The sequence below is a fragment of the Silene latifolia genome, chromosome 5 (genome assembly GCF_048544455.1).
Source record: "Silene latifolia isolate original U9 population chromosome 5, ASM4854445v1, whole genome shotgun sequence".
NCBI lineage: Eukaryota > Viridiplantae > Streptophyta > Magnoliopsida > Caryophyllales > Caryophyllaceae > Silene > Silene latifolia.
Window position 1 is genome coordinate 11,808,590 of NC_133530.1, and position 72,089 is coordinate 11,880,678.

General features: G+C 38.2%; 3 protein-coding genes across 5 annotated transcripts; all 3 read left to right on the forward strand.

Moving 5' to 3' along the window:
• The first annotated feature begins 1,292 nt into the window (after window positions 1-1,292).
• On the forward strand, window positions 1,293-1,850 carry LOC141654826 (uncharacterized). The gene has a single exon (XM_074461941.1). The coding sequence runs from the start codon at window positions 1,293-1,295 to the stop codon at window positions 1,848-1,850; it is 558 nt and encodes a 185-aa protein (XP_074318042.1).
• Window positions 1,851-29,209: 27,359 nt separating this feature from the next.
• On the forward strand, window positions 29,210-32,941 carry LOC141656718 (wax ester synthase/diacylglycerol acyltransferase 11-like). 2 transcript variants are annotated; one of them, XM_074463723.1, is made up of 7 exons: window positions 29,210-29,717; window positions 30,797-31,396; window positions 31,486-31,552; window positions 31,650-31,753; window positions 31,950-32,165; window positions 32,258-32,395; window positions 32,551-32,941. In XM_074463723.1, exons 1-7 carry the CDS (start codon window positions 29,481-29,483, stop codon window positions 32,722-32,724), a joined length of 1,536 nt encoding a protein of 511 aa, XP_074319824.1. In that variant the 5' UTR covers window positions 29,210-29,480; the 3' UTR covers window positions 32,725-32,941. The 2 variants fall into 2 exon arrangements, with proteins under 2 accessions (XP_074319824.1, XP_074319825.1); XM_074463724.1 differs by having other exon boundaries at window positions 29,564-29,717; window positions 30,811-31,396.
• Window positions 32,942-35,848: 2,907 nt separating this feature from the next.
• LOC141655898 (uncharacterized) lies at window positions 35,849-45,664 on the forward strand. Of its 2 annotated transcripts, XM_074462905.1 has the most exons (7): window positions 43,754-44,004; window positions 44,138-44,719; window positions 44,814-44,918; window positions 45,020-45,095; window positions 45,177-45,278; window positions 45,388-45,483; window positions 45,594-45,664. In XM_074462905.1, the coding sequence occupies exons 2-6, from the start codon at window positions 44,649-44,651 to the stop codon at window positions 45,475-45,477; spliced, it is 444 nt and encodes a 147-aa protein (XP_074319006.1). In that variant the 5' UTR covers window positions 43,754-44,004; window positions 44,138-44,648; the 3' UTR covers window positions 45,478-45,483; window positions 45,594-45,664. The 2 variants fall into 2 exon arrangements, 1 of the variants encoding a protein (XP_074319006.1); XR_012548226.1 differs by lacking the exons at window positions 43,754-44,004; window positions 44,138-44,719; window positions 44,814-44,918; window positions 45,020-45,095; window positions 45,177-45,278 and adding an exon at window positions 35,849-36,124.
• The last annotated feature ends 26,425 nt before the right edge of the window (window positions 45,665-72,089 follow it).

Here is a 72,089-nt window from a genome sequence, read left to right on the forward strand (position 1 = left end):
ATAGACAATCAAAGCAACATGTAGTTTCAAACGTGAAAACAATCTTTTAGTTTACGTTGTACACGACAGAGGACTACCAATAGGCCCGTGCATCGCACGGGCATTAAATCTAGTATATACTTAAAAGAGGAACTTTTGAAACGATTTCATTGGCTATTGTTTTGTTTTAATTTCATTGGCTATTGTTTTTCTTTAATCAATAAATACAACAGATATTTAAAAAACAGTTTAAATTTATGTATAAAAAAAATATACATTAAATAATACGACAACTTTCATCTATACATTAAATAAAGTAGTTAGATATGATATAAAATATACGACAGCTTCAATCTATATAATCACAATGCTCCAATAGTACGACTTCGACACTTTTTCAAATTCTTATCAAACTGCAATTCCACACCTTCTCTATATCTGAACGTTTGTGCACTTCAACTCCTATTATGCTTCTCTCAAACCTGCAACAACAACGGTGTATAAATAGACATCAATCATCCATCGCAGTCGAGAAATGCTCTCTGAAGATATTGAAAGACGAAAAAGAAGGCTATTTAACCACCCGGGACTTGTGCTAACAGAGGAGGCCAAGATAGCTTATACATTAATTGAAGTAGAATAGATCCTACTGAGGTATGGTAAAACCTTGAAGGATATAAAGGGTATGCCTCTCCCCCAGTTCGAAGATGTCAGGGGCTTGGATAATAAATTAATCAGAGAAGAGCGTATGTATGACACCCGCAAGTTGAAAGAAGAATGGACCCAAAAAGAGCAACAACTAAATACAGAGCAAAGAGCGGTATATGAGAAAGTCATTGAAGCGGTGCACAGTAGGTCTGGCCAAGTAATGTTTCTATATGGACACGGAGGGACCGGGAAGACCTTCTTATACACAACCATTTCAGCAAGGATCAGATCAGAAGGTGAAATTGTTCTCAACGTAGCATCCTCAGGTAATAAAGAACTTTATCTTAGATAAAAGGACTGAATAACCAACCACAATTGTTACACATGTAGTATAATATAAAATCGAAAATAAAAAACAACTAAGTTTAAGACAAGAATACCCAGTATAAAGTTTAATTTTCATGTTAGGAATCGCGGCGTTATTACTCCCAGGAGGACGTACAGCTCACAACATGTTTGAGATACCAATAGAGCTATTAGAGAACTCTACGTGCAACATTTCACAAAAGAGCCAACTAGCAGAACTGTTACGACAAACGTCCCTAATTATATGGGACGAAGCTCCAATGGACCACAGGTTTGCATTTAAAGCACTTGATTGAACAATGAGAGATGTGCTCGCGTTAGAAGATCCAGAAGCCAAAACAAAATTGTTCGGTGGTAAGGTCATCCTACTTGGGGGTGACTTCAGGCAAGTTCTGCCTATAATTACCAAGGGCAAGAGACAAGATATCATTCAAGCATCGATCAACAGGTCGTATATATGGTATGAGTGTCAACTCTTTACACTATCAAAAAGCATGAGGGTGTCAGAAACGGCAGACAATCCGCAGAAACAAAAGATAAACCACGCTTTCAATAACTGGTTGTTAGCTATGGGAGACGGGCGGATAGAGACTAAAGCAGCAGAGAACGAAACGGAGCCTACATGGATTGAGATACCAAAAGAGTATATTGGAAGCAACGGACCGTTGAGTGTTGAAACAGTTGTTGAAAGAATTTACCCATATTTTCAACAAGAACGTTTCAACGAAACGTATCTAAAGGAAAGAGCGATACTCACCTCTCTAAACGAAATGGCTGACAAGATAACCACGTATATGGTTGGCCTTATACAAAGTGAGGAGAAGATTTACAGAAGTTGTGATGAAGTGTGCACATAATCAACTGAGAGCACGGAACAATATACAGACTATCCTACGGAGTATTTAAATAGCCTAAACTTGCAGGGTCTGCCTCCCCAGGAGTTGAAATTAAAGAAAGGATTTGTAACACCCCCGTACACCAGAACGCCTTACCAAGGACCATTCCAGTATATGACGGTGTCACCATCTCGGTTTCCCGAGGAGGTAGATCAAATTAGACAATACAAGAACAATATTATATCATTAGAGAATCTATTACAATACCATTCTATTCCAGTTCCCTAGAACACAGTTCAATTACAACACTTGTGATTCTACATCTCTAGACCAGTAGCGTGATGACTCGATCCCTCCAATCCCAGCAGCGGTAATCAACAATACCTTTAAGCCAACCGCTCACCATCCCCGAATGGATCACCGCAGACACCATAAAACAACACGGGGGTCGATCTTGGCTAATCAAATATAAGGTAAAACAATAAAGTAAATAGCTGATCATCCACTATCCCAACTCACCACCACCTCGTATACACACCGACTACACACGGAGTGTGTAGTCCTGCCAGATTACCCATCGCAACAGGTAATCCTCGCCGCCAGTGGGTGATCGCAGCCCATCCCCACCTAGTCCAGCTCCTCACGAGCGACTAACAGTCCCTGTCCCTTAATGTGCACATCCCCTCCCGTGGCGGGTTCCACGGAGGGCGAACTAGGGTGTGAAGCCACTCCCGCAAGTGACTCCACCACAATCTCAATCACAACATCACAGCTGTCACACGACAACGTCAACTCTACCACCACCACTATACTCCGATGATCAGCGGATAGCCATGATTCACAATACAATCATAGAATTCAATTCAATTAACAGTAGACTGAGTAGGGAGACCCTACCTCATAACAAAGCATGAAAGACTTCCATCTATAGCCACGCACAACTCCATTAAGCACCCTAACAATGGTAACCATATCCTATTACACAACTATACTCAAATAATCATACAAAAGGACACAAGGCAGCAACTTACCTAACCTTGCACATCGGTGACGACATAGACAACCACCATTCACGATCACCTCGCTCCGCGAATCCCGACGTTCCCATGGTAGGGGTTAGGCTAACTCCTTAGAGGTATGAGGCTATGGAGTGATTGAGTAGGGTGATGGTCTAGGGTTAGAGAAAGAGAAACTGTCGAGGAAAATGAGAAAAATAGAAATGAATCTCGCGAACTCGCATTTATAATAACGCGTCGACAGCAGTCATACTCGGTCGAGTATAATAACACTCGGCCGAGTAGACTCCACTCGGTCGAGTATTGGTGGTACTCGGCCGAGTGGCCTCCGCTAGGTCGAGTAACTAACCTATACATCTCCTATTATTACCAGTCTGATCCTACGCTATCCATCCCTGCGGTCTGCTTGGTCAATAAGTCGGTCAACAACGTTCCTAAAGATCCTGGGTGTTACTGTAACACCCCCATACTCCAAGTGCCTTACCAGGACCACTCAGGTATAAGGATGCTACCATCTCGGTTACCCGAGGCATGATAATCATATGACAATGAAGAAACATACTTTATTAAATAAGTTTAAGTGATTACATTACAAAACCAAGCGTAAGCAAAATACAATGTTCTCAAACTATAAACCAACCGAAAGGAACTGTCCTAACAAACACAGCGGAAGACTAAAGACTATGATATGTGATGACTCCATCCCTGACTAGATCCCACGCGTATCCAAGATATACCGCAAGCAATCGCTCACCACCCCCGAATGGATCACCACGAGTTTTTAAAACATTTAAACGGGGTCAAGTACTAATCACACAATCAACATAGATAACAATAATAAGATAACAGACACGAATTTGAAATCACACACACACACACACACACACACACACACACCAATTCCCATCATCTCAATCCCGATCGTCCATCCCTTTGGACCAGACCTGCCGATGGGGGACCGCAGCCGTTCCCACCTAAGCCCCGCTCATCATACCGAGCGATAACCCTGTCCCATTAATGTGCACATCCCCTTCCGTGGCGGGTTCCACGAAGGGCGAAACTAGGGCGTGAAGTCACTCCCGCAAGTGACCCCACTCGGTAGAGAACGCATCTCGAGAACCATCAACAACCAATCACAATCTCAATCACAATCACAATCATCATATCAAACAACTAACTACAACACATCACCAATATCCCATTATGGGACTAATACCGAGTAGAAATCCTACCGGAAAGCACAACACGCAGACGGTATCTAAATTTGTATCAAAACGGCTCCTCTACGAATTCTCCTCCTATCATACAACACATAGATGCTACTATTCAAATACTACTCATAAAAACCCCCAATTCCTAAATTAGGGTTTCATCAATCTTATCAAAACATTATAGAAATTATATTAAAAGCTTACCCTCGACGCAAGGAATCCAACGACACGAACTACGATACGAACTGACCGTCTGAACTCCGGGAATTGTCAAGAACGCGATTAGGAAGAAGACTAGTTGCTTTCTCTCTTAAACAGGTTTTAGGCTTTGTAAAAAGTGATTTAGAACAATTACGAATATGTTTAAATACCTTAATCGCGTAATTAACAAAACCCGAGAAAACTCCCCCGTAAAACCGGACACTCGATCGAGTACCCAAGGTACTCGATCGAGTACCCCCCTACTCGATCGAGTGCCCCAGCTACTCGATCGAGTGCCCAACAGGTCAGAAACTATTTTGCTTCGCCACTTACCCTTACTCGACAGAGTAAGGCCTACTCGATAGAGTACCCCCAAGACTATAAATACGGAGTATTACAGTCTTCCCTCCTTAAAAAGAACTTCGTCCCCAAAGTTCAACCCATACTCTAAAAACAACCATACTAACTCGACCCAGACACAACAACACAACTAAGAACTCAACAACTCGACCAAACATAAAACATGAACTCTTAACACCCACTCCACCAACTATGTTTATTTCCTTAACATGACTCACGATATCGTATCCACCACATATATATCTCTCACGACACCAACTTCATACATAATCAACTACCATCCTCTAATGCTGCTAGCTCCATAATTTCGTCCACTATCAAATCCAAAATCAAGACACTCCTAGACATCAAACGGAATGTTACATTCTACCACCCTTAAAAGGAACTTCGTCCTCGAAGTTTACTCAGACTCATAACATCATCCTCCAACTGTCAACATTATATAAAAATATTCCCACACTCTGAAGCATCACACTACTACAAGCACGACCATGGCCTTTTATAAGTATTATCCACAAAACAAATCCCTCCTTTACGCTACGCTAACACTCTACTTCCAACTATATTACCGCATGCACCACCATGAAACTCTCTTTTATTGCATCCTACTCCTCTTAAGACAAATGTTACGTCCTCGTAACTCACTAATACTAAATCCTTAGCTATATTTCATTACCCTCTTTACCACTACATGTCAAAGATAACCGTTTATAAACCAAACACTCACTATTCTTATATCCAAGGCTCCCGTACATAAACATTTCTCATTCCTCAACTCATTCGGCATAACACCTAACCTATACCATAAACTCGTAGCAAATCGCCATACCCACTCTTCATTATTACTGCCAAACCAACATACCTCGCTATGTAAAGCACTTATCTTCCAGAAGCATAACTCCCGATCCACACTCGTTACGTATACTCACACTAGATCCTCAAGTTCTTTCCTTTATTACCGCAAAACTCATACACAACTTAACATGACACTAATTCCCAATACCCTACACTCACTGTCTCAACAAAAGATTATGAACCACCTGCATCTTTCGGGTCATTACCACACATGTTCTACGACTCACTTGCCATTACCATGTCTTTTTGAAACCTTAACTAGAACAAGATCATAATTATTGTAACAACCTCTCACAACCGTGTCCCATCAACAGAATATCACTATACCACGACAACAACGAAAACATATTCAACTCTATTTCATATCATACTCTACCTCATTCTTAACTTAACCTGGTAAAGAAAACATCAATAAGCAAGACAACTGTCTACATGTTCAACCAAAACTCACAAAGAACAACAGCAAACAAAACAACAATCTATGTATAACTGGTATGCACTTTCGAAAACTCGAATCATAATCATCCCGCCTACTCCACCACAACCGGTGACGGCATCATAACACCGCCACCAACAGCCACACCACAATGCGAAAATACCCGCATCACAATACTAAATACCGTGCCCGGATCACCACCGGAGGCACCACAACCACATCGATAGACATCACAGCTACATACAATTCCATAAATACTGACTCGGAAATAACCTTTCGGACAAGAAAACTTACTCAAATCCACTTTACTCAATCATAACGCAACATATTATATGAATTAAACAGATAAGCATCTCATGAACATCATCTCTACCATTTCACGGAATACACGTGTGTTATTAATACACATAAAATTATAACTAGCCATGTCAAATTAATCAAATTATTACCTTTTTGGATATCATTCAATTAAACTACCGTGTCCAACATATATATTACAGAACGTTCATAAAACAACTTTATAATTATCACACCATACCACTTCTTGTGAGGTCAGAACCTCACACAAACATTTACACATATCATAGACCCGTAATCACAACCAACTAGTCAATCCTGACCACGTAAGTTACCACTCAACAAAGGTTACCTGTTGTCCGAGCTTAACTCGCATGCCCCTCATCACATTCTTCCATTCGCATCACCAAAGACCTTCTCGCCATACATAACCATACCGCTAACACTCATTATGAGAAACCACCTCCTAAGACTATGTCTTATACTTCCTGACAACCATACTTTTATCAATTCAGTCTTTACAAAATCGGCCTCTTTAGAATTGCCACTTTTCTAATATACCCTCACCCTTAACCACTAGTCAAAGACCATAACACTACCACCTTTGTCCAGGACATCAAACCTCTTCACTCATCTCTAAACATCATGATTTCTTTTCTATCTTTGGTTAACATCCCAAACAACGAACATCGAATCCATGAACAAAATTACCTCAACATTCTTCCCAATATTTTCCTTAATTGAATCATCATCCATTTTTCCACCAAAATCTCATCTCATGCAGATATTCTACTAACTTCTTACTTTCCTTAATTTCTCGAAACTCATTATTAAACATGTTGTCCTGAAGCTCCCATATAACCATTAACTAACATCCTCATGATAATATCACACATTTCGATGATTCCTTACCTTTATATCACATAACTCCGGTGAATATTTTCCTCAGCTTACTTTTATCCTTCTTTTCTCTTTACACTCAATAATACCAATTAATAGTTCAACTCCTTATTCCTTCTAGCTAACTCTTTAGAAATCCAGTTACCCTTTCGTTGCTCCAAAACTCAAATTCCATTACTTTCTACCGACATCATCCCACTCTTTCTTACCATGGATCTTCTCTTATTATGCTATCACTCACACTTGCCACTAATCTATCCATAGAATCAACGTTTAATCTTCAAACAATTGCATCTCCCTTTTTACATCTCTAGAAATCATAATTCATTTAATACCGTTAATTACCCAAGGAAATCACACAGTAGTTTCGTCTCTCGATAACACAAATTTCCAAACTCAGTCACTACCTGCAAATTAGAGGTGATCAAATGGCCCAAGCCCATTGGCCCGACCCGGCCCAGCCCGCTTTTTTGAAGGGCTTGGGCCTTTTATTTTGGCCCAAAAAAGCCCATGGGTCGGCTCAAAAAAGCCCAATGTACTTTTGGGCCGGGTTTGGGCCAAGCATTTGGCCCAAATTTTGGCCCGGCCCGACCCATATTTATTAATTAAGGAATATTTTTCTTATAAAATTTGTTTAAGTAGCGTAAATTTTATATATAATTCCTTATAAACTCATGTATATATTTATTGAGATTTAAAAGCGATGTTCACGTAACATAAATCATATCTACTAGATATGATTAAGCATTATAATGTGTCGATGATTGTCTTTTATTCTATTTTTGGAGATTAATTCATATGTATTTCATCATACTTTGTACGATTTTTTATACTAAGTGCACATTTAAAGTACAAGTTGAAGGTATTATACTACTTATCTCGTTTGGTAAGTCGTAAATTTTAGGGCCCGAAAAGCCCATATAGGCCCAAAAGCCCGATTTAGCCCATAAGGGCCGGGCTTGGGCTCGCTAAATAGGCCCTCTCATTTGGCCCGGTCCCGCCCAACCCGCACATGTGGGCCATTTTTATCATCCCGGCCCGGCCCAAGCCCGCATAGGCCCGGCCCATGATCAGCTCTACTGCAAATCCACGTCGCGACATGTCCCATTAAGTTCGCTATATACCACTATTTCCAAACGACCTTTCATTACATATGTTCTTACTCAACACTATTTCTAACCATCTCCCTCCATAATTTATTATACATCTCAGGTTGCTACTATCCACATCCTTTCTTTCAATCTTTTCATTCTCACGTTCCTTAAACTTACATCATGCCTTGCCCACATTCACTTACATTTTCATTACTCAACATACAATCATGTCACTCATCTCGTTTCATCTCAGAAAACATGCTCTATGTCTCAATTAAGCCATAACAATCTTCCTTTTCTTTTTCCACTGTCTTATTACAACCACGTATAATTCATGTCCTCCCACCGAACTCATACTCACCACAGGTGTCACTCACTACACCACAAGATTGGGTAACTTACGCGTTAAGACCAACATACATGTAAAACAATGCATAAAGAAGCAAAATAATAACTTTGAATTAAACATAATATGCAACGAAGTCAAAAGATAAGCATATGACCCAAAACAAGGGTCACTAGATCGAGTACAGGCCACTCGATCGAGTAAGGGACTTACTCGATCGAGTAGGTCAAGATCAGAAGCACGTAAAACAAATCACCAGGGCTACTCGATCGAGTAACTAACGTACTCGATCGAGTGCCCCCTTACTCGATCGAGTACCGAGGATACTCGATCGAGTACCCCAATTCTCAAAGACTTTGTCAGTTTTTAAAACAGTCATAACTCACTCATTTCTTGGTCGTTTTGGGCGTGTGACCTATCGTTAGAATCGTAAAAGGACAAGCTATCACCTCCAATTGGAATCACATCAAAATCATTTATGAATCTCAAGTTATAACAGTTTAAAGACAACCTCTTTATAATCGAAAAACACAACTACTTGATTTTTACTTCCAAACAACTTAAACAACAACCAAGCAAACAAAACCAGTCCAAAACTCATAAAACCAGTATTCATAATCATATGTTACTATTTTCAAAAGCCAAACAACAACATTCATCATGCACATAACTTATCTAACTTGCCAATTATGACTTACCCACATGTTTTTATTCTATCACTTTTCGTAAACAAAATCACAAATACATGACATCAAGTCCCCTATTCACATGTTACTACCACGATGATTCATCTTTTCCACTAATTCATCCATCATACCACATATTTATCCATCATATTCGTTCAACATATTCACTCAGCACATGTTCAATTCACACTCCCAACCTTCTGTACTTTTACTCAACACGACAACAACAACATGTAGACTTACACATCGCTTTATATATATATAGACAAAACACTTTTCCCTTACATAACTATAACATGCCAAATTACATGTATCAATCATTATACTTTCATGCTTTACAATCCACCAACATATAATTCACGTCATCATCATCAATTCATGCAACATACTACTACATAGATACACACAAAGACACAATATGCACATAACGATCCCGACACTTATCCCATGGTGACCGGTTCAAAATTGTAGGGCGAGTTCGCGACTTTAAGACGTCTCCCAAGTCTTTGCATTAGCTCCTACAACCTTTACCCCGGGTTCATTTTAATTGACTCCCTAGATTCATTAGATTCATTGGTTACGGGTTTGGGATCGTCGGCTCGATACCATTTGTAACACCCCATACTCCAAGTGCCTTACCAGGACCACTCGGGTATAAGGATGCTACCATCTCGGTTACCCGAGGCATGATAATCATATGACAATGAAGAAACATACTTTATTAAATAAGTTTAAGTGATTACATTACAAAACCAACTGTAAGCAAAATACAACTGTTCTCAAACTATAAACCAACTGAAAGGAACTGTCCTAACAAACACAGCGGAAGACTAAAGACTCGGATATGTGATGACTCCATCCCGACTAGATCCCACGCGTATCCAAGATATACCGCTAACAACCGCTCACCACCCCGAATGGATCACCACGAGTTTTTAAAACATTTAAACGGGGTCGTACTAATCACACAATCAACATAGATAACAATAATAAGATAACAGACAATTTTTGTCACACACACACACACACACACACACACACCAATTCCCATCATCTCAATCCTGACTGTCCACTGGACCAGCCCTGCCAGTGGGGGACCGCAGCCGTTCCCACCTAAGCCCCGCTCATCATACCGAGCGATAACCCTGTCCCATTAATGTGCACATCCCCTTCCGTGGCGGGTTCCACGAAGGGCGAAACTAGGGCGTGAAGTCACTCCCGCAAGTGACCCCACTCAGCCGAGAACGCATCTCGAGAACCATCAACAACCAATCACAATCTCAATCACAATCACAATCATCATATCAAACAACTAACTACAGCACATCACCAATATCCCATTATGGGACTAATGCGAGTAGAAATCCTACCCGGAAAGCACAACACGCAGACGGTATCTACAAATTGTATCAAAACGGCTCCTCTACGAATTCTCCTCCTATCATACAACACATAGATGCTACTATTCAAATACTACTCATAAAAACCCCCAATTCCTAAATTAGGGTTTCATCAATCTTATCAAAACATTATAGAAATTATATTAAAAGCTTACCCTCGACGCAAGGAATCCAACGACACGAACTACGATATGAACTGACCGTCTGAACTCCGGGAATTGTCAAGAACGCGATTAGGAAGAAGACTAGTTGCTTTCTCTCTTAAACAGGTTTTAGGCTTTGTAAAAAGTGATTTAGAACAATTACGAATATGTTTAAATACCTTAATCGCGTAATTAACAAAACCCGAGAAAACTCCCCGTAAAACCGGACACTCGATCGAGTACCCAAGGTACTCGATCGAGTACCTTCTACTCGATCGAGTGCCCCACTACTCGATCGAGTGCCCAACAGTCGAAACTATTTTGCTTCGCCACTTACCCTTACTCGACGAGTAAGGCCTACTCGATAGAGTACCCCCAAGACTATAAATACGGAGTATTACAGTCTTCCCTCCTAAAAAGAACTTCGTCCCCGAAGTTCAACCCATACTCAAAAACAACCATACTAACTCGACCCGGACACAACAACACAACTAAGAACTCAACAACTCGACCAAACATAAAACATGAACTCTTAACACCCACTCCACCAACTATGTTTATTTCCTTAACATGACTCACGATATCGTATCCACCACATATATATCTCTCACGACACCAACTTCATACATAATCAACTACCATCCTCTAATGCTGCTAGCTCCATAATTTCGTCCACTATCAAATCCAAAATCAAGACACTCCTAGACATCAAACGGAATGTTACATTCTACCACCCTTAAAAGGAACTTCGTCCTCGAAGTTTACTCAGACTCATAACATCATCCTCCAACTGTCAACATTATATAAAAATATTCCCACACTCTGAAGCATCACACTACTACAAGCACGGCCATGGCCTTTTATAAGTATTATCCACAAAACAAATCCCTCCTTTACGCTACGCTAACACTCTACTTCCAACTATATTACCGCATGCACCACCATGAAACTCTCTTTTATTGCATCCTACTCCTCTTAAGACAAATGTTACGTCCTCGTAACTCACTAATACTAAATCCTTAGCTATATTTCATTACCCTCTTTACCACTACATGTCAAAGATAACCGTTTATAAACCAAACACTCACTATTCTTATATCCAAGGCTCCCGTACATAAACATTTCTCATTCCTCAACTCATTCGGCATAACACCTAACCTATACCATAAACTCGTAGCAAATCGCCATACCCACTCTTCATTATTACTGCCAAACCAACATACCTCGCTATGTAAAGCACTTATCTTCCAGAAGCATAACTCCCGATCCACACTCGTTACGTATACTCACACTAGATCCTCAAGTTCTTTCCTTTATTACCGCAAAACTCATACACAACTTAACATGACACTAATTCCCAATACCCTACACTCACTGTCTCAACAAAAGATTATGAACCACCTGCATCTTTCGGGTCATTACCACACATGTTCTACGACTCACTTGCCATTACCATGTCTACTGAAACCTTAACTAGAACAAGATCATAATTATTGTAACAACCTCTCACAACCGTGTCCCATCAACAGAATATCACTATACCACGACAACAACGAAAACATATTCAACTCTATTTCATATCATACTCTACCTCATTCTTAACTTAACCTGGTAAAGAAAACATCAATAAGCAAGACAACTGTCTACATGTTCAACCAAAACTCACAAAGAACAACAGCAAACAAAACAACAATCTATGTATAATCGGTATGCACTTTCGAAAACTCGAATCATAATCATCCCGCCTACTCCACCACAACCGGTGACGGCATCATAACACCGCCACCAACAGCCACACCACAATGCGAAAATACCCGCATCACAATACTAAATACCGTGCCCGGATCACCACCGGAGGCACCACAACCACATCGATAGACATCACAGCTACATACAATTCCATAAATACTGACTCGGAAATAACCTTTCGGACAAGAAAACTTACTCAAATCCACTTTACTCAATCAGAACGCAACATATTATATGAATTAAACAGATAAGCATCTCATGAACATCATCTCTACCATTTCACGGAATACACGTGTGTTATTAATACACATAAAATTATAACTAGCCATGTCAAATTAATCAAATTATTACCTTTTTGGATATCATTCAATTAAACTACCGTGTCCAACATATATATTCGTAACGTTCATAAAACGACTTTATAATTATCACACCATACCACTTCTTGTGAGGTCAGAACCTCACACAAACATTTACACATATCATAGACCCGTAATCACAACCAACTAGTCAATCCTGACCACGTAAGTTACCACTCAACAAAGGTTACCTGTTGTCCGAGCTTAACTCGCATGCCCCTCATCACATTCTTCCATTCGCATCACCAGCACCTTCTGCCATACATAACCATACCGCTAACACTCATTATGAGAAACCACCTCCTAAGACTATGTCTTATACTTCCTGACAACCATACTTTTATCAATTCAGTCTTTACAAAATCAGCCTCTTTAGAATTGCCACTTTTCTAATATACCCTTACCCTTAACCACTAGTCAAAGACCATAACACTACCCTTTGTCCAGGACATCAAACCTCTTCACTCATCTCTAAACATCATGATTTCTTTTCTATCTTTGGTTAACATCCCAAACAACGAACATCGAATCCATGAACAAAATTACCTCAACATTCTTCCCAATATTTTCCTTAATTGAATCATCATCCATTTTTCCACCAAAATCTCATCTCATGCAGATATTCTACTAACTTCTTACTTTTCTTAATTTCTCGAAACTCATTATTAAACATGTTGTCCTGAAGCTCCCATATAACCATTAACTAACATCCTCATGATAATATCACACATTTCGATGATTCCTTACCTTTATATCACATAACTCCAGGTGAATATTTTCCTCACTTACTTTTATCCTTCTTTTCTCTTTACACTCAATAATACCAATTAATAGTTCAACTCCTTATTCCTTCTAGCTAACTCTTTAGAAATCCGAGTTACCCTTTCGTTGCTCCAAAACTCAAATTCCATTACTTTCTACCGACATCATCCCACTCTTTCTTACCATGGATCTTCTCTTATTATGCTATCACTCACACTTGCCACTAATCTATCCATAGAATCAACGTTTAATCTTCAAACAATTGCATCTCCCTTTTTACATCTCTAGAAATCATAATTCATTTAATACCGTTAATTACCCAAGGAAATCACACAGTAGTTTCGTCTCTCGATAACACAAATTTCCAAACTCAGTCACTACCTGCAAATCCACGTCGCGACATGTCCCATTAAGTTCGCTATATACCACTATTTCCAAACGACCTTTCATTACATATGTTCTTACTCAACACTATTTCTAACCATCTCCCTCCATAATTTATTATACATCTCAGGTTGCTACTATCCACATCCTTTCTTTCAATCTTTTCATTCTCACGTTCCTTAAACTTACATCATGCCTTGCCCACATTCACTTACATTTTCATTACTCAACATACAATCATGTCACTCATCTCGTTTCATCTCAGAAAACATGCTCTATGTCTCAATTAAGCCATAACAATCTTCCTTTTCTTTTTCCACTGTCTTATTACAACCACGTATAATTCATGTCCTCCCACCGAACTCATACTCACCACAGGTGTCACTCACTACACCACAAGATTGGGTAACTTACGCGTTAAGACCAACATACATGTAAAACAATGCATAAAGAAGCAAAATAATAACTTTGAATTAAACATAATATGCAACGAAGTCAAAAGATAAGCATATGACCCAAAACAAGGGTCACTAGATCGAGTACAGGCCACTCGATCGAGTAAGGGACTTACTCGATCGAGTAGGTCAAGATCAGAAGCACGTAAAACAAATCACCAGGGCTACTCGATCGAGTAACTAACGTACTCGATCGAGTGCCTCCTTACTCGATCGAGTACCGAGGATACTCGATCGAGTACCCCAATTCTCAGCACTGTCCAGTTTTCGTAAAACAGTCATAACTCACTCATTTCTTGGTCGTTTTGGGCGTGTGACCTATCGTTAGAATCGTAAAAGGACAAGCTATCACCTCCAATTGGAATCACATCAAAATCATTTATGAATCTCAAGTTATAACAGTTTAAAGACAACCTCTTTATAATCGAAAAACACAACTACTTGATTTTTACTTCCAAACAACTTAAACAACAACCAAGCAAACAAAACCAGTCCAAAACTCATAAAACCAGTATTCATAATCATATGTTACTATTTTCAAAAGCCAAACAACAACATTCATCATGCACATAACTTATCTAACTTGCCAATTATGACTTACCCACATGTTTTTATTCTATCACTTTTCGTAAACAAAATCACAAATACATGACATCAAGTCCCCTATTCACATGTTACTACCACGATGATTCATCTTTTCCACTAATTCATCCATCATACCACATATTTATCCATCATATTCGTTCAACATATTCACTCAGCACATGTTCAATTCACACTCCCAACCTTCGTACTTTTTTACTCAACACGACAACAACAACATGTAGACTTACACATCGCTTTATATATATATAGACAAAACACTTTTCCCTTACATAACTATAACATGCCAAATTACATGTATCAATCATTATACTTTCATGCTTTACAATCCACCAACATATAATTCACGTCATCATCATCAATTCATGCAACATACTACTACATAGATACACACAGCACACAATATGCACATAACGATCCCGACACTTATCCCATGGTGACCGGTTCAAAATTGTAGGGCGAGTTCGCGACTTTAGGACGTCTCCCAAGTCTTTGCATTAGCTCCTACAACCTTTACCCCGGGTTCATTTTAATTGACTCCCTAGATTCATTAGATTCATTGGTTACAGGTTTCAGGATCGTCGCTCTGATACCATTTGTAACACCCCCATACTCCAAGTGCCTTACCAGGACCACTCAGGTATAAGGATGCTACCATCTCGGTTACCCGAGGCATGATAATCATATGACAATGAAGAAACATACTTTATTAAATAAGTTTAAGTGATTACATTACAAAACCAACTGTAAGCAAAATACAACTGTTCTCAAACTATAAACCAACTGAAAGGAACTGTCCTAACAAACACAGCGGAAGACTAAAGACTCTGATATGTGATGACTCCATCCCCAGCTAGATCCCACGCGTATCCAAGATATACCTGCCAAGCAACTGCTCACCACCCCCGAATGGATCACCACAGTTTTTAAAACATTTAAACGGGGTCAGTACTAATCACACAATCAACATAGATAACAATAATAAGATAACAGACAGCTGAACTGTCACACACACACACACACACACACACACACACCAATTCCCATCATCTCAATCCTGACTGTCCACTGGACCAGCCCTGCCAGTGGGGGACCGCAGCCGTTCCCACCTAAGCCCCGCTCATCATACCGAGCGATAACCCTGTCCCATTAATGTGCACATCCCCTTCCGTGGCGGGTTCCACGAAGGGCGAAACTAGGGCGTGAAGTCACTCCCGCAAGTGACCCCACTCAGCCGAGAACGCATCTCGAGAACCATCAACAACCAATCACAATCTCAATCACAATCACAATCATCATATCAAACAACTAACTACAGCACATCACCAATATCCCATTATGGGACTAATACTGAGTAGGAAATCCTACCTGGAAAGCACAACACGCAGACGGTATCTACAGCTGTATCAAAACGGCTCCTCTACGAATTCTCCTCCTATCATACAACACATAGATGCTACTATTCAAATACTACTCATAAAAACCCCCAATTCCTAAATTAGGGTTTCATCAATCTTATCAAAACATTATAGAAATTATATTAAAAGCTTACCCTCGACGCAAGGAATCCAACGACACGAACTACGATACGAACTGACCGTCTGAACTCCGGGAATTGTCAAGAACGCGATTAGGAAGAAGACTAGTTGCTTTCTCTCTTAAACAGGTTTTAGGCTTTGTAAAAAGTGATTTAGAACAATTACGAATATGTTTAAATACCTTAATCGCGTAATTAACAAAACCCGAGAAAACTCCCCCGTAAAACCGGACACTCGATCGAGTACCCAAGGTACTCGATCGAGTACCCCCCTACTCGATCGAGTGCCCCAGCTACTCGATCGAGTGCCCAACAGGTCAGAAACTATTTTGCTTCGCCACTTACCCTTACTCGACAGAGTAAGGCCTACTCGATAGAGTACCCCCAAGACTATAAATACGGAGTATTACAGTTACAATCTCCCCCCTTAAAAGAACTTCGTCCCCGAAGTTCAGCCCGCACGACACTCCCTGCAATATTACATACCGTGACCTTAACCAGCTTCACAAAGATACACAAACTCACAATATCCATACATTACCGTCAACTAACTTACTCGACAACAATCATCTATCACAGCTACCTTTCTAAACAGTAACCTATTCACAAAACAGTATTCGCCCTATACCTACACAAATATGCAATTGCAACACTTTACACAATGTAAGAAAACCATACACACTTGTACTACCACGTTCCATACGTTTATATTTAATTACACGAATGCAAGGCGATACACCATTGCGAAGCACATAAATACACCATCACCACATCCGAACACGTATATCATTTATCATCAATTGAATCGAATCTTCATAATACTTGATACCCTTGCGCCATAAAACTTTTCATATTGATTGAATACAACATAGATGCAGCTCAAAGAGAACATAATTGTAAACCAGTAATCCCGAATGTGAGCATACCTAGCATACATATGATTCTAAATATTTCATAAAATTAACCACTTATACATAATTAAGATACATTTTTCATAAATAAAATACTTGTCATAACACTTGAGTTGAGACCCCCGTGTATAGTATAATCTTTATATTACTCGAATACCACATAGCTATCGCTTCAAGGAAGCATCGACATAAGCTATCGCTTCAAAGAAACATGAACATAAATTTCGAATGCTAACTACATACATGTGATTCCCAAATCATAGGTATAACTAAACACACATCTTACATAATTAAATACTTAATTCTGCGACATTACTCTTCCCCTCTTAAAGGAACTTCGTCCCCGAAGTTCACTATTAACTAAAGCTAACGCGCACCCCATGACGGTGACATTACTCATAGACCCTTGTAGCATACCCCAGATTATGACACTACATACTCGTGACTCATAAGGACCAAAACATTACAGCAACCTAATAACGTATGACACGGTCCGTATAATTAATGAGAAATGGCAGTGTGGCGCGAAAATCGTTGAGGTAATTATCACTGTAACCAAACATATCCCCATATAAAACTTATTACAACCACTACGCTGGTTGCGTAAGGTGTTACCTTTCACATAATTTCAATGGTTCGAGTCTTCCTCCCTAAAACCACTCAAGTTCCTGACAACCAAGCAACCGTCGTAACACAAAACATTCTCAATCACGTATCCATGGTATAACTATCATTCACCTACGTGGACTATTATGGTATAAAATAACGTGATAAGACATGGACCACTCCTCTATACAATTATCATATAAACTTCACCTGTGCCTTCTGTTACCTCAACATTCGGCCGAGTATGAGGGCTACTCGGTCGAGTGAGCAATACTCGGTCGAGTGAATTTGTTTACTCGGCCGAGTGAGCTCTACTCGGTCGAGTACGGCGTATACTCGGCCTAGTTTTCATATCCAGAGGGCGTTTTAACGATTATACATAGAGTATTCACAATTAACCTGCACAAATACTTTCCGCAGCAGTAACAAACATAACAAATCCCAACCAGAGTCGACATTCCACACATCCGCCTACGATGATTAGCTAACTAACGGCCTTATGGCCAGATACAGTCATCCAACGAAAAATACCAAATACCGAAAGCAACATCTAAAGAAGAAATAATAAATCTGACACAACAAAACAAGTCTATCACCACCAAATAAGTCTAACATCCAAGAAATCAACTAAATCAGTCTAACATCCAAGATCAGCAACGAGGACCCTCCTCCATGTCATCACCGCCACCTGCGCCAGAGGTACCTGCACCTGAACTCCCGCACACTGGAAAACTGCGCCGCCGAGTAGTCCCCTCCCAGCTGACTGCCGGAGTTGGCTCCCCACGGTCCCGCGAGGTAGCCAAACTCGGTCTCCTCCGGAGGTCTCCAGAAACTCGGGTCCACCCCATAACTGTGGAACACTCCCGTATCCACTCCTGGTCCTCTCCACCATACAGGCTGTGCCAAATCAGTCCCGATGCCCTGATTAAGGGTCATCTCATGAAGGTTGCGGAGCACCAAAGTAGAAGAGATCCGCTCGGCCCGGCTCATGAGGCCGCATCCTAGGGTCATGCACCGTAGGGTACGGCAAATGCGATAAGGATGGTAAGGGTAGGAGTCGGGGGCGAGTAAGAGGGCTCGGACACAACCGGGTCCACTCTAGGGTCGCCTAACGCCACGACGCTCCCTAGGTGGGGGAGGTGCTCGCGCGTCCCTCGGGCACGGTGACGGGCTCGGGTAAGTCCGGAAGGATCCGCGGGTCAATCGGGTAAGGGCGGGGCTCGGGTCAGGGATGCCGCAAGGCTCCCACTCGGCCAAATGATCAACAACGGGGAGACGAGCGGGTCCGGAAGTACCATCCACATAGTCCCTCTCACCCTCCAAGCATACGACCCATCATCCATCTTCCTCAACCATCGGTTCGACGCAACATCGGGCGTCCATGGTAGGTACAACCTCAACATACTCATTCCCCTCAGAAGGTGGGGCCTCAAAGTCGCCGGCCGGCCGAGCTAGGCGGGTCACTATGGCCCCGCAAGCAACAAATCGGGTCTCGGATCGTGCCATGCGCTCCGGACTAGAGCACACTATACCAGGGGCACTTTGTAGTAAAACGGTTTCTGCGGTGGAGGTTAAGGTAGGACACAAGAAGCATGACCTCGTGAGAGTTAAGTTTACTCACGTCCTCTCTCGAGTAAAGTAGACAGGTCAACATCCTTAGAAACATACGAAGGGAAACGTGCTGAATATCATTAATCAACATGGCATCGACGGTAGGGGCGGGTGCGCGGTCAAATAAGGTAGGTGCGAGGTGCGCCCTTTGTTCTTGGCCACGTCACTAAGGTAGTCATCCTCCTCAGCCTCTAAACCTAAATGGTCAGCCAACTCATCCAGGGTAAGCTCATGATCCCTATTCATGAGACGAAAAGAGACGGTCTTTCCCTTCTTATCATACACAAAAGAACTCAAAAACTCTAGGGTCAAGTGAGGGTATGATTTCTTTCTCAAGTGATACAACCCCTCCATGCCCAAAATTTTGAAAATGTGAACTATGTCTTCCTTAATCCCCAGAGTCTCAAGAATACTAGGGTTGACACAACGGGTGGGGCGAAAAGGACGACGCATAAGAGCCACGAAAGCCTTACGGTGATCAAAGTTAGCGAAAATTACCGATGGATGAGCGCCACCGGTGTACAACCGGTTCATCGCTACCTTGCCCAACCTCGAGTTGGACCTCCGCGCGAGGTCTCTTGTTGGGTAAACCTCTAGTTTTCACCATACTGCAAGAAAATTATCTTTAACAAAGGATCGACATTGGAAACTCTCAACACAAAGACGGACTGTTTCATTTGTATACCGATTTAAGAACAATATTTTTAGGACAACTTATCAGAAAAATCAACAATTATTTAATGTTCATATGGTTCCAATTCCAAATCACTTCAAACCAGAGAATACTAATTTATAACAATGCGAATTTCGTTTTTGATAACCCCACATCATAAGATATTCAACCAAAAGTGTACACAAAGCCTATATGAAGTCGAATTCGATCAATTAATAAGTTTAAGACTGAATTTCAATTGTTTTTGACAAGAAATCGAAGTATAGTATACTAATACACAATGCCTTTGAAAACAATAAAGGAATTTGAGTTTAAATCTTACCTTAAAAAGCGAGTTAGGGCAACTAAGGACAAGTGTGGCACCAAGATTTTACCCAAAAGCTTGAGAGAAGAGGAGTATGGAGTTTTAGAGAGAAGAAAAGATGAAGATGGGAGGCGGAAATAAGAAGGAAAGGCACGAATTTAGGGTTTTTGTATAACCCGCAATGGGCCTGCTACAGCAACACTCGGTCGAGTGTTGGGAATACTCGGCCGAGTGTTCACTACTCGGTCGAGTGCTTACGATACTCGGCCGAGTGTGCAATACTCGGTCGAGTACCATTATTACTCGGTCGAGTTTTGAGGACCAGAATAGATTATTATTCTAACAAAATGGCACCTGGTTATGTAACCTGACACTCGGCCGAGTCTGGTCCACTCGGTCGAGTACTCGCATCTACTCAATCTAATTTTCGAAATAAGGAAGGAGTAGTAACTTTTCACTGTTCCTGCAAAACCAAATAACATCGTTCGGAGTTCCGGGATTCCGGCTCGTCACAATTAAAGCTGATTCCTACCACGTAAACACACAACAACACGTATATCTGCACATTCATCTCTAAACAATCATTACTTTCACTTTATCCCTCACTATACCAAGAAACTATTCTACTGTACCCATAAGGCACATGTCACAATCCAATTATGGTAATTACCAAGTTTAGTTCTATATCACATCATTTCTACTTCCGCTAACCACCAGACACACACCTTATTCACATTTGCAATCCAATAATCTTACACCTAACACATTCCAAATAAAACAAATTGATTCAGTTGTCACTGATCACACATTGCAACAATTCCATATTCACTTCCACTTTTCTACACATCTAACTAACTTATATCGCTCTATTAATAAGTACGCACACTGTAGATACACACAGCACACAACACTTAGCAATCCACAACTCACACTAGCTACCCTTTTCCCGTGTCTGGTTTAAGTCCGATGGGGCCATGATTTTGAAATGAGGGCGCCTACTCACCCAAAATCTAGCATCGGCTGGGGCTCCCAACGTACATCACCAGGTTCATTTTAATTGACACACTATGTTCATTATTTTCATTAGTTCAGGTTCCAAAATCGCCGGCTCTGATACCACTTTGTAACACCCCCGTACACCAGAACGCCTTACCAAGGACCATTCCAGTATATGACGGTGTCACCATCTCGGTTTCCGAGGAGGTAGATCAAATTAGACAATACAAGAACAATATTATATCATTAGAGAATCATTTACAATACCATTCTATTCCGGTTCCTAGAACACGGTTCAATTACAACTCTTGTGATTCTACATCTCTAGACCCGATGAGCGTGATGACTCGATCCCTCCAATCCAGCAGCGAGTAATCAACAATACCTGCTAAGCCAATCGCTCACCATCCCCGAATGGATCACCGCATGAGATACCACAAAACAACACGGGGTCAGTACTGGCTAATCAAATATAAGGTAAAACAATAAAGTAAATAGCTGATCATCCACTATCCCAACTCACCACCACCTCGTATACACACCGACTACACACGGAGTGTGTAGTCCCCGCCATTACCCATCGCAACGGGTAATCCTCGCGCCGATGGGTGACCGCAGCCCATCCCCACCTAGTCCGGCTCCTCACGAGCGACTAACGATCCCTGTCCCTTAATGTGCACATCCCCTCCCGTGGCGGGTTCCACGGAGGGCGAACTAAGGTGTGAAGCCACTCCCGCAAGTGACTCCACCACAATCTCAATCACAACATCACAGCTGTCACACGACAACGTCAACTCTACCACCACCACTATACTCCGATGATCAGCGGATAGCCATGATTCACAATACAATCATAGAATTCAATTCAATTTAAGATGGGCGAGTAGGAGACCCTACCTCATAACAAAGCATGAAAGACTTCCATCTATAGCCACGCACAACTCCATTAAGCACCCTAACAATGGTAACCATATCCTATTACACAACTATACTCAAATAATCATACAAAAGGACACAAGGCAGCAACTTACCTAACCTTGCACATCGGTGACGACATAGACAACCACCATTCACGATCACCTCGCTCCGCGAATCCCGACGTTCCCATGGTAGGGGTTAGGCTAACTCCTTAGAGGTATGAGGCTATGGAGTGATTGAGTAGGGTGATGGTCTAGGGTTAGAGAAAGAGAAACTGTCGAGGAAAATGAGAAAAATAGAAATGAATCTCGCGAACTCGCATTTATAATAACGCGTCGACAGCAGTCATACTCGGTCGAGTATAATAACACTCGGCCGAGTAGACTCCACTCGGTCGAGTATTGGTGGTACTCGGCCGAGTGGCCTCCGCTAGGTCGAGTAACTAACCTATACATCTCCTATTATTACCAGTCTGATCCTACGCTATCCATCCCTGCGGTCTGCTTGGTCAATAAGTCGGTCAACAACGTTCCTAAAGATCCTGGGTGTTACAGGATTGCCTGTCATGATGCTCAGGAACATCAACCCGTCCAAGGGGTTGTGTAACGGCACCCGCCTAATTATTACTCACTTAGGCAACTTTATAGTAGAAGCAAAGATAATAACGGGATCAAGGGCAGGTGATAAGGTGCTTATTCCAAGAATAGTGATGACGACAACAGACACAAAAATACTATTTGTGCTAAAAAGACGCCAATATCCGCTACGGCAATGTTATGCAATGACAATAAACAAAAGCCAAGGGCGATCCGAAATATGTGGGGTATACTTGCCAATCCCGTGTTTAGCCATGGACAGTTATATGTAGCTGCATCAAGGACAACATCCCCCGAAGGACTAAAGTTCCTCATAGACGTTCAACACAGCAATACAAGGGGCACACAAGAAATATCGTTTTCAATGAAGTTTTTTAATTCATACAACCAGATTAGGAGACTCAACGGTTGGTATTTACACACAAGTTTGGAATAAGATCAATGTGAATTTATGCAGTTGGCGCTTCTAAACAAATCGTACATGTATACCGTCTAAACTCTTTAAAATTACCATAAATAATATTCGTGCTTGGTGAACAACAGACCTAATATGTCACCTAGGAATCAGACAATAACTTGAGTAGTAGATGCAAAATACATAAACAACAATAAAACAGATAAAAGACAAACCATGAATAAACAAAGCACCCGACTTTCTGATGAAGAATCTGAGAATCATGTCGAAAATTACACCAAAGGAAGCTGCTTCTTTAATCTTAAGAACAAAATGCTGTTCCAAATATAAAGCTTCCGACAATCAGACACTCGACTGAGATTTTGATCAAATTACTCCAGATCGGATTGTTCCCGATTCTCGAATACAGTTTAAGTGATTACTTTGGCTCCGGCCTTGTGAGGGTGTCCCAAAGGTCGACTGCTAAGCTTAGAGTGCCGGATTTTTTGGGTGATAACGAAGGATCTAGAAGTTGGGATGTGAAATAAGGGATTGATATTCTGGAATTGGGAAAGTTGAAGTAAAAAATTGAGAATTGAGATACACACTTACGACAGACAAGGGGGCTAAATGAATAATCCATATCCAATAACCAAATAAATGAATATCATTGAGAATATGGATAGCTCAAATAATGACACGTAAATTTAAAAATAATACATATAAACGGGTTTGCGGATAAATTACAATACCTGAATACGTTTTCTTTAACTCGGATGTATACGTCAGAAGATAGATCAAATATGTATAAAAAAGAATCGGTCTTAAAATGAAACGAATATAACCATCTTAATATCAATATAGTCTGAACAACTATTACCATTTGAGCTACCAAGTAACCTTCTGTGCTGATAAGCACTATTTACGATTTCAAGCGAAAAATAGAATTAAATTAACATAAAAAAAAATTATGCACAATAAGGCCTAATGTGATCTCTCTTTATTATTTTTAATTGGAAATATCAAATTTGAGGAGGATTAATCTTAGTTTGTCAACTATTTTATTTACTAACCGGAACAAATTAACAAAACGTGCAGCTCAAACGCCTTATTTAAGGCTGATAAATACATCTTACAAATAACATGAAAATCACACCATTTAATCTACTGAATTACCTTAGCGTGCCAAAACAAATGCAAAAACTACTTTGCACATATTAGATCCCAAAACCATATGTTGCGAACGACCCGGCCAGCGGCCGGGCTTGAACACTAGTTATGATAGAATTTGTGACGGATTTATTTGAAAATGCAATTGAAAAAAAAAAAAAAAAACACGAACTCGGCCTGGACGAAGAGATTTTTCGTCCAGACCAGGTATTGGACGAAAAATTCTTTCGTCCAAGGCCCATATTGGACGAAAGAATTTTTCGTCCAAGGCCCAATTCGTGTATTTTTTTTTTGTTTCCGACTCGTTTTGTATAAAACATTTAAAATAATTAATTTCCGTCTTTGTATTATATTTTTTATATTTTTTTATTTTTTTCGACAATTCAAATAATTAATTACCGTCTTTATATTATATTTTTATCTTTAATATTTAGGACTCGTTTTGTATAAAACAATTAAAATAATTAATTACCGTCTTTGTATTATTTTTATTTTATTTATTCCGACTCGTTCCGTAGGAAATAATTAATTATTAACTAATTTATCGAAATGCGTGCGCAGGTGATTAACGATGGAGATGGTATTGATTACTCAGATCATTTTACGACTACCTTGTTCTTTGCATCAAGTATGGAAGCGTTTAATTGGGCATATGAGATCGGACTCCGACTCGGGTTTGGTATAAAAAGAGCAAGCAACAAGAGAGTTGGTCGTAACACGAATTTGAGACAAGATTATTTTGTTTGTCGGATGGGTGGAAAAGGTCCCGTAAATAAGGATGCCGATTCTTTAATGAGGGGTAACACGGCCACCGCGTGGTGCAAATGCAAATTTTCAATGAAAGTTATTGAATTAGAAGAGAATAAGTGGAAGCTTGTGATGAGATCCGGGATTCATAATCATGCTTTAACGTTGTATTGTGACGACGACAGATACTTTGCAAAGTTTGATGAAGAGGAGTTGGCTTATATCGATGCCCAAGTTAGAGCTCATGTTAGACCGGCAATTATTAGTGCGGGTTTGCATCAGCGGAATCCGGAAAAGTCAAGACCTAATCGGCGACAAATCTACAATCGTTCTCAGAAAGTAAGGGCCGAGGAAAGAGATGGGAGAAACCCGACACAACAAATGTTAGCACTTGCGGTTCAGCATAAGTACGTTCATTATTGGGTCACTGATCAGGAGACCGATGAGCTAACCCACGTGTTCATGGCTCATCCAGAAGCTGTTAAGATGTTTCGATCATACTATTATGTGGTATTGATCGATTCCACGTACAAGACAAATTTATACCGTCTTCCGCTTGTTGAGATGGTTGGTGTCACACCTGTCGGGAAGAGCTTTGTCATCGCGTATGCTCTTGTGACGCATGAGTCCGAGGATGGATATTTGTGGGTTTTAAGGAAACTGAAGGCCCTTCTCAATGATGTCGTTCAACCTAATGCTATTGTTACTGATTGCGAGGCAGGTTTGTTGAACGCGATTCCCATTGTTTTTCCGGATTCGTCTCACTTGCTATGTCTTTGCATATATATTCTAACGTGGAGACGAAAGCACTTGATATCACGGGTCACGATAGTTGGGCTAAGCACAATTTCTCCGCATTTTGAGCGAAGGGACCAACGGATCTCCAAGAACACGACCGAGGCTGAGTAGGGTCAATTACCGAAGGTGGACCGGGTCTGAACATAGGAAAATACTCATAGATCCACGATTGCAACAAAGTCAAGCAACCACCAATAGTCTTCACACCAGCACGTGAAGCCACACCCAACTGTCGGTACATGAAAGCTAGTACACCGGCTCCCCAAGCGTAGTGGTGTACACAATCAGTATCATACACTAAAGGAAACAACTGAGGACGTAACCTATCACCTGATTTGTCGACAAAAAGTGTCGACCCCAATACCGCAGCAAAAAACCCCTGAGCAAAAAGAACATCACAACTAGCTGCCGTCATGTCACAAACTGCATCTACCAATATACCCCCACTCTTGTAAATAGGGGCCTTCTTACTAGGGTTTAACGGCAACCTCAACTCATCTGATGAAATCCCAAAGAAGCCACAAACAAACATAAGGGGATCCGCCAACTTCCCGTCATTAGTCTTCACCTTACAACAGTTACCATCAACCCGAACACCTAAGATTTGCGAAACATCGTGAAGGAGTATGGACATCTCCCCAAAAGGCATGTGAAAACTGTTGGTGTCGGGTTGCCATCTCTCAACGAAAGCAGAAATAAGGGGCATGTTAAAATGCTCGGCCATGGAATCTAATAGGTGAGAAAGACCACTACCGTCATAAATAGTCTGAACGGCCGAAGGTAGTTCCCAACAACTCAACAACCTCGTCTTACCAAACCGGTGGTAACCCGTCAAAACTGGTCGACCGACCTCATTAGGAGTCGGCCATAAGGTGTTGGCAATGTGGCCCCCAAAGCTAGGAATCACGTGGAGAAACATCGGACCACCCGGAACACGATGATCGATCAACCAAGAGACATCCTTACCCGACTTCTTCTTCTTCGGAGCCACGACACTACTAGAACCACCATCCGACATCCGCTGAAAACGCCCCTCCTCATTCCGTCTACGTGGCACCCTACGCACTCGCTCATCACCCGCCTCCTCCAACCGCTCCGCAGTCCACGACTCGGTACTACCATCTCCAATCTCAGACTCAAACTGGAGCCCCTTTCGAGCTCGAACGTGACGGTCAATTCCTCCACCGGCCATCTATTCAAAAAATAATAAAAACGCATTGATTACTTAAATTAATAAAACAAAGAATTTATAAATATAAGTTTAAGTAAATTAAAAAATTTTTAAAAAAAACAAAATAACCCCAAACAGGGTTTATTAGTAATAATTAATTAATATTTTACGTAAACAAAACGAGACGGAAAAAAATATATTTACAACGACTTGATTACTTAAATTAATAAAACAAAGAATTTATAAATATAAGTTTAAGTAAATTAAAAAATAAATAAAAAAACAAAATATCCCCGAACGGGGTTTATTAGTAATGATTAATTAATATTTTACGTAAACAAAACGAGACGGAAAAAAAATAAATTTACAAAGACTTTGCCACGGACGAGAATTATTATTAATAATTTATTAGTTTTTAACACTAACAAAAGACGGAAAAATAAGTTTTTAAAAATTTAAAAAATAAAATAAATAATTTTACAACGAGTTCGGCACGGACGAGGTTTATTATTAATAATTTATTAGTTTATAACGATAACAAAACAAGACGGAAAAATAAATTTTTTTTTTTAAAAAAAAGAAACGAGAAATTCAAAAAAAAAAAAAAAAAAAAAAAGCAGAAACTGGGCCAGACGAAGAACATTTTCGTCCAGGTCCAGGCCCAGACGAAAATGTTTTTCGTCCAAGACCCATAATGGACGAAGAACATTTTCGTCTGGCTCTGGACCTGGACGAAAATGTTCTTCGTCTGGCCCCAGATTTCGTTTTTTTTTTTCAATTTTTTTTTTCGAATTTTCCGATTGATTTTGGCATAACACGACTTAATCCGATTGAAATCAAAGCATCTATCCTAATTCCGTCTACAATAAAGGCATCTATACTAATTCCGTCACAAATTTACAAACTAAGCAAAATACTACAAAATTTTTTTAATACTAATCACATACCTTGTTGAATGTTTGAATTCGTGACGGAAATGATGTGGTCGATACGTTTTGTTGTTGTTATTTGAGTCGGGTTTTTTTTTTTTCAAAATTTGGAATGTGAAAGGTAGTTTTTGAATAAAAAGGAAAATATTAGGGGGAGTGTGAGGGAGGGGCAATTTTGGAAGTTCATCAAAATTGTCGACGATATTTAGTAATTTGTCGACGACCTTTAACAGGCAGGAAAAAAAATAGCTTCTCGGATTGAGTTAGAGCTAGGCATGGACTACAACACCTTGGCCCTGCTCAGCTCAAATGTGATAACCAGGCAGCACTAGCCATTGCTGCTAATCCCGTCTATCATGAACGCACTAAACACATTGAAGTAGATTGTCACTTCATTCGTGAAAAGATACAGCAAGGGCTTCTAACTACCTCCTATAGTCCTATGTCAATACCAAAGAACAGGTGGCTGACATCTTTACCAAGTCATGTCCCGTGTCTCAACATGAGTACCTATTGTCCAAGATGGGAGTTTCCCCAAGTCTCCACTCTCATCTTGAGGGGGAGTGTAGAGATCAAATCAGTCAAAGTCCAATGCAAAGAAAGCGTGTGAAAAAGAAGGATGCAGTAGGCTAAAATGTAGAGTATGCTAAATGGTAATAAAAATAGTTCTTGCTATTGTATACTGGTTATTAACCAAAAAGTAGTTACTAGCTGAAAAGTAGTTGTATATGTACTGATATGCTTGTAGTTCATTTATTATTCACAATATAACAAATATCACATTAACTCTTGCACAATCAATAGCTCAACATGAAAGTCTTCTACTCCTGACATTTGTATTTACTCAACACTTCGGAGCATGGCTGCACAGCACCAAGTTTTAATGTTGGAACAGGACCACCATAATCTCCCAGCCGGCACCGTGTACAATCATTGTAGGGTGTATTTATGACAATTCATTAGCAACAAATTCTTATTCAACCCAAAAGAAATACAAAATAAAAGTATAAATAAATAATATATCGAAATTTGAATGGAGAGTAGCAAAAGGCTGAAACCCATAAACACAGGGCGGAACGCCAACACTGTTGCCAATACGAAGATGGAAGAGGAAGAACCGTTAACTCCGACTGCGCGTTTGCTCCACGCGCCACAGTTGAACTGTTTTGTAATAGCGGTTATGGGTTGTAAGACTATGATTAACGTTAATGTTATCAAAGAAGGGCTTAAGCATACTTTGGTTAAGCATCCCCGTTTCTCTAGCAACTTGGTATGTCTTTTAATTTGTTTTCGTTAGTTTTTTATTTTATTTTATTTTTGGTTTAAAGGAAACCATAAGAGCGATTTTGATATATACATCAGATATGAATTATGATAATCTTATTTGAAATTTCGTAAGGTTGTTTAGGTTGGTATTTCATATATGAGAGTGATTAATTTGTTGTTAATGAAGTAGTTTAGATCCATGTGATAAATGCGCGGTATTTATAGTGGTTTTATTTTTGCATTACTTAATTATGCTAAATTAACACCTGATTAGTTTTTCATATTTTCCCGTCATTATATTTTGATATGAGGAAAAAATTTTAAATTGTAAAATTATTAAAAAAAATGAATAAAATTCCAAATAATAGTGGTATCTCATTAATTGTTCATTATTCTCGTTATGTGTTTTGTTTCGAGCAAAATAAATTAAAACTGAAAATTAATCAAAGAAAATTGAGTAATGTGCTAAAATGTATTTTTCAAAAAGTATTTTTTATACCACAAAGCTAATGGTTTATTGTAATTTTATATTATTTATACTTTAATTAAAGGGTAATGATAAATACAACCCACTGGATTGTATTTAAGAAACCAAAAGAGGAAATAAATTCTTGATATATGCATTAAATGTATTGGTTAATGTGTAATTTAGTTCTTACTTTTTAAGTTAATACCCAAATTAGAAGGTATTTAATGCTTAAATACAATCCAGTGGGTTGTATTTAGCATTACCCTTAATTAAAATATTATAGTTTAGTGTTTACTGAAAATTACATAATTTGATAAAAATATTAATTTTAATGAAAAAATTATATAATGAAATACATTATAATTATTAATTTCCTTATTTAGTGAATACAATTAAATTATCAATAACTTCCGTATTTAAAAAGATGCTTTTTGGAGGGAAAATTTGTAAGTTCGCCTATTCTTTTGTTTTTCTGTCTACCTTTTTTTATTCTGAATCAATAATTGGGACGGGGAGTAACAACATAATTCAATCGGGCTTAAAAAGTTTGTCCCCTTAAAACAAGTTCAGATTAGATCAGATTTTAAAAGTTTTCCATGGAGTTGAACAATAAGGTACTTGATCCTAGGAAAGGTGGTCAACCAACAGGCTGGACCCGAACCGAAGTAATAATTGACGACCATGTCATTATCCCGGATCTGGACCCAAATACAGATTCACCGGACCGCTTCATTGAAGATTATGTCTCAAGCTTAACAACGACTCCAATGGACTTATCCAAGCCATTATGGGAGCTCCATCTCCTCAACATCAAAACGAAAGAAGCAAATTCAATAGCAGTATTTCGGATCCATCATTCCGCTGGAGACGGAATTTATCTCATGTCAATCGTCCTTGCTTGTACTAGACAAACCGCTAATCCTGATGCACTTCCTACACTCCCAATCAGCAGTAACAAGAAGAAGCCGACCATGACGAGTCGTCCAAGTTGCTCGTTAGGGCTCTTAAGCTGCTTCTTCGGGTTAATGTTTATTTTCACGTTATTGTGGAACACTTTAATCGATTTAGCCAAGTTCACAGCTACGTCATTGTGGCTGAAAGACACGAAAACTCCACTCAAAGGCGGCCCTGGTGTCGGATTCACTCCTAAGCGATATGTTTACAGAACTCTTAGCCTTGATAACATTAAGCTTGTGAAGAAGGCCTTGGATGTGGTATAGTATATTTTAATTTTCTCGGATTATTTATCGATTTAACTTTTTTTAATGATGCTGAATTAACTTTGTTCTGTTTACTTGATCAGACTATAAATGATGTGGTTTTGGGGATTACACAAGCAGGCATATCTTATTATCTCAACCGCAAATATGGTCCGTCTTGAATACAAACAGCTTAACGACTCATGAATTTGTTCTGTTTATTTGTATTGCATAAAATTTACAACTGCAATGGTCTTATATTTATCAGGGGAGCTAAAAGGAGAACAGAAGGCAAAATTCGATAACTTGCCAAAGCATATCCGCTTTAGATCAAGTGTAATAGTGAATCTTAGACCAGTATCCACCATCGAGGTTACAATCATATTGTTTTGGTGTCACGGTCTTGATTTTATTAGGCGTAATAACAGGAGAATAATATTCTCCTAATATTACGCCTAATAATATATTTGGCGTAATATTAGAAGAATAATATTCTCCTAATATTACGCCTAATAGATTTAATGACAACATACCGACATCTAATTAAACATTGATGTTTGGTAAACAGAATTTAGCGGAAAATATGGAGGCGAGTACCAAGGGGAAATGGAACTGCGGGAATGCAATTGGTTATGTGCATCTTCCCTTCCACATCGCCATAAGAAACGACCCATTGGATTATATACGCAATGCTAAGGCGACAATGGACAGAAAGAAACACTCACTTGAAGCATTGTGTACTTACAAAATTACTAGGATTGTTCTCAAAACACTTGGGCTTCGGGTATGATATCTAAATCACCTCGACTTTTCCTAATAGACTGTATTTCCTTATACGTACCAATTTCTCACATAGGATGATTTAATGATTTTTAGGCGATCGCTGCTTTAGTGTACCGGGTTATTTCGCATCCTTCATTGGTCTTTTCAAATGTCGTTGGTCCGAAGGAAGAAATAAGCTTTTTTGGTCATCCCATTGCTTTCATTGCTCCAAGCGCTTGCGGACTACCACAAGTATTCTCATGTTACTTCCTCCGTTCGTTTCAATTATGTGTTTACCTTTGATTAAAATACTGATCGTAATAATGAATACAAAGAGTAGTTAACAACTAACATCACTATTTTTGTGTGTGGTTTCCTTAATTACTTAATGTTTTTTGCTAATGCAGGCATTGATAGTCCATTTTCAGAGTTACATGGATAAGATGACCCTGATTTTAGCCATTGATCAAGATGTTATCCCTGATCCACAAACACTATGTGATGATATTGAGGAATCTCTTAGACTCGCTTACAAAGCTATTATCGAACAAAACCTCTCTGTGGCGGAGCCAGGATTTTAAGCCAGCGGGAGCGAAATGGTAATAATATAAGGGGACCTCGAAAAAATTCGAAAAATTTAACTAAAAAATTCAAAATTTTCCAATGCTAGCGGGAGCGAAAGGGTAATATTATAAGGGACTTGGTCAGATTATGATGTATAGTATTTCAGTATTTGTATAAGTGGATTCGTTTTACACGAAGCGTAAAACCACCTTACATAATAATAACTCTTTGTTATTGGAGTACTAGTTACAGTAGTAATTTTAGAAACAATTTCTATTTACAAGGCATACTTAAAACAGATTGTATTACACAAAAAGTCAAACTAGTATGATACCCAAATAGGAAAACAAACCAAATGGCCCAACTTGAGAGGGTATGAGAAGATATCAAACACAAATTCTTGTTTAACGCGGCCATATCCGTTTGAAACCAAGACAATCTCAAACCGACTGTACTATACATGGACTGTCCTCCATATAACACTACTTCTGCCAAAGCTCTTAAAATATTGTCCGACTTTCCTAGTTGTTGGCACGAATGTGCAATTTTCTAAGGCATATTTATATATCAACCTATAGAATTTGACTTTGGGCAACAAATTCTTTATTCTCGTTCCCTCAAAAATAAATTTCCTTACAACAATCAACCCAAAATTAAAAAAACACAAAACAAAATTTTGAATGGAGGGTGGCAAATGGCCGAAGCCAATAAGCACAAGGCGGAACACCAACGTCGTTGAGACGAAGTTGGACAAGGGAGAACCGTTAACTCTGACCGCGCAATTGTTCCACGTTCCACAGTTTAACTGCTTTATAGTAACGATTGTGGGTTTCGGATGGTCTTACGTTAGTCTTAGGGTAAGATTATTGGTAATTTTGAGACAAGATTCACTCAAACTACCAATAATTTACCATAATCTTGACAAAGTCTTAAGTTGAGTTTCGGAGATCCAAAACTCAACTTAAGACTTTGGGTGAGTACTATTGACCCCCACTATAAAGGGAAATTAACTAATAAGTGGATTTCATGTGTCGTACAAACAAAAAAAGAAATTAAGTAGAAAAGTATAAAAGTAAAGTCTAAGATAAGTCTTACGGATAATATATAAAGTTTGAGCTCAATCTGAATAATAAAGAAATAATAAAAGTTAGTGAAAAGTTGCTGATGTGGCAAAGTTTTAAGCTGATGCAGACATTAACAGCCCATTTTCAGAGTCAAATGGATAAGATGACCTTGCATTGGTTCTAGCCATTGATCAAAGATGTTATCCCAGACCCACAAAGACTATGTGACGATATTGAGGAGTCACTTAGGCTCGCTAACAAAGCTATTATCGCACAAGAGCTCAGCTTGTCTAGTCCCATTTAGTCTTAAATTGGACGTTATAACTTACGGAGTACATTGTACAAGAATTAAAAAGACTTAAGTTGGGTTGTGGTGCAAATTATGGAAGGAAAATTTACCCTACACCTAGAAGATTGGTTAAATAATTGGAAAGCAATGAGATCATGGAAAGAGAAAAGGATAGCACAGAGAACGACTTTTCGTCTTGGTGTTTGAATACGTGTTGTTGTTCTCCGTCTTTGTTGTGTCTTTGTAACTTTGTGCGGGACTCTACTCGCTGTAGGTCTCTGGGTTTATCCAATTATCCCTTCTTATTAATAAAAAAAAAGGAATCAAAGTCTTTTTTGAGACTGTCGTCTTAAGCTTAAGACGAGCTCTTTCTATTCTATGTGATTCATGTAATCCTAGTTACAATGGTCATGTTGTAAGTTTAAGACCGTCTTAAATAAGACTAACTTTATAAGTAAATTGAGAAGTCTATTGATCGAATACGAAAAAGGGGGGGGGGGGTGAATTGAGTATTAAAAACGATGCCCACTTTTTCGAAATATAAGATGTAAAATTAATTATTTGATTTTATTGATTAAAATCAACTAATTAATTTACTAATAAGCGCAAAATCGAAATACCAAAAATAAAGAAAGAGAGAAAAAGAGACACACGGGATTTTTGAAGTGGTTCAGTTTCACAAGTCGAAACCTACGTCCACTATTCTTGATTAATAATTTTCAGTACCTTTCTACGGATTACAAAAATTATCAATCCACTCGTATAATCAACTATATGATTATAACTCAGATTGAGTATCGCTAAATACTCTAGATTGCTCTTACGTTAATAAGAAAAGTACAACGATAAATACTAATCTCACGTTATGCAAGTGAGTATAATATCTTTGTGTACTTAGTATCCTATAACGATTTCTCTTTGAGTGATTGACAAATATGATGCGCAACTTTTGTATAAGCAATTTGTAAAATAAGAATTAAAGCTCAAATAATTTTTGCTTAAATATTTTTCTCTTGAAAGTGTAGATGTGTGTCACTTTTAATTGCTGAATGAAGAGAGGTATTTATAGTTGTAGGGAATTAGGGTTTTAGAATATTCTGGAAGGTGTAAAACCCTAAATGACTTGATGAACAAGTAGGAGGCTAGGGTTAAGGAGTGGATCGGCCTCTAGGGTTTCGGCCGGCCCCTAGGGCTTCCTTCGGTCCATTCGGCATCCATAGCCCACAACAAATCAAGATAGAATTTTAGTTGAAACTCTAGGTTGCATGACGACATAAATATCGTGTTACAAACCAATAGTACATCCAATTTAAATTCTAATTAAATAATTCCAATTATATAAATACTCTCTTATTTTTACAAAACATTAAAAATATATTTTCCAAAAATTAACGCATCATTTTTGTCTAGTAGTGAAGTTATGGCTATGAGGTCATAACTTCACTAACCTTTAAATCAAACAAAGTAAAACCATTACCGGATGACGACCTATACACTAGTAGAAAAATCACATTTGGCAAGCACAAATGGCTACGGTTGTAGTTAATAACCGTTGCCTTAAAAATTTTGAGAATAGGCTTTTGAAAAGGCTACGGTTGTTGTTAAAAAACCGTGGCCAAAACTGAAAAGGCTACGGTTGTAGTTAATAACCGTAGCCACAAGCATTTTAGGATAAATAGAAAGCTACGGTTGACTAATAGAACCGTAGTCATATATTTTTCAAATTTTTTAAAATCCGAAAATTAATAGACATGAGTAACTTTTAATAAGGCGCTCAACACATTTTACTTCCCTCCAAAAAATACACTACCAAAACCTAAATTCTAAAAACCCCAATCCCTAAATCGCACTCCATCAAAACCTAATTAAAAACCCAATCGCTTGCACCTCCGGCGACCACACCACCATCGGCGACCACACCATCATCGGCGTCGTCGCCTCCGACACTCACAAACTGCTCTTGTCGTTCGTTTGCTTCCAATTCAGCGAAGTACTAATCATCCTTTGTCTTCTTGGTGATCGTTCGTCTGCTATTGTCCCTCTTTGTCTCCTTTCAATTCATTGGTAATTTGATTTCTTATCATTTATTTAATTATCCTTTGTCTTGGGTAATCACTATAGTAATGTCAAATTACTTTACTTTACTTTCTCACTTGAAAATCAATGATTATGTGAAGTGTGCTATAATAGACGAGTAAATTATGAATGATTGGTGGATTGGAAGTTAATTTATTAACGAGATATGAGCAATTTTGAATGATTGGTGAATTGGATGCTAATTTATCATCACATATACGCATGAGATTGTGATATTTAGTCTACTACTGATATTTATAAGCATAATAGGAAATCAAATATACGAGCTAAGAAGAATACATGTGTTGTACTATTTTATTCTACTAAGCAGTAAGCACCAATTCATAATATGTGTTTGATCTTTTTGGACATCCGATCCTAAGCATCAAAATAATAGAATATTGCTCAGTAGATTATCCGGAGCTTAGTTTTTTCATGAATTGGGTAATCACAATAGTAATTGGGTAATCACAATAGTAATATCAATTTACTTTCAATCCGTCTCATTGTAGACAGACACTATCCGTCAAAAGCTGCATGTAGAGGGATAGTGACCCTCTCAGAAAATACAAGTGAGAGGGAAAGTGGGGGTATCCATTTCCCACCCACTTGCACTATCCACTCTAAGCGTAAGACTCAGGGCTTCATGGCTGGCAATAACCAAAACTTAGATTACTAAAACTTAATAGTCTATTAATTCCAAGATTTGTCTTTTTAAACCCATTATATGGTATTTATTTCAATTGAAGAGTATGAAAGCTCTGTACAAAGAAATAATAAGAAAAATGAGAGAGGGAGAGGACAAATCAAATACCCATCTGCACATGTATCTGAACAAGAGTATAACAAATGGTTGGAAAATTAAGTGAATAAAGAAAATCATCCGTTAGTTTAACAGAAAATTAGACGGCAGTTTAAGTTTAGGTTATTGTTTAGATTACTTATTAAGTTGAGGGGTACACAACTACACAAGATGATTCACAAAAAGGAGGGGTATATTGTAGAAAAAAAAAATTGAGTGTACATCATAGAAAAACTCTTTTTAATATCACAAATTCTCATTTGTGATGGCGATATCCGTCACAAGCTTGTGACGGGTACTATTTCCTCTCATAAAATGTTCATTGAGAGGTGAGTGGGAAGCACATGGGGGTGCCCCACCTTGTCCCCTCTTCCTTTTTGTGAGAGGTCACAAGCTTGTGACGGGATTAACCCGTCACAAGCAAAACTAGCTGAATATATATTAGTTGATTTGCTACTTTAATTATTTCTGTTGAGCAACTTGAATCTCCTGAGTATTTGAATCAACGTACTAAGTATTTCTGTTGATTTGGGGCTTGAAATGATAGTGGAGTTGATAACATTATGTAGAGGAGCTTAAACTAGCATAAGAGTCCAATACAAACCAATAATTTCACACTTTTAGTTTAGACTAACTCTCAAGTTTCAGCGCATCTTCTTCAAGATAAGGCGTCTAAATCGTCTTCATTTGATTAAGGCTTAACAAGATGTCATCTACCGGACATCAGCTAATTAATTGGAAACTTGAAGTATTACACACTTATAGACTAGTATACTCTTGTGCTGATTGAATAGTTAATTTTGACGTCGATCAAGTGTAGTAGTTAGTTGATCTTCTTGTCTGGGCTTCGTCGATGTACGGGTTATTTGTTGCAGCATGATATGAATGGTGTTAGCATGTTGCTGGCCAAAAATGGCTGTTTACTCATTTGTGACCATTTTATTACTTTTAGAAACGTTTTACTTTAAACGGTCTCACAAAGATACCATGTGAAAACATATCGTCTGAGATTGCATAGTAGTAGTAATTTGCGGTCGATTTTTTATTTTCATTAACCGGAGCATAGTAAGCAGTCCAGTCCAGAATGTCATCAGTTATTTCTTAGTAAACACATTCTTTGATTGCTTCTTGTTTCAAGGATCTTATTTTGTATGGAGTTGTTTTTAATTGTCCCCTTTGCTATTGACATGTTTTTAAATTGCTTCTAGGTATTGTTTTTTTACCCATGGATCGAAGTTGGATGTATAATATGAAACGCTCAACTCTTGAATTTCGGACCTTAGTGAAAGAGAAATTTGTGAGATGTGCCGTGGAGAATGCAGTTAGAAAAGGAGAGACGCGCATATTATGCCCTTGTATTGATTGTGAAAATATGGAAAAAGTGTTAACCCCTGATGTTTGTGTGGATCATTTAGTTTTACGTGGATTTATGAAAGATTATACACGTTGGATATTTCATGGTGAACCCATAGGTCTTCCTGGAATAGAAATAGGTAGACAAGAGACACGAGAATATGTTAATGATGATGATATTGAAAGGGACCGACTAGATAGCTTGATTGATGACGTGCAAGTTAATTTTGAGGATGAGCCACGTGTTTTGGAGAGATTGCTAAGTGATGCGGAGAAACCTTTGTACCCTAATTGTGATAAGTTCACCCGTTTATCTGCTGTGATGAACTTAATGTCTTTAAAAGTGGAAAATAGGTGGAGTGATAAGAGTTTCACAGCCTTGTTAGAACTCTTAGATGACATGCTTCCCGAAGGCCACGTTCTTCCAAAATCTACTTATGAAGCCAAGAAAGTTATGTGTCCCATAGGTTGTGACTATGAAAAAATCCATGCATGTCCGAAGGATTGCATTTTATACCGCAAGAAATATAAGGATTTGCATGAATGTCCAAAATGTGGGACATCACGATATCGGGTGAAGGACAAGGATGGCAGTTGTGATAAAAAGAAAGGCTCTGCAAAGAAAGGCTCTCCAGCAAAGGTGGTGTGGTATTTACCTATAATACCAAGATTTAAACGCTTTTTTGCTAATATAAATGAAGCTAAGAAGTTAAGGTGGCATTCAGAAATGAGAAAAAAAGATGGCAAGCTTAGACATCCTGCTGATGCTCCTCAATGGAGAACAATTGATAGAATGTTTCCAGAATTTGGTAAGGATGCTAGGAATTTGCGTTTGGGCCTTTGCACTGATGGAATGAACCCTTTCTCTACGTTAAGTAGTCAGCATAGCACATGGCCTGTCCTTCTTTGTATATACAACTTGCCTTCTTATTTGTGTATGAAGCGCAAATACTTGATGTTGTCACTTCTTATACAAGGACCAAAGCAACCTGGAAACGATATAGATGTTTATCTAGAGCCTCTCATTGATGACTTGAGGTTATTGTGGGATGAAGGGGTGATGGTGTATGATGCAGTTGCAAAAGAAGATTTCAAATTGCATGCTATGTTGCTCTGTACTATAAACGATTTCCCTGCATATGGCAATTTGTCCGGATACTCGGTTAAAGGGAAAAAAGCATGCCCGATATGTGATGAAGGAACCGTAGCTCCTTGGCTTACTTATAGTGGTAAGAATGTTTACACAGACTATCGAAGATTTTTGCGACGAAATCACCCTTATCGCAAGATGAAAAAACCATTCAATGGGATGGTGGAGAATAAAATGGCTCCTATTCCACTAGAGCCAGATGAAGTATTTAAACAAGTCAAAGATATTAATGTTGTTTATGGAAAACCCAACCGTTTTCTAAAGAATGCAAAATATAAGAAGAAGTCTATATTTTGGGATCTTCCGTATTGGCAACATTTGCCCGTAAGACACTGTATCGACATTATGCATGTTGAAAAAAATGTTGCTGAAAGTCTTATCGGAACCCTTCTTAATATCCCCGGAAAGACTAAAGATGGGTATAAAGCAAGGAAAGACATTGAAGAGATGGGAATCCGGAAAGAGTTGGCACCACAAGAGAATGGAAAGCGTGCATATCTTCCTCCAGCTTGCTATACTTTGTCTAAGAAGGAAAAAACAATTGTGTGCGAGTGCATTCGTGGTATTAAGGTACCACATGGTTATTCTTCCAACATGAAAAATCTTGTTTCAATGAAGGATCTGAGGTTGATTGGTCTAAAATCTCATGATAATCATGTAATAATGCAACAGTTTTTGCCCGTTTCCATTCGATCAGTATTGCCAAAAGATGTCAGATGTGCAATTACAAGACTTTGTTTTTTCTTTAATGCAATTTATAGCAAAGTGATTGATCCCGACTCACTTGATAAGTTGCAAGCAGATGTCGTTGAAACTTTGTGTCAGTTGGAGATGTATTTTCCCCCTTCATTTTTCGATATTTCGGTGCATTTGGTTGTTCATTTGGTTAGGGAGGCTAAGTTATTAGGCCCCGTACACTTAAGGGATATGTATGCATTTGAGCGATATATGGGTATCTTGAAAGGATATACAAGTAATAGATATAGGCCGGATGCTAGTATTGTTGAAGGCTACATAGCTGGAGAGGTCATCGGATTTTGCAAAGATTATTTGGCAAATGTTCAACCATTTGGGCTTCCAAAATCTCGACATGAAGGAAGACTTGAGGGTAAAGGAACTATTGGAGAAAAGTGGGTGTCTCTGGATTGTGAAGAACTTAGTAATGCTCATTTTCATGTTTTACAACATCTTACTGAAGTTCATTCTTACCTTGAGGAACACATGCAAACATTAAGGGTTGAACATCCCTTAAAGAGTGAGAAATGGTTAGCTGAACAACATAACAAGTGCTTTGTGAAATGGTTTAGGGGTAAAGTGCTTGGCGAGTTGTCAAATACTCCTGACATAGTGGGTGAAACCGTTAAATGGTTAGCTTATGGCCCAAGTAATGAAGTTAAATCATTTGAAGGGTACGATATCAATGGCTATTGTTTTTATACCGAGCGTCAGGATAGTAGGAGTACAATGCAAAATAGTGGAGTTACATTAGTGGCTACATCTACTGAATTTGGCACTACTAGAGGTAGTACACCTATTCATAGTCAAATGCCATATTATGGGATCATTGAAGACATATTGGAGTTGCAATATGCAACATTCACGATTCCATTGTTCAAATGCAAATGGGCTGATAGTAAGAAAGGTTTACGCGTAGACGAGTATGGCTTTACATTGGTAGATTTTAGTAGACCGGGGTATAAAAATGAGCCTCTTATAATGGCTTCACAAGCGAAACAAGTTTTCTACGTCGTGGACCCAGTAAATGATAAGTGGCGTGTTGTGCTTCAAGGCAAGAGACGTATTCTTGGAGTGGATGATGTAGACGATGAGGAAGAATATGATCAATTTGATGATATTCCTCCTTTTTCTAATGGATTGCCAGTAATGCCCACTGAAAATGACACCCAAGCTAATTATGTAAGAGATGATCATAATGAGGGCATTTGGGAAGAGAAAAATTAAACAAAACATCAACAACATGGCATTTTGTTTGGTACATATTCTTATCAATTATCAACGGAAAGGTCTGTGCTAGTAGTATGCTAAAATAAGGAAAGTAAGAGGTTTTGTACTCTTTGACTTGTTCTCAGTTCATTGTTATGGTTATGGTGTTAGCTGGTGCACTAAGTTAGGACTTATGTAATAACTATTGATTTCATTTGTTGAAGTTTATATTCAAGCTGGTGATAGTACTTCTCTATCGTATTTGTTGTCGTCCTTGTTCAAGAGTTTACTCTCAAAATGGATGTATTGGTGTTTCGCTTTTAAAGGCCTTGATTTAGTATTAATTACATTTTTAACAAAAACAAAAATTGTTATGTTTTTATTCTGATCAGGCCATGTTGTTTAATGTGTAGGAATTTTATGATGGAGGATCATTCGGAGAGTGGCAGTAGTACCGATACCTCTGCCGATGAAAATACAAATAAGAATGGAAAAAGAAGCCGTCCTACACAAAAGCGAACACGAGGACCTACTAAATTGAAGAAGCTTGACGGTAAAGGTCCATTTCCGTTACAGTGGGATAATGCTGGTTGTCCAACGGGAGAATTTGCTACTAAGTTTGCAAGTTACTGTGGTAGGAAGGTTCGTAGTCAAGTGAACATCAATTTTAATGATTGGGATAAAGATGTTGATGCTAGTCTTAAAAATTTACTTTGGACGGTTATAGCTGTAAGTCTCTTTATTTTGTAATTACTTTTTCATTCAAACTTACTTGCTAATATATACAGCTGTAATTAATTTTTGTTTTTATTTTTTAGAAAAAATATCAAGTTCATGAGAGACATAAGGCGACTGTTCTCGCTTCTTGTGGGAGTAAGTGGAAAGATTTTAAGGGAAAGTTAACTCTGAGGTATATACGTAACAAACATCCCAAGTATGATTCACCGGCTGACTGTTATAGCTTTATTGAACCTGCTGATTGGGAGAAATTCAAGAAATCCAGAGAGACTGAAGAATTCAAGGTGATGTTATGATTCCTGTGAACAATATGTTCTTATTATAGATTCATTCTCTGAATTGTTTTTTTACAATTGGTTATTTCAGGAAATAAGTAGGAAAGCTTCAGAAAGTCGTAGGCAAAGTAACCATCCACATCTCATGGGTAGGCGGGGATATAACCAAAGGGTGGCTGAATGGATAGCTGAATCTTCTACGTCTTCTTCTTCACCAAAATCGGTTAGCGATTTAGTTCTTGATCGTAGTTGGCGTTGGATTAAGGGAAGGACTAAATCTGACGGGAAGGTTCCAAATAAGAAGACTCAAGAAGTTGCAGACGAAATGGTTAGTGTGTTCATTATATTTTACATAATGCTATTAAGTGAAAATGGTCGAAAGAAATAATATGTTTAATAAGATATAGGATCTTTCCAGAAACTAAGTCTGCCTATGAAGTGCATATATCTTCCTCTTGAATACAAAGCATAGTAATTTTATTTAAAATTCGACATGGAATTATAATTTAACTTAAGCTTGTTGTTCAGTACTTCAGTATTCCAGATATGATCTCTCGTGGCTTGTACACTAGAAAAAGAGAAGCGAACATTCTGCATTAAGACCCTTGATCTTTTACCAATATTTTTCCATGCTAGAGAATTCTTACTGTATATTGTTGCTAATGGAGTCGGAAACTTGAATGCCCATAACGCTGAATAATGAGCAATATACAGGCGCCATGTGTTTGTTATATTTTACATAATGTTATTAAATTAAAATGGTTGAAATAAATAATATGTCTATTATTGTGTTATATATTGTGTAACTTTGTTTTGTATCATATCAGGTTGAATGGAACAAGAAGGTAGCTTCTGGAGAATTTGTTCCTAATAGATATGATGACGTCTTATCACGTAGCCTAGGTAAGAAGGAACACCCGGGTCGAGTGAGAGGATTCAGTGCAGGAGTTACTATCAAGGACGTGTTCGGATCATCGCATCGGACTTCTCAAAGGTCTAAGGGACTATGTGAGCGAGAAGTAGCTGAAATTACTCAGAGAATCCAGAAGGAAGCTCAAGAGTCCATTAGCCACCTTGTTCGACAAGAGGTGACTGGGATATTAAAGCGAATCGGAATGCATGTACCAGAAGATATTGATGAATATCAGAGTAGTTGTCAATCAGTGGACCCGCTCAAAATTCTAAAAACGAGCGAAGAAACATATCTAATCCCTAATCCCAAAGATTTAAAGGTATTTTCTGTACTAAGACTCATTCAATTTACTATACCTCATACTTATATGACAAACAACGTAGTGGTTTACTATACTTATTGATTTGGATACACAATTTTATGACTTTTTAGGAGCCAACAAAGTGTCGGCTAACTTGTATTCATGATGGGGTGATTTTCAATGTTGCCGAAGGTACCGTTTACCCAAAACAAGATGACACAGAGTTAGTCCATGGTACGCCATTACTTGTTAGTAATATGAGAGTGTCAATAGATAAAGTTTTGGAAGGAAGCGCCCCACTTCCCGTTCCCACTCAATATCTAGAGCGTGTAGCAGATGCAGCCGGAAGTTATGTCCAGTGGCCTAAGGAGCTAATTGCGTTTGGAGACGAGGTACGCATGTATAAATTAAATTTTAAAAAGTTGTATAACTGCTTTATTGTTTCTTTTTTTGGTAGAATGTTAGCTTATCAGTCAACTAAGATCAACCAATGACATATAGTTTTTTCCAATTTTTTTTCATAAGGAATCACTTTTTGTTCCTTCGACCGCCAATAAAGAAAAACAAACTTCCAAAGTTTCTGCCATCAAGCCAACAAGTGAGCCTAAGATTGATGATTGTATATCGACTATTGGACCTGAATGTAAGAAGTTACAGGATTTGCTTTCGTTCATGGTTCCTGAAGCAAAAGTCTTTGATGTAGTATTGCCATCGAAACTATTTTTCTTTGAGATGGATAAAACCATATTCGTAACGGAGGAAGATATTAACCAACTACTTCGCATGGCTTTCTTGAATGTGTCATGTATTCAATTGTTCATGATGTAAGTAATAATATATTCTTCTCTTTTTTATCCATATACTAAATTTAAAGTATATAAATAGTTTTTGATGATGTGATTTTAATTTTTTTGTCTATGTAAGGTATTTACAAAAGCATTGTGAGGAAAAAAATGAAGGCTCGTCTTCAATTGCTTTTTTGTGTCCAACAATCATATCTCAAATATGCGATAAAAAAGAGCGCAATGATGAAGTAATGACGTATGTGGAAAATAGCTTAATTAAAATGAAAAATGTTGGTGTCGTATTAGTACCATTTTGTCAAGAGTAAGTATATATTTTACCAATTTGGTGATCTTTATTTATATTTTACTCTATTTTTTGGATATTTTTAAAAAATAATTGTTTTAATTATATGTAGAATGCATTGGACGCTGATAATTCTTTGCCCACTTACACAAGAAGCGTTTTTTTGTGACCCTATGTCTAAAAGGCGTGATGTCACCTTTAAATATCTCTTCCTAGGGTATGTAAAGCACCTTTATTTGCATTTATTACCAACACTACACATACGCATTTTTGAAAAAATTGTCAATTTAACCATCAATAATTATATTTTTTTTATAGTGCGTTTCGAGGTTTTAAGGCTCGTGCAGGTTATACTTTGAAATCAGGGATGTCATTAAAATGGAGCAACTTAGAAGTAAGTTTCTTAGTCATTTTTGTTTTATAGCTCTATTATGTTGAAAGTGGATGAGTAACCTTTTGTTATTGGTTTTTTTAGTGTCACCAACAACCTGGAAGTACCGAGTGTGGTTATTATGTCATGCGGTACATGTTAGATATTGTGAGGCATTACAATCCAAATATAGCTGATTATAAGAAGGTATTTAATATTTAAATGATAAGTTTTGACATAATTACTGAACATACTAACGATAATTTTTGTATTGTCACGTTTAATTATACATATGTTCTTTTTGATGTATTGATAGTGGTTTGGATCACAAAAGGCTTATACGGTTGAAGAAGTCAACGAGGTTCGAGAACTATGGGCTACTTATTTGATGACGAATCATCTCTAGTTGTAGGTAATTATGTCATACTCATTATATTAAGACGGGTTTACACAAGTATTTGTTGTAAGTTTGATTAACATGCTGACTATTAGATTGTAACTCAGTTATTCAAAATATTTCAGGTTCATACTCTAATTACTACTTCTTGGAAATGTTAACACAAATAGGGAAGGCCTTTAAGATTCTTATGATGCAGGTAACTTGTATGGCTTCATATTGTCGTTTATTGTTGTGTTAAGTGTTCTGATTTAGCTCTAAAAACTACAAATACAGTGTATTTTATGCATCTTTTCCGAGTTATTATGCGGCTGCTCCAATTTTGTGCTTATTTGTGGTAAGCACTAAGCCACCAAGAACCATGGCAACATTTTAAAAACTTTGCAATAGGCGTGTTTGGTATACATAGTATATGGACATTGCCATTTGGTATAATTTTTAGCAACTTTTTGGGTACAATTCTTGTTGTTTATATCTTGTGAATTTTAGCTCGAATCTCTAATATGTTATCATCTTGCTAAACTTATGTTGGAATAGTTATAATTGGCTTTTACCTTTAAATGGTGATGGTTCGAGTTTTTTCTGGTGGTGTTGATGGAATTGGGACAAAGCCAAGATCTCAAATAGTTGTAGCTTGTTTACATCCTAGTCATATTGCAACCGCCTGTTACTCCCTCCTCCATTTTTCTTATCAATCTTTTTCATATTCTCTTATTAACGTAGGTGGAAAATAATAAGACGCGTGAAGTCATCAAATTTTCAAGAGAAGCAGGAAGAGAAATGGCGGGTGATCTATCAACACAAACTTGTTAGCATTTTTTAGGGGTAATTGGTTATGATGTATTTTGTGACTATGAAATATTAGTTTATGTTATTCAGAACTAGAACTTGTATTATATTTGGAAATACGTATGTACACTAAGTATGTTGGTTTATCTTATAAAATAGACCAAGTTATTTTGCCTCAATTTGTTACGAAATGTAAATTGTATTTGCGACTATAGGTTTGCAGAATAGTAGCTGAATAGTAGCGTATACAAATGGGCATTTCTTGTAAAAAAAACATGGGCATTTGGCTACGGTTGTACAACTATTAACCGTGGCCTCATGTTAACTTTTGGCTACGGTTAATGGTTACGAACCGTAGCGTTATGTTTACTTTTGGCTACGGTTAATAACTAATAACCGTAGCCTTAGATGGACTTATGGCTACGGTTGTGAACCGTAGCCTTTTCTCCACCACTTATGGCTACCCCCTGATTTGCTACGGTTGCACAACCGTAGCCATATGCCTTTTTTAACCGTCGCCGTATGCCATTTCTGTACTAGTGATACTATCTAATCTTCAGTAGATCTTCAGTAAACGAATCGTCTCTTCACAAGTCTCTCATCTTGAGTCTCGTGGTTGTTATTTGATCTTGATCTTGAACATTACGATCAAATGTCTTTGAAGTTGTACCTCCTTGGTCCAAACTTCAAGCTTGCGTCATTGTAATTGTTCCTTTCTAAATTAAGACTTGAGCACACAATTACACGCATATGTTTATAATATTAAGTCCACATACAAATCATTACTGTTATTATCAAAACAACTAATTAGGACTAAAGGTCCAACAAATTCCCCCTTTTTGATGATGACAAGTCTCATATGATTTGTGTCTAAGTCTAGTTCCCCCTCAACATAATACTTCCCAAATTATAGAACAGTTGAGCGCAGAAACTAATAATCTTTTCAAAGTTATAACTATAGAATGCCTTGAGAGAATTAACTTGAGACGGTCGCAAATCATAAAAACAATTCTCTCTCTTGGCATCATTGAAAAGATGAGAAGAAACATAAAACAACTAGAATAATATATTATGAGACAAGAATTAATCATGAAAAACATATTATATTAAACGCAATCTAGTTCTTAATTAGCATAATAATATTATAAACCTGCAATCACACAAGGAATAAAATGCGAAATTGAAAAGGCTAATATCCATAAGAATGGACTTTTATTGTGAGCAAAGGAATTAAAAAGATAAGGCTAGGTTGGAAATTTGGATGGGAGGGCGAGATGGTCACGGGTGGTAGGGGCTCGGTGGTCGTGACCTCGGACGGGTCCGGAACTCCAAATCCTCGAGTCGTGCGTGACAATGGTCTAGGAGTGCAGCTTGAGCAGTTAATCGAGTGTCGAAATTACCAATCCTCAAAGGCATAGCTTTAACTGCTTCATATATCGTATGCATCTCAGACCTCATCTCCTTATATATTTTTTTTCCTCGGTGCCTTCCTCTTTTTTTTTTCGGTGCCCTTTTTTTCGTCAACTTTTCCTTTTTTTTTTCGTGCTTTCCTTTTTTTTTTCGGTACTTTCCTTTTTTTTTCGGCACTTTTTTTTTTTTTGGTATTATCTCCTATTTCTTATATGATAAGAAAAAGAAAATAATCCTATTTGATGTGAGATATGGAAAGAATCTTTTGTGTTGGTGTTTAGGCAGGATTTGTGTAGGAATATAATAAGATAGAAATATCTTTATTATATTTAGGCATTTTAATGTAGATTTTGTCGAATTTTTGTAAGAATATGTGATTATACAGAATATTAAATATTACCATACACATAAGCAAGATATAACACGTAAAATAAACATTATTTAACATAATTAAACTTGCAACAAAATATACGGACACAATCGTACAATCTCATCTTCCTAGCCAGTCATTCAGGTTCCCAGACATAATTATGACGGATTTAACTATCGCTAATTAAACCAATCTCTAGTCTCAATAACTCAAAGCGTTTTCTAGCTAACGGCTTAGTCAAGATATCAGCCCATTGCCTTTCGGTACTACAAAATTCAAGTGAAATGTTGCCTTTCTCTACATGATCTCGTAGAAAATGGTGTCTAATATCTATATGTTTGGTCCTCGAGTGCTGAGCTGGGTTTTTAGAAATTACTATAACACTCGTATTGTCACACATAATAGGCATACGACCTACATTTATACCATAATCACATAGTTGTTGCTTTAACCAAAGTAATTGAGAACATACCGATCCAAACAGATACATACTCGGCTTCAAAGATGAGACATTGCAATTGAATTTTGTTTCTTTAATCCCCATGTGATGATACAAGGTCCAACAAACGTTGCATACCCAGAAGTGCTTTTCCTATCTAAAGAGCATCCTGCATAATCTGCATCTGAATACCCTACTAGATCGAAATTACACTCAAGTGGATACCATAAGTACAAATTTGATGTACCAATTAAATATCTCAAGATACGTTTAACTGCAATCATATGTGACTCTTTAGGACACGATTGATATCGCGCACAGACACATACACTATACATTATATCAGGACGACTTGCAGTTAAATATAAAAGTGAACCAATCATACCTCGATATGTAGTCTCATCGACACACTTACCATGTTCATCTATAGTTATCTTCTTTTCAGGTACCATAGGTGTATCGTAAGATTTTGCATTTTCCATACCGAATTTTCGAATCAGTTCCTTGATATATTTCTGTTGGTAAATCTTTATACCATCCTTTGTTTGTTGAATTTGTAAACCTAGAAAGTACTTCAATTCTCCCATCATGCTCATTTCAAACTCAGAAGTCATTAGATCTGAAAAATACTTGCACAATTTTTCATTAGTAGAACCGAATATGATATCGTCTACATAAATTTGCACAACAAGTAAATTAGAACCCTCAGATTTTAGGAACAAGGTTTTATCGACAGATCATCTTATAAAATTATTTTGTAATAAAAACTTGGATAATCTGTCATACCATGCCCTTGGAGCTTGTTTCAAACCATATAAAGCTTTGTCTAATTTATAAACGTGGTTTTGAAACTTGCTATCTAAAAATCCGGGAGGTTGTTCTACATAAACTTCTTCTTCCAAATAGCCATTAAGAAATGCAGTCTTAACGTCCATTTGGAATAATTTTATTCCTTTATGAGCAGCAAAGGCAATAATGAGACGAATAGCCTCAAGTCTTGCTACGGGTGCAAAGGTCTCGTCATAATCGATCCCTTCTTGTTGATTGTAGCCTTGGACAACTAGTCGTGCCTTGTTTCTTATAATAAGTCCTGCATCGTCCAATTTATTTCTGAACACCCATCTTGTACCAATAAAAGTTCGATCACTAGGTCGTGGCACTAAGTGCCATACCTTATTGCGTTCGAATTGTTGAAGCTCATCTTGCATAACAGTTATCCAATCAGGTTCAGTAAGAGCTTCTTTAATATTGGTAGGTTCAATGGTTGACAGAAAAGAGAAGAACGAGCAAAAATTATTTAAGGACCTTCTAGTTTTAATGCCGTGTTCTAGATCCCCTAGGATTTTGTCCAAAGGGTGGGAGCTTTGATGTTTCCACTTTTTAAGAATTCTAGGCTCATTATCATTTGATGGACTAGCATCATCTGCGTGATTCATTAAATGAAAGACGCTAACCGAATCCAATTCATGATTCCAGTTCAGAAGGACCTTGGCCCTGTGCCGTTTGGAGAATGACAAGAAATCCAAGAATTTCTAGGGGCGGACTAGCATCATCTGCAGACGAGGAATCATGACTTGTTCCCCCTGAGTTGGACTCGGGATTTTCTTCAGAAGTATCACTAACTTCATTAGAAATATCATGATTTGGATCGGAAGTTACAACATCATTAGGTATAACTTCAAGATCTTTTTCCTTATCTAAGGAAGGGTCAATAGTATCATTAACTACGGACTCATCACTTCTCTTAGGATCGTTTGCAGAATTATCTAGTTCATCATTGATACCTTGAATATCTTCATCTTCCTTTAAGGGCTCATTTCTTGCTAAGAAGAAATCGGGCTCATCTGGATCCTCTTCTTCCTGTTCAACTCTATCAAACACATTATCTTCGTCAAAGCGAACATAAACACTTTATTCTATGCGCAAGGTTATTTTATTGAACACTTTGTAAGCTTTACTATGATCCGAATATCCCAGAAAGACAGCTTCGTCACTTCGGGGGTCAAATTTTCCTAAATTGTCTTTTCCATTATTGTGAACAAAGCATTTGCTCCCGAAGCAACGGAGATGTGATATATTGGGTTTTCTCCCTCTTAAAAGTTCATAGGGAGTCTTTTTCAAAATAGGTCGGATCATAGCTCTATTATGCACATAGCATGCGGTACTAACAGCTTCTGCCCAAAAACTTCTAGGGAGGCCACTACACAAAAGCATAGTACGAGTCATATCCTCTAGGGTTCGACTCATACGTTCCACGACACCATTTTGTTGTCGGGTACGTGGTGCCGAGAAGTTATGTCCCACACCATTTTCCCTACAAAATTCTATAAACAATTGATTATCAAATTCCGTGCCGTGATCCGTCCGAATCGAAATAAGCTTTTTATCATATTTATTTTGGGCAAGCTTCATTAATACCACAAATTCATCGAAAGTTTCATCTTTAGAGGAAAGAAAGATTGGCCAGACATACCTTGAGTAATCGTCGACTAGAACAAATATATACTTTGATCCACCTCGGCTTCTAACTTTCATAGGTCCACATAAATCCATGTGTACCAACTCAAGTGGTCGTTTAGTGCTAACTACTCTTTTAGGTTTAAATGAGGATCTAACATGTTTGCAGCGGGCACATGAGTCACACATTGTCTCTTGCTCGAATTTAATTGAGGGCAAGCCTTCAACTAAATCCATAGACTTAAGTTTCTTTAAAATAGTTGGACTAATGTGTGCAAACCTCTTGTGCCACAAGCTAGAATTGTCTGAGGTTGCTTTCATACACGAGAAGGAACTTGTATTGACAACATTTAAGTCAATCATATACACATTCCTCATACGGTGACCCTCAAGTAAAACATTACTAGTACCTTCAATTATGATACGACAAGCATTGGCATGAAAAACAACTTTGTTACCTTTGTCACATAATTGAGAAATACTAAGAAAGTTATGTTTAAGACCACTTACCAGATATACGTTATCGATTAAATGAGAGGTTGAAATTCCAAATTTTTCTACTCCAATAATCCTACCCTTCTTTTTATCTCCAAAAGTAACCTTGCCACCAAAGAAGGGCTCTAGTGAAAGAAAAAGATTTCTGTCTCCTATCATGTGTCTCGAGCATCCACTGTCGAGATACCATAGATTATTTTCTTTCACTACTACCTGCAAATGAATCAAATACAACTTTTAGGTACCCAAGCTAAGTTGGGTCCTTTATGGTTAGTGACTCTGTAGATTTGATCCTTTCTAACCCATACTTGTCTTATTATTCTTTTGGCTTTCACATTGGGTTGTCTTGGTCTTTGTCTAACAATCGGAACATAAGGTACTCTAGGTTTTGTTCTAACAGAAGTAACTCTTGGTCTAGTACCTTCATGAGATGCTCTAGGTTTGGTATTATGAACTTTAGACTTGAATGTATGCTTTTGATTCTCATTTATTTTGTTTGATTTTGGTGGAACCGGTGAGTAATCAAAAGCCATATCATAAGTCCATCTAAACTCATTATTACGTTCTTCGTTGTCGTTAGATTCATCTATAGTTGAGACATCATCTTCCACTATGAAATCACAAGTCTTAACAGATTCGACATTCTTTTGCTTATCCAAAGCAAGTTTGACACAATTGACTTGAATATGTCTAGTAGAGCCACAGTAATTGCAAATCAAGTATTCTGGAAGATTAACATATTTTCTTTTTCTGAAATCGTGATCAGAAAGATTAGATTTGCATTTATCATGGTCTCTACGGCTATAGCATTCATGACCAAGTCCCATCTTCATGTTATTATCAGATTGTTCAGTAAGGAAGTTTAAAACCTTTGTGCTTCCTTCCCACTTATCATGAACTTTTCGTGCATATAAGAGTAATTCTTTCAAGGACTCAATTTCTTTTTCACATTTCGAATGATCTACACTTGAATCCTTGGAAGAGTTACCTTTCTCAAAATCTTCACGAAATTTATCAAAACGTTCATTCAAAACACGTTTCTCATTTTCATGTTGTTTCTTAAGTTCAAACATACTATCACTAGCTTCTTTCAATTGCTTAGAGAGAAATGTAATTTCTCTCTTATGTTCGAAAACCACACTATCTTTGCCATTAAGTTCATCTTTTAAAATCTCATTGACTTTCTTCAGCTCAGAAGTTATAGCATCACTAGCTGTAACTTTGGCTTGAAGATGCTTAATGTTGAGTTTGAGCTCTGAAGTTATGGCATCACTAGCCTTAACTTTAGATTCAAGAGCGTTCTTCTCAGCATTTGTCATGTCTGAAGTTATAGTTGGAGTAGCCATAACTTTAGATTTGAGCTTTTTGGCTTTAGCTTTTAGAATTTGGTTTTCCTCAGCAATGTCTAGAATTTGTTCCTGAAGGTCTCTTAACTCTAATTTCTGTTCATGACAAATATCAAGGGTTTCTTCAAAGGTCTTAATTAAAGCACTCTTAGAAAATTTCTTAACTTGCTTTTTAAGTTCAAGAAGACTTACCTCTTCATCCTATGAATCTGAATCTGAATTTCCAACAAGACACATCTCAGCATTTGAAGCATTACTTTCATTGTCGCTGTCGGAGAATAGGTCAAGACTGACGCTGCTTAGGCAAAGATTGGCAGTTTCTTCTTCATCTTCGGATTCGCCATCTTTAGAGTCCAAGTCTCCCCAACAATAAGCCATCAAAACTTGTTTAAATTCCTTCTTTGTCTTGTTACGTTGATCTTTGTCCTTTATTTTCTTCCATGTGGGGCAATCTTTGATCATATGATCATTATCACCACACTTGAAGCATCAAAGGTTAGAGAAGGACCCTTTTGACTCAAAAGTTTTCTTGGGAGTTATTTGCTTTGATTTGTTATTTGTTTTATTTTGATTTTGATTGAAGGACTTTTTCCTAATTCGTTTAACAAACAACACGGTTTCATCTTCAATATCTGAAGAATCATTAATATTCCTAGACTCAGCTTGTAAGGCCATCTTTTTGCTTGTGCCAGCTTCCTCCTCATCCTGATTCAGAGTAATCTCGTGAGCCATTAAGGTTTCGAGTAGCTCTTGATAATATAACGAAGTTAGGTCCTTACATTCCTCTATGACATACACTTTATGTCTCCATCTGCGAGACATACTTCTAAGAATTTTTCTAGCAATTTCCTCAGACTCAAATGTTCTTCCTAAATTCTTTAGCTCATTGATGATACTAGAAAAGCGAGAGGACATGCTGTCAACTGACTCATTTTGCTCCATGGCAAACAACTCGTATTTTCGCATTAACAATGCCATACGTTGCTTTTTGACAACAACGGTTCCCTCATAGGCTAATTCTAGACCATCCCATATTTCCTTGGCAGATGAACTGGTTGAGAAACGATCGAATTCAGTTGCAATCATACCGTTTTGCAATAAGCTTATTGCTTTTGAATTCTTCTCAGTCTTTTTATAATCCGCCTCAATATAATCCTCTTCATTCTTTTCGACGGTAGTGCCATTAGTGGTTGCAAGTAAGATCTTATTCGGACCATTCTTGATAATCAACCAGCACTCCCAATCGTTACCTTTAATGAAATGGGTCATCATATTCTTCCATAAACCATAGTTCTTCCCATTGAATATAGGACACCTAAGGTGTTTGGAATCCATTTGATAAAAAATAAATGCAGCGGAAAAACGATAAATAGACTCAAAAAAAAAAGATCAGACTCTAGCTGTTAGGCTATCAAGAGCAAGAGGCTCTGATACCAATTGAGGAGTCTATTGATCGAATACGAAAGAGGGGGGGGGGGGGGGATTGAGTATTAAAAACGATGCCCACTTTTTCGAAATATATGATGTAAAATTAATTATTTGATTTTATTGATTAAAATCAACTAATTAATTTACTAATAAGCGGGAAATCGAAATACCAAAAATAAAGAAAGAGAGAAAGAGAGACACACATGATTTTTGAAGTGGTTCAGTTTCACAAGTCGAAACCTACGTCCACTATTCTTGATTAATAATTTTTAGTACCTTTCTATGGATTACAAAAATTATCAATCCACTCGTATAATCAACTATATGATTATAACTCAGATTGAATATCGTTAAATACTCTAGATTGCTCTTACGTTAATAAGAAAAGTACAACGATAAATACTAATCTCACGTTATGCGAGTGAGTATAATATCTTTGTGTACTTAGTATCCTATAACGATTTCTCTTTGAGTGATTGACAAATATGATGCGCAACTTTTGTATAAGCAATTTGTAAAATAAGAATTAAAGCTCAAATAATTTTTGCTTAAATATTTTTCTCTTGAAAGTGTAGATGTGTGTCACTTTTAATTGTTGAATGAAGAGAGGTATTTATAGTTGTAGGGAATTAAGGTTTTAGAATATTTTGGAAGGTGTAAAACCCTAAATGACTTGATGAACAAGTAGGAGGCTAGGGTTAAGGAGTGGATCGGCCTCTAGGGTTTCGGCCGGCCCCTAGGGCTTTCTTCGGTCCATTCGGCATCCATAGCCCACAACAAATCGAGATAGAATTTTAGTTGAAACCCTAGGTTGCATGACGACATAAATATCGTGTTACAAACCAATAGTACATCCAACTTAAATTCTAATTAAATAATTCCAATTATATAAATACTCTCTTATTTTTACAAAACATTAAAAATATATTTTCCAAAAATTAACGCATCATTTTTGTCTAGTAGTGAAGTTATGGCTATGAGGTCATACCTTCACTAACCTTTCAATCAAACAAAGTAAAACCATTACCGGATGACGACCTATACTATCTAATCTTCAGTAGATCTTCAGTAAACGAATCGTCTCTTCACAAGTCTCTCATCTTGAGTCTCGTGGTTGTTATTTGATCTTGATCTTGAACATTACGATCAAATGTCTTTGAAGTTGTACCTCCTTGGTCCAAACTTCAAGCTTGCGTCATTGTAATTGTTCCTTTCTAAATTAAGACTTGAGCACACAATTACACGCATATGTTTATAATATTAAGTCCACATACAAATCATTACTGTCATTATCAAAACAACTAATTAGGACTAAAGGTCCAACATAAATATTGATGGTGTGCATAAAAATTGTACATAGTGTTCATGGGAGCGAGATTTGTGTAATCCATTGATATGTATATTATGAATTTGATTTTGTAAAAATGATATTTTGTTACAATTGTCTGAGAATTATTTGAACTTTAGTTTGTTTGATGTGACTTTATTAGAAATTTCTAAAATCATATCCATCCAGCAAATGCATACTTCTGTTACTTAAATTTGGCCAGAGCGGTGTCAACCTGCACCTAAATGGAAGCGCAGGCCCTAAGTTGACCTGTGTCATGGGCAAGTCGGCTGGCCCACCTGAAGAAGCTAAAACAACCAGGTGACTTCACAAGTAGTCATGGCCATGGCCCCGTATTCAGCTTCAGCTGAAGATCTTGAGACTACAGATTGCTTCTTGGATTTCCATGATATGAGGGATTGGCTCAGAAGGATGCAAAAACCTGTAGTGGACTTGCGACTGAAGGCACAAGAAGCCGGTCGAAATTACGATAAGTGTTAGCTTAGTATTTGAACCTCGGCAAAAAGTACACCCTGTCCTGGAGCAGACCTCAGATATTTCAAGACTCGCGTCGCCCGTGCATATGATCGAGGTAGGAGCTGCAGAAATTGACTCAAGAATTGGACTGAAAATGCAATATCTGGTCTGGTGATGGTTAAGTAGATGAGCTTTCCCACCAACTGTCTGTATGCCTCAGGTTGTGGTAAAGGAGTTCCTTTGCCAGGTTCTAATTTAAGAACGGGATTGACTGGTAGCTTTAGAGATTTGGAACTGTCTACATTAAATGTTTTCAGCAAATCCATGGTATACTTCCTCTGAGAGAGAAAGATGCCTGCTGTGCTTCTTTCAACCTCAAGCCCTAGGAAGTATTTTAGTTCTCCTAGATCTTTCATGTGAAAGGATGAGTTCAGTTGATCTTTAAGTGCCTGAATAGCAGATGGATCATCCCCTGCAATGACCATGTCATCCACATACACAAGGACAACTGTGGTGTGGCCATGATGTTGTCTTATAAAAAGGGAGTGATCTGCATGGGACTCGCTCGAAATTGCATTGCAAAGCAAGAGACGGGAGAGCTTGGAAAACCATTGCCTAGGAGCCTGTTTGAGTCCATAAAGGGACTTGAGTAACTTGCAAACTTTGCTTGCTGTTTGAGGATCACACTCCCCCTGTCCCTCAAGGGATATAACACCATCACAATACCCAGGAGGAAGCTTCATGTACACCTCTTCCTCAAGATCCCCCATGTAAGAAAGCATTAGCCACATCCATCTGGCAAGTTGTCCAGTCCTTCATTGAGATCACAGCAAGGAGTGCTCGGACTGTAACACCCCCGCACACCAGAACGCCTTACCAAGGACCATTCCAGTGTATGACGGTGTCACCATCTCGGTTTCCCGAGGAGGTAGATCAAATTAGACAATACAAGAACAATATTATATTATTAGAATATCTGTCACAATATCATTCTATTCAAAGTCTCTAAAATAAGGTACAATTACAACACTTGTGATTCTACATCTCTAGACCAGTAGCGTGATGACTCGATCCCTCCAATACTAGTAGCCGTAATCAACAATACCTGCTAAGCCAACTGCTCACCATCCCCGAATGGATCACCGCAGATACCACAAAACAACACGGGTCAAGATCGACTAATCAAATATAAGACAAGACAATAAGGTAAACAGCTGATCATCCACTATCCCAGCCTCACCACATCGCACCGTAACCGACTACACCGCGAAGTGTGTAGCCCTGCCAGATTACCTATCGCAACAGGTAATCCTCGCCGCTAGTGGGTGACCGCAGTCCATTCCCACCTAGTCCAGCTCATCATCGAGCGACTAACACTCCCTGTCCTTTAATGTGCACATCCCCTCCCGTGACGGGTTCCACGGAGGGCGAACTAGGGTGTGAAGCCACTCCCGCAAGTGACTCCACCACAATCACACCCACAACATCACATGTAACAGCCCAAGGTAACCTGCTAGCGTGATATTGTCCGCTTTGGGAGACACAACCCCCTCACGGCTTTAAAACGCGTCACACTAGGAAGAGGTAGCCACATGATTATAAACCATGCTTCGTTCCCCTCTTCTACCGATGTGGGATGGTCACCATCCCTCCTCCCCAAAGGAGAAGGCAGCGTCCTCGCTGCCCACCGGCACAGGCCCCGGCTCTGATACCAACTGTGACACCCTCATTTATTGCGGAAAAGTAAACACGTAATTCTACAGAAAAACTGACAGGATATGTTTGTAATAGGTTCAATTGGGTAAAAACCTGTAATTTTTAAAACCTGAACCTGTTATAAAGATATCCAAAAGGGAAGGTGTCAAACATGCAAGGTCCAAAATATGAGAAGTTATACAAACCAAATATGAGAAAGGGAGACATATGTCCCTAAAATGTATGTGACATAAAAAGGGTTTAAGGGTCACAATGAAATAAAACCAGTCTAGGTCCCAAGGTTACTTTGCTCGCTAGCTCGTCCATGTACCCCATATATGCATCACCTACCTGTCATTCGCATTTTATACAAATACGAAAGCCACAGTCAGTGGGGAGTAACTCCGAGTTCTCCCAGCCACGAAATGTCATAATTAATATAACATGTAAACATAAGAATATGAATACGAATCACACACTGCCTTAGCATATCGATGCTAAGGCAATCGTGCTTATCATGTGAACACAATATAACGCCACATAGTCCTAGCATGTGAATACTAGACCGACTCATACTACACTATCATGTGAATCACATAACATCCAGAATCCAAACTCTATCAACCATAGCCGGCTTGCATCTCACCTTCTATGATTCATAGAATCATCAAACAAGAAAGGGCAATATATCAAAGACGGGCATAAGTTCTTAGTCCCGTCAATAGTCACTCTGTAACTCGAGTCTATACCACGAGGTAGGAAGGTAATCGAACCGGTATCTTGGCTCGGCCGGTTACTATTAAGAAAACATGGCCAAGAGACAACACAACCCTAGCCTAAAATGCATGCAGACCTAGACATGCGGATACACACCACCGCACCCAAGACCCACAACTTTTTTTAAAACAAAGTGAAGTGAGTACCCTAAGGACACCACCGAAGGGTTGGCTAGTACTTAAGCTGACCCCATACTATCAAAATAAGTACCTGAGGTCATGCCCCAACTTGGATATAAATCCACTAGTCAGGAACACAAAGGCTATCAAGCAGTGAACATATACTCGTCAGAGACTATAAAGACCTATCTATGATGAAGGCCGAAGTACTCACCTAGGACCTAGTCCCGCCTAGTCCCAGCTTGAATACGTAGCCCACACCACACAAGACAAATAGGACACCCACTTAACCATAAGAGGGCAAAGAGTCCAACTTACCAACATAAATGCTAACACTCTATCATGTGAAAGGCTATATAAATGTCTATTCAATGAGACAATCCAACAATATCCTCAATATCAACAATAATCCAAATTCCAGCTAACCGTTAATCTCATAATTCATGAGAACAAGCTAAAATGGCAACAAGACAAGAAGACCGAAGTATAAGGCAACCAATTCATCCAACAACCACCATGTGAAATGATAATTACAACTATTAAGGCATCAACATAAAACATCCAAAAACAACCAATCTCACCTCAAAGACAAACCCTCGACCCGAGTCCCGCGACGGGTCATCGGTCAAATCGAGGTCGATGGTTTAAACCTAGTTTGACCAAACTCGTTCGGTCAACTGCCCACTCGTAGTCTTGGCCTACTTTGGCCCAAATTACAAATTTTATCGCTATTTCCAATTTCTATCATGTGAAAAATGAAAGTAAAACATTATCAATCACCTAAACACTTAACAAACAACAAGCACCACATTTACTACTAATGTGACATTAACTCGTCGAGTAACTCGGAATAGTTACCTTAAGCTAGCAAAGAGACAAGCAATAAACTTGAGAAAGCTTCTAAAACCCAAAATTACTCTTCATCTTCAACCACATATGAGTCACCTAAAATAATTATGTGAAGGGACGATATTAACGAATTATCGTTATATAAAATATGAGACGGAAATTAATTTAAATCAAAACATGTAAATCATATTCATTAGCTACTGTCTTATGTTCATAAACCATTATGACCCTCCTTTTGACAGCATACCAAGAAAATTGTCACAACTTTTACGCCCTAGAAACAGTCCCATAAAGCACCATTTTATCCGTCCCAAAACTGAGCCCAAACCAGCCTGTCACGGCTCCCAAAACCGAGGCCAAAACAGCCCACACGGCCTCCATTTCGACTGTCCCAAAACAAATAAGGCTCGCACAAAAACTGGTACCAAAACAGAGTTCAATCAATCCTAAACCAGTCCTAAACCGAGTCAAAACAGTCCCAAAAATGTCCCAAAGTACCTGCAAAGCGGACTCAAAAACAGTCCTAATTTACTGCACAATACCACAACTAAACAAGATCCCAAAACTTCCCAAAACGATCTCTACATGTCAGTATACACCGTCTCAAATATACCACTTACTAGCTAGCATCCCAAATGATCCCTAGAGGTCAGTATACACCGTCTCAATCATCTCCACATATCAGTATACACCGTCTCAACTATACAACTGACTAATTAACATCCATAATGATCCCTATATATAATTATACACCGTCTCAACTATAAAACAGACTAACTAGCTTTCAAAATACACATATTTAACAAGTAATACTGAGTAACCTATCATTATTACCTTTTTCCGATTGAACTAATCATTTATGACTAACAAATATTCTACCAGACCGTCTATTTTAGTACATACAACCGTCTTATAATAAACAAAGCTAAAAATATAAATTGGGTTTGTAAAAATACATAACGAAAATGAATTTTACTTACAACGGATTGACGGAAACGACGAGAGGAGCGCTATGGAACAAAAATAGTTGAAAACGGATGACAAACGGAGCATCAGTATCAATTTAAAACCGGATAAAAATTAGAACTGCACGAAAAGAAGAAAAAAAGAAGGAAGAAGAAGAAAACAGGCGTGCGTTGTTTATAAATGAGACAGCAGCCTGCTAGCCTGCTATTTATTATACGTACGTTTCTTCGTCGTTAAGAAACTTCGATCGTTACTAAAACCGTTTCGAGTTAAATTTAACCGGTTTAAGCAAAAGTTTCAGTAATAAAACGGAATCAATAATAAATAAATTTAATGAGTGAAAATAAAATAAACTCAGCTAGTTAACGTAAATAATACAATATCAGCTTGAATCGGAATTATTAGCGATTTTTACAAAACTAACGGATATTAATAAAAATTGCTAATTTAGTGAAATAAGCTCAAAATAGCTAATTGGACGGTTTTGTTCCCAAAATCCATCTCGGGTTCACTTAAAACAACTTTCATAAGGACTCGTAAAGAAACGGAAATTATTAAATAAATAAACTCGAACTAATTTCAATAAACTCGAACTAACTTTAAATAAACTTATTAATGATTATTAAAATTAACGTATCGAATTATGATGAAATTAATTAATTAGCTAAGCATATATATATAAATCGTTAAATGATGTAATTAAATTCAAAATAGCAATTAAAAGAATTTTATCCATCTTAATAAAATACGGTGTGTTACAATCACCCCATCTTTTAAAAAGTTTCGTCCTCGAAACTTGAAAGTATAAATGAAAGGTTATAAAAATAAAACTGAAATTGGAATCGGTAACCAAAACATTTAAAAGGTCACTTATCGTAAGAATCAAAATTCTTTCAAAAGTTTCAAATAAAATTTTCCAATGTAACAGATTCTCATCGAGGAACGGAAGTGTTCTCGTTGCGCATTCAAGAACATCACATTCCAAATCCAAGATAAGGTCAAAGACAAATCATTTGTATAAATCAAAAATCAAAATACCTTCAAAAACATTAATGAAGAGTTTTCAAAAATATAAGTCTCATTCATGGAACGGAATTGCCCTTGTCGTGCACACAAGAACGCTAACTTTCCAAGTCAGAGACAAATTTTAAAACCGAAAATCACTCGTCGACAAGAGTAGAACAAGTTATTAAACGTTTCTAATAACGAGTTCTAACATCCGATCAACGTTAAAATCAAAATAAGAGAAAGGTAATCTACTCAAATTTTCTTTTGCAAAAAGCCAAAGTAGAAATAAAGGTTTCACCTTTAAACTAAAAGGGGAGTTAAATTCCGGAAATATAACATTAAACTTTGACAAAGAAGTCATAAATAGATCAAGGTTAATAGAAATTGGATAAAATTTACAAAAATCTCAGGTTTAGCAACTCAAAACCATGATAAAGAAGTCTATACTCAAAGAACAATTAGAGAATTAAATCGAATTTTCATTTTCAAATCTTTAAAATGGGTTAGGTTTGCAGAAGTGACATAAACTTTTAAGAATGAAACGAAACTGGTAACTTGAAAGTTTAGAAGTTGTACAAAAAGGAAAGTAACTTAGATAGCATAAAAACAAGGTATGTTAAGAGAGCTCAAACATAACCAACAAGAGAGCTATAAAGACTTTCATAGGGTAAAAATTGAAGTCAAAATTACAAGGATGTCAAAGATAGAGTTTCACAAGATACGAGTGTCAAACTTAAAGGAGGAGCAAGATGAAGCGAGGAAAGGAGGTATGAACGGTAACGCTCATGATCAAGGAAGAAGGGAAATTAGACAACAAGGAAACGCCAGACACTCTTATCTCAAACAACAACATCACTCAAAACGGTTCCGAAAACTTCCTAACAACAAAACTCATAACCACATCACTCCCAAGGGTTTCCTCAATCGCTTATGTTACCTCATCCTAATCTATTCCCTAAAACAAGGTACTCCACTATAAGTGTGATCTCATCGCTCCAAATCCTCAAACATCCAGAAACAACTTTCACAAGCCTAAGGTCAAGGCTTCCAACAAAGCTATATTCGTATCCAACTAGTGTCAACTATGGGTTCCTTAAAAAAAAAAAAAAAATAAACCTTCAATCAAGAATCCCAATACCAAGCTCTAAACTCCAAGAGAAGGTTCCTCAAATATTCCACAAGGTTCTCATTTCAAAACAAGGTAGTAACATACCAACCCCAAAATCTGAAAAATCAATAGGATCTCAAGTTTCTCTATCCTTTTACTTATCAAGGATTCCCAAAAGCGGAACTACACTCGCCTACACTCACCTACGACATCATCCCATCATCTCAAGTACTCAATGCGACCTCAAGGTCTATACAACTATAGGGTTAACAAATTCCCAAGAAACAAGGTCTTAATTGTAACAACACTTTATCACCTCAAAGTTCATAAAACCATAAATTGAAACTATGTTCTTTAACCTAACAATTGGTGTCAACCATACCCCTTTCTAGTTATTAAAACAAGTGCTAAAACTTCCCAATAACATAGCTTACTCTCACTCTCATACCATACCTCAAGTAGTAATCAATATAACTCACTAAAACCAACTAATAATCCCACCATTAACTTTTCTCATATGGTCATACACATTATCAAACTCTCATGTCCAAAGTGATTATGGAAGCCAATCACAACTCGACTTACTTAGTCAATCATATATCCTCAAACCCACCATTTAGTTCCATCCCTTTTAAGTCAAGTACTAAGCACTAGTATCCCAAACATAAATAACAATGCCATGTTCCATAACCTTAGTAACCAATGCAACTCACACTTGACACACAAAATCCACCAATCCAACGTACTCACTTTATCAAGGATCTATAGGTATAAGAATCATCAAGTATGTCTCATCACACTACCTAAGTCTTTCCAACATCAAATCCTCTCAAAACGAGGAAAGGGTCAGACACAAACAATCTCCTAAAAAGTCGAATTTTCCAACCCAGGTCAACATTCCTCACAAGAAAGAGTACTATCAAATGGCGTTAAGGGAGGATAAACAAGGAACAAGGAACAAGTTAGGAGTACAAGAGTAGCTTTTAAAGTAAAACAAAAGGGAGTTTAGAAGGAGGATAAGCACCAAGAGATTAAGAATAAGGCGAGATACAAAAAGAACGAGAAACATCTTCAAGGAAGTAGAAGCATTCTTCAAAGGTTGAACAAATCTTCAATCCTCAGTAATAGGCACTAAATCTTGTTCTTCGTAAAATATAAGTGTCCTTTCAATGGAACGAAGATACTATTGGCGATCACTCAAGAACATCAATATTCCAATTCAAAGACATAAAAATACATTTTTACACCAACAAATGATAAAACTAATTATCAGACGTCTCCAATAACAAGCTTTAACACTAATTGACGTTAAAACCAGTGAAAAACATTAAAATATTTTCAAAACCTTTAGTTCAAATTTTTTTATAATAAGGGTAATAACTCTATTAGCTATAGATAAGCTCACGGTCATTGATCTAAGAACGCAACAATTATTAAATGACAATCAACAAACAGGTTAGTACCTAACAAGGAGCAAACACAAAGAGACTACAACATAAGATCCTAAATCTATCCATCCTACCCGTCTCTCAAGTTTATTATTTGAAGGTCAAGTTATTTATATTGGGGTGCACAAACGTGCGTCGGGAGCAAATATGCTCTGATACCAACTGTAACAGCCCAAGGTAACCTGCTAGCGTGATATTGTCCGCTTTGGGAGACACAACCCCCTCACGGCTTTAAAACGCGTCACACTAGGAAGAGGTAGCCACATGATTATAAACCATGCTTCGTTCCCCTCTTCTACCGATGTGGGATGGTCACCATCCTAAAATAAACTCAGCTAGTTAACGTAAATAATACAATATCAGCTTGAATCGGAATTATTAGCGATTTTTACAAAACTAACGGATATTAATAAAAATTGCTAATTTAGTGAAATAAGCTCAAAATAGCTAATTGGACGGTTTTGTTCCCAAAATCCATCTCGGGTTCACTTAAAACAACTTTCATAAGGACTCGTAAAGAAACGGAAATTATTAAATAAATAAACTCGAACTAATTTCAATAAACTCGAACTAACTTTAAATAAACTTATTAATGATTATTAAAATTAACGTATCGAATTATGATGAAATTAATTAATTAGCTAAGCATATATATATAAATCGTTAAATGATGTAATTAAATTCAAAATAGCAATTAAAAGAATTTTATCCATCTTAATAAAATACGGTGTGTTACATCACAGCTGTCGCACTACAACGCCATCATTACCACAACAACTATACTCCGATGATCAGCGGATAATCACAAATTACAATACAATCATAATCTCAAATCAATTAACAGTAGACCGAGTAGGGAAACCCTACCTCATCGCAAAGCATGAAGGATTTCCATTTACAGCCACGCACGACTCCAATAAGCACCCTAACAATGATAACCATATCCTATTACACGACTATACTCAGAGAATCATTCAAAAGGACACAGATTTAAACTTACCTAACCTTACACGTTGGTGACGACATAGACAACCACCACCCACATCATCCTTGCTCCGCGAATCCCGACATTCCCATGGTAGAGGTTTAGGCTAATTTCATTAAGGTATGAAGCTATGGAGTGATAGAGGAGGGAGATAGTCTAGGGTTAGAGAAAGAGAAACTGTCGAGGAAATGAGATGATGAAATGAATCTCGCGAACTTGCGTTTATAATAACGTGTCGACAGCGGCCATACTCGGTCGAGTATAGGAATACTCGGCCGAGTAGACTCCACTCGGTCGAGTACTGGTGATACTCGGCCGAGTGGTCTCAGCTAGGTCGAGTAACTAAACCTATAAATCTCCTGTTACAAGTCTGATCCCTCACCCATTCATCCCTAATGTCTAATTGTTCAACAAGATCGGTCAACCACGTTCCTACAGATCCTGGGTGTTACAATCTTCCCCCCTTAAAAAGAACTTCGTCCCCGAAGTTCAGCCCGCACGACACTCCCCGCAAGTTTACGTACCATGACATCAACCACCTTCACCAAGGTGTACAATTTCACGCTATTCAGACATTACCATCAGCCACTTTACTCAACTATAAGCACTTATCACAGCTACCTCTCCAAACAATGCTACTCACTAACTTACACATATACATACGGAGATTAGCGAAATTCCTACGCCCACTTTTGCCAACGCGGCACAACTACTATCGACCATAACAACACGTATTCGAAACCATACTCAAAACAGTACTCAAGCATACACTTATACAAGTATACAATTGTAAAACCATACAAGAATGCAAACTACCACATTCCGTACGCTTATATTAAGTATACAAATGCAAAACAATACGCCATTGTAAAGCAATACTCAAATTGTAAACAGTACACAAGTACACAACCACCACATTCCGTACACCTATACCAATTATCAAAAATTGAATTGAATCTTCATATTACTTGACACCCGTGCACCATATAATATAATCTTCACATTAATTGAATACAACCTAGATACGGCTTAAAGAAAACATACTTGTAATTCAGTAATTCCGTATGTGAACATACCTAACATACACGTGATTCCCAATATTTCATAACATACATGTGATTCCCAATATTTCATAAAATTCAATACTTACACATAATTAAATACATATTTCATAAAATCAAATACTTAGTTTCGCGACATTCCGCGACATTACTCTTCCCCTCTTAAAGGAACTTCGTCCCCGAAGTTCACCACTAATCACTTCCCTAAACCCAACGCTAAAACGTACTACATGACGGTGACATTACTCATAAACTCTTGTAGCCCAACTTGCTTTACGACATTACACTCTTGTGACTTATAAAGACCAAATATTTCAGCAACCAACATATATACTCTTGTAGTGACAATTAATATATAGAATAAATGAGAAAGAACAGCCCTATGCGTAACCTCATTGAAACAATTATCATTGTAACCAAACATATACATACTGTTTTAGCAGGATTTTCCTGGAAGGATCCGGCTTGATTATATAGTAATCAGGGTATCTAGTTCTATATGACTGGAATAATACGAGTAAATAACAAAGGAAGAATTAAGTATAAGGAATAACGTTTTTATTATCTTGATAAGTCCTTGTTCTTCCTTAGCAGGTTATAAAACGATTTGCATCTTTCTGATGATCTTGAAATGAATCTGTTCAGGGCTGCTATTCTTCCAGTCAGCTTTTGTATGTCTTTGACTGTCTTTGGTGGTTCTAGCTCCAGGATAGCTTTGATCTGTTCAGGGCTGGCTTCTATTCCTCTTTTTGTCACCATGTAGCCCAGGAATTTGCCTGCTTAGACTCCGAAGTGGCATTTTTGTGGGTTGAGCTTCATATTGAATTTTTCCAAAGATTTGAAATGCTACTTCCGTGTCTTTGACGTGGTCTTACGCCTTTTTTGATTTGACTACCATGTCATCTATGTAGACTTCCCTGGTGTCTCCTATCTGATCTTTGAACATCATGTTGACTAGCCTTTGGTAGGTTGCACCTGCATTTTTTAATCCAAAGGGCATAGCAAAGATAACAATATATACCTCTTTCGGTGATGAAAGTTGTGCTTTCCGGTCTGTCGGGTGCATTTTTATCGATTGAACTACCTGGAGGCATCCATGAATGTCAACATTTCGTGGCCTGCAGTGGCATCTACCATTGCATCGATGTGTGGTAGGGGAAATGGGTCTTTTGGGCAGGCTTTGTTTAAGTCGGTGTAATCTACGCAGACTCTCCATTTGCCATTTTTCTTTTGGACGACTACCACGTTTGCAAGCCGGTCGGGTACATTACTTCCCGATCATTCCCATGTCCAAGAGCTTGTCAACTTCTTGGTTGATGATTTCATGCCTCTCTGCAACAAATTTTCTTCTCTTTTCTTTGTCATGGCTTAAAGGATTTGTCAATGTTCAACTTATGAGTAATAACATCAGCATCTATACCAGTCATATCAAAATGTGACCAAGCAAAACAAGACATTTTAGTTTTGAGAAAGCTGACCAGATTTGGTCTGATTGAGTCGGGTGCATCTGACCCTACAAGTACTTTCCTGTCAGGGAATTCTGGGTCTAATGTGACTTCTCCTGTTTCCATCTGTGTTTGTGCTATATATTCTTCCCTGACAGGTGACTTTAATTGCTATGCAAGGGACTTACCGACTTTGAGGTTTCAAAGCCCGAGTGTAACATTCCCGAGCCGTCCTTTGTTCTCCTCTCGATGGTGGTTATCCCCCATTCTCGTTGGAATTTTCACGCATTGATGGTATGTTGATGGGATTGCTTTGACATTGTGGATCCATGGTCCGCCAGATTACATTATACGAGGATAGGCAATCCATTACTCCAAATCTCTCATATGAAGCCACGCCTTCCACATAGGTAGGCAAGCTGATTTCTCCCAAGGTGTTTTTTGTTTCTCCACTGAATCCAACCAGGACGCTGGATTTCTTGACGATCTTCCCTTCGTCTATCTTCATAGCTTTAAGGACGTCAAGCATCACCAGGTTGATTGAGCTTCCTCCGTCTATCAGGATTCTTGACACTTTTGCTGTGCCGATTTGCATTGTGATTACCAGGCTGTCATGGTGTAGATCTGATATTCCTTGCAGATCCGAGTCATCAAAGGTAATAGCAGGCAATGACTTGGATCTGAGAGGAGGTTGGAGTCTGGATTCCCTGGATATTCTTTTGGCGGCTGAGCTGGTCAGTCCACAGATTTCTGATCCTCTATTTATGAATTTGACTTCATAGATGGGAGGAGGAGGAGGAGGATCTCTGCTGCTTCCCGGGTCTCTCTTGTTTTGTCCTTCATCTTTGTTCTTTGGTCTTTGGATTATGTCTTTCAAGTAGCCTTTCTTTAGAAGATATGCCACCTGTTTCCGAAATTTGGATGCATTCTTCGTGGTGTGTCCGATGTCCCGATGGAAGTCACACCATCTTGTTGGATCTTTCCTGGGGTTGTCGGATTTCTTTGGCCATCTGACTGTATCTCCCAGGTTTTCCAGGCGTTTGATTAATCCTGCAGTATTAATAGAGAAGTTATATTCAGGAATAGTTGGAAGGCTAGAAAGGTTACTGTTTTAGCAGGATTTTCCTGAAAGGATCCGGCTTAATTATAGAGTAGTCAGGGTATCTAGTTCTATAGATTAGGAATATAAGTATGGACGGATGACAGAAGAGAATATAATATAAATTGTGTAGTTAAGTTTTTAATATAGGCTAAATACAAATAAGCGCATAAACTTAACACCAGAGAGAATATAGAGGATAATTTGTGATATCTATTGATTAATAAGCAAAAAATGTCTCTGCCTTACAATTGTGTTTTCATTCTATTTATACTTCTCAAATGATAACGTTGGATTCATCTTCAACGTTCCCCTCTTTTGTTGGAGCTGTTACCGGATTAATAGGGCACACTCCCTATTAACTCGGTTGACTTGTTCTCCTTTGAATATTTCAGCAACTCATCCTCCTCTTGTATGTCCAGGTTCATTGATAATATAGCTTCGTGATTTTACTTGGTCTTCCTTGATAATAGGACATGAACATTAATCTTGTTGTAGTCGTTAGCCTGCTTTTCAATTCAATCCAGCCTGTCTAGGAGTTTTACCAGGCTATTCTGTGCTTACCATCAGGCCTTTCTTCTGGAATTAGGTAGCCTATTCAAGCTGCAATACTCTTCATCTGCCAGGCAGTGGTTAGATTTGTCCGGTCTCTGTTTGCCTCAATCAGCCTTGTAAGGTCAGGCCAGGCTGCAGTCAGGCCAGGCTAATCTGGGCCTAACAGTTACCTTTATGTTCTTGTGCCATATTGACTTCAGATCGTTCAGGCCTAGAATAGGGTGCTGATCTGGGATTGCCTCCTTTCTGGTAGGAGCTTTTCCTGTTAGTATGTCCATAGCCTTGCTTTCCTCCGGATGAGTTCGTCCTGAAGTTGAGGTCTTCTTCTAATCTGACATGCTCTAAGGCGATGGATTGAACAGTGGCAAAGGTTGGACAAGCTTTCTTGGTCAGATCTGCATAAATGTGATCGTCAGCAAGGACTCCTTGTCGAATGCTTCTACCGTTGTTTCTTCATCGCATCCGGGAATGGCCACCTTTTCTTTGACAACCGCCAGAATTCTTTGAGAGATTCTTTAGGAAGTTGCTTTATCCCGAACAGTTCTGGGTCTCTTGGCCATATCTCTCGCTACTTGCGAATTGTTGATTGAAGGCATTGATCGATTCTGCAAAATTCTTGATACCTCCATTTGGGAGATTGATGAACCATTGTAATCTTTGCTCCGGTCAGGGTTGTACCAAAGCCTTTGCACATGCAGACTTGCCTGAGTTCACTGGGTATTGAGGCAGCCAACATTTTTTGTTTGAATATGGCAACATGATTTTGTGAATCAGAGGTTCCATCATAAGTTCTCATGGACGGAACAAGAAATTTCTTGGGAGATCAATCTTTGCAATTTCATCCGCAAAGGGTGAATCTGCAAAGTCGTCAACTTCTACTTCACCCACAGTGGTCCGGCACTCCGGGTATATTTTCTATTTTGTTGTGGAGTTTTTGGATTTCCTGAAGCATAGCCATCATTATTCTTTGCTTCATTTTTGTTTGTCTCTTCATTGGGAATGGTTGGGGTACCGGATGATGTATCCTTCTCCGGGGTTCCAAAATTGGAGAAGTCTATGGTTTTGATAATGGATGAGAATGGGGTTCCTGGTTCGAATCTGGTCTTGGAGCCCGAAGCCTGATTTTCCAATTTCTTCTTTAGGCTAGATTCAGATTCTTTCACCTTATTGATTTTGGCTTCACTGAGCTGCCCTCTCTTGGATTGTTTCCAATTCTTTGATCTTGGCCAAGGCAGCCGCTAATTGTTGTTCTGCGGTGAGTTCCACCATTTTTGTGTGTGAATATTTAAATGAAAGATGATAAGGAGAATTTTATTGGTTGAAGAACTAGATGCCCCACGGTGGGCGCCAATTGTTTTAGCAGGATTTTCCTGGAAGGATCCGGCTTGATTATATAGTAATCGGGGTATCTAGTTCTATATGACTGGAATAATACGAGTAAATAACAAAGGAAGAATTAAGTATAAGGAATAACGTTTTTATTATCTTGATAAGCCGAGTACAATATTGTATGTATATCTGAATATTCAAGAGTAAAAAGAGATAAAGTGTAAAGTAATTGACTAAGATTGAATGCCCTTACAATTGTTTAGATTCTGCTATTTATAGTTCTCCACACTATTCTCAACGTTACAATGAACAACGTTACAATGAGCAACCTCCTCCCCAAATGTAGGAGTTGTTGCCGGATTAATAGGGCATGTCCCCTATTAATCCGCTTGACTTATTCTTCTTTTAACGAATCTTAGGCTCTTTCTCTCCTTTCCGTCTTGATTCATAAATGATAGGGTTTTTTGGTTGGACTTGGTCTTCCTTGAGTATAGGACACGGTTATTTGACTCATGCAACTGTATTTCTTGTTTATCTTCTTAATCCACCGCTTTAATAATCTGCGCAAGCTATAATATACTGACCATCAGGCTTCTCTTCCAGGATTTAGTAGCCTGCTTGCCATAATATTCTTCAACAGCTAAATAATAGTTAGATTTGTCCGGTCTTTGTTTTCTTCAATCAGCCTTGTAAGGTCAGGCCAGGTTATGGTCAGGCCAGGTTAATCTGGGCCTAACACATACGTATAAAACTTCTTACAGTTACCGCGTGGTATGAGTAAAGTGTTACCTTCATATAATTTAATGTCTAGGGTATTCCACCCCTAAACAATCTAAGATCCTGGTAACTAACCTATGTTATACAACGAAACATTCATAAATTCATAGCCTATACCAACAATCACAAATCCATGATACAATCATGATCCATCTGTGGGACGTCATCTAGTATGACATAGTAAAACAAGGAGCTAACAAGCTTTGTCATACAATTATCACGTAACTATGAAATTCTCCTAACGAATTTCCAATATACCTCTGAATCCGCAATATTCGGCCGAGTATGAAAGGCTACTCGGTCGAGTAAGTTCTACTCGGTCGAGTATAGGAATACTCGGCCGAGTAAGCGCTACTCGGTCGAGTAGTAATCTATACTCGGTCGAGTTATACCCGCCAGAGAGCGTTTTGTCGATATCACCTAGCTATCACTAACAACCTGCATCAATTCTTCACAATAGTTTAAAACATAACTAATTCCTACATTAAGTGACATTCAACACTTCTCCATACGATAACCAAGTAACGGCCTTATGGCCAAATACAATCATCCAACAAAAGATACCAAATACCGGTAATAACATCCAAAGAAGAAATAATACTCTAACCAACAGAGTAAGTCCATCACAACCAAATAAATTCGACATCAAAGAAATCAAAGTAAGTAACCTAACGACATACGATCAATAACGAGGACCCTCCTCCATGCCATCATCTCCACCTGCGCCCGAGGTACCTGCACCTGAACTCCCTGCTCCTGGAAAGCCTGCTGCTGCTGAGTAGTCCCCTCCTAGCTGACTGCCGGAGTTGGCTCCCCACGGTCCCGCGAGGTAGCCAAACTCAGTCTCCTCTGGAGGTCTCCA

Bases quoted from the DNA above. Each gene is read 5' to 3' on its own strand.
- LOC141654826 (XM_074461941.1), top strand. From the start codon at position 1,293: ATGAGAGATGTGCTCGCGTTAGAAGATCCAGAAGCCAAAACAAAATTG.
- LOC141656718 (XM_074463723.1), top strand. From the start codon at position 29,481: ATGGAGAGTAGCAAAAGGCTGAAACCCATAAACACAGGGCGGAACGCC. The intron at 29,718-30,796 runs GTATGTCTTTTA...TTGAACAATAAG, and splicing joins CCCGTTTCTCTAGCAACTTG to GTACTTGATCCTAGGAAAGG. The intron at 31,553-31,649 runs GTCCGTCTTGAA...TATATTTATCAG, and splicing joins TTATCTCAACCGCAAATATG to GGGAGCTAAAAGGAGAACAG.
- LOC141655898 (XM_074462905.1), top strand. From the start codon at position 44,649: ATGACGTATGTGGAAAATAGCTTAATTAAAATGAAAAATGTTGGTGTC. The intron at 44,919-45,019 runs GTATGTAAAGCA...TTTTTTTTATAG, and splicing joins TTTAAATATCTCTTCCTAGG to TGCGTTTCGAGGTTTTAAGG. The intron at 45,279-45,387 runs GTATTTAATATT...ATGTATTGATAG, and splicing joins ATATAGCTGATTATAAGAAG to TGGTTTGGATCACAAAAGGC.